Source organism: Phoenix dactylifera, chromosome 14 (genome assembly GCF_051530095.1).
Source record: "Phoenix dactylifera cultivar Ajwa chromosome 14, Ajwa_hap1_PhDact_Kaust_v1.1, whole genome shotgun sequence".
Classification (NCBI taxonomy): domain Eukaryota; kingdom Viridiplantae; phylum Streptophyta; class Magnoliopsida; order Arecales; family Arecaceae; genus Phoenix; species Phoenix dactylifera.
In genome coordinates, this window is record NC_143203.1 from 2,478,103 (window position 1) to 2,550,191 (window position 72,089).

The window sequence follows — 72,089 nt, forward strand, 5'->3', positions numbered from 1 at the left end:
GTTATTTATTGTGTCTTTTCCCATGCACCTATTTGATGATAACAAAAAGGGGGAGAAGTAAAGAAAGAGTAATAAGAGGAGAAGTAAAGAAAGAGAAAGAAGAAGTTGAAGTAAAGAAAGAGAAATAAGAAGTTAAAATAAGAAGTTATGTAAAGAAAGAGAAATAAGAAAATGTGTAAGAAAAGAGAAATAACTTGTAAAACAAATTGAAAATCATATAGGAAAGCATATACATTTAAGGGGGAGCAATTTGCAACAATGAAAATGATCAAATCAAAAATTTCTATCAAATTTCAGAATTTGGCACATAGAATTTCAGAATTTGGCACGCACCTTTCACACCCCGATACATAACCTGAAACTCATGTTTTATCTCAAATTTTTGGAGTTTCATCTTTAATGAATTATAAATGAAAGGAGGAGCAATTCAAAAAGTCAAATTGGCAACATTTGAATGATATAGGGGGAGACTTCACTCTTATATTTTGAAAAGCTGAAATTCAGCAAGTTAAGCCCTTTCAAAAACTGATTTTAAGATAAGTATCAATAGGCTCATACTCTTTATTTTGTAATCATCAAAAAGGGGGAGATTGAGGATGATAGTGTTATTTTGATGATTAACAAGCAATTATCAAGAGTATGTTATAAGTTAAATCAATACTTCATTTATAAATCTGTTACTCTCAGTATATTTGTATAAATTGATAAAGATACATTTCATTGTTTATATGAATGAATCTAACCTTGAGATACAGCAAAGTGTTGTTTGAGTCGACACATAGGATGATTGGGTCGACCCCGGCACATCAAGAAAGCATTTGGCACACTTCTACAAAAATAGCACAGATGAACAGTAAGTTGGGTCGACCCAAGGAAAGCATGAGTCGACCCAAACATCAAGCTTCTCAACAACTCAGAAAATAGTTCTCTGGATTTACTGAGAGGGTCGACCCAAGATGAAGTTGAGTCGACCCAGGCTTGAGTCGACCCAAACCCTGAGTGGGTCGACCCAAAGGCAAGACAGAACAGATGACAGAAAAGGTTCTCTGAAAACCCTGAGAGGGTCGACCCAAGAAGAAGTTGAGTCGACCCAACTGAACCTTGAGTCGACCCAAAGAAAGGTTGGGTCGACCCAAGTGAAGGAAGGCTGAATTGCAAGTTTCTGTGTTTCTGAGAGGGTCGACCCAAGGAATGTTTGAGTCGACCCAAGTGAAAGTTGGGTCGACCCAAGGACAGGTTGAGCCGACCCAAACACGGGCAGAAGCATAACGGCTAGTTCTGCAGAAGTACTTTTTGTCCTTCCAACAGTGAGTAACGGCTAGTTTTTGAATTCTAACCATTGGGGCTTGTCCAATGGATGAAGGAAACTATTTAAAGTGGCATTATTCATCAGATAGAACATCCTTTCCAAAGAACATCAAAGAGTACACAAGAAAGAGAAAATGCCCTAATCTTCTTCATCCAAGTGCTTCATTCAAAAGTCAAAAGAAAGGGATTGAGCAGATTCAAAGAGTCATCAAGAGCTCCATCCTCCCTTGAAGAGTGAAGCATCCTTGACAAAGAAGAGAGAAGTCACTTCAAGCGATAAATACTTTCTAAACTCTTCTTTGTAGATTATATTGTTTTATTTGCTCATCTAGGAGTTTAAATCTTCTTCCTTTATTTGTTAAACTACTTGTAAAGGTTGGTTGGTTAGCCCGCAAAACCAACGGAATAGGTTGATTGGTGAACCCGAAAAACCAATTGTAAAGGTTCGTTGGTGAGCCCGTAAAACCAACAAAGGTTCGTTGGTGAGCCCGTAAAACCAACATAGGTTTTTGGTGAACCCGGAAAATCAAAGTGTAAAGGTTTTTGGATTGTGAGCCCGGAAAACAATCCAACTGTAATCCGCGGGATTATAGTGAATTCCCAAGGGGTCGCTTGGGGAGTGGACGTAGGTGCTAAGGAGAGCACCGAACCACTATACTTCTTGTTGTTTGTATTGTGAGTTGTTTAAGTTTACTAACTCATCATTTAACACAAGTAAGATAATTAAATTTAAAAGAAACCAATTCACCCCCCCCCCCCCTCTTGGCTTGTCACCTTGGGCAACAGTAGAGAAGTGACATTCCATTCAAAGAAAACAAGAAATCTTCACCTACCAAAGGATCTAAAAGGAAAAGAAGGAAGAGGGGCATTAAACTCCATCCAACCAACTCTTCCCAACATTAAAGGAGTCTCAGTCAGTCTTCAAGTCTTCAAGACATTCAAGAGGAGTCCCCGAGTTCGAGAAGCCCTCCTCTACATCTTCATAAATTTGTTTGAGGGCTCTTAACTTCTCTCTTATTTATATCGCTGAATATCTGCTTGTTAAGAAGCTTTATTTTTCTGTTTGTTTTTCAAACCATTTGTTCCTTACTTGATTCAATCAGGGGATTGAATCAAGGGTGTAAAGGTTTGTTGGTGAGCCTAGGTTGAAACCAACGGTGTAAGGGTTTGATTGTGATCCCGGAAAAACAATCGGGTGGTTCTAGTCGGTGAGCCTGGAAAAACCGACCGAGTTCGTTGTGATCTCGTAAAACAACAAGTTAGGTTGTGAGCTTGTAAAACAACCGGCTGTAATCCGAGGGGTTATAGTGAATTCCCAAGTGAGGCTTGGGGAGTGGACGTAGGAGCAAGGGTTAGCTCCGAACCACTATAAATTTCCTTGTGTTTGTGATTGCTTTGTTGTCTCTTACTTTCACTTCATTCACTGCACATAGCATCTAATTAATCCACTTGCAAAAAGTATTAATTAGTTATTCACAAACCTTTTAATTGCAATAATTATTTTAAAACCCAATTCACCCCCCCTCTTGGGTTGTCTATCTGGGCAACATCTCATATATAGTTTTCTTGTATCTATTACATTAAGGACAATGCAATGTTTAAGTTGGGGGGAGGAAAATATCTTGCAAAAAAAAAAAAACTTGTTTTTGCATTTGATTTATTCTATTACTTTCTTTTCTAAGCAAATGCACATGTATTTTCATATTGAGTTTGTGCAACTATTAAGGCAAGGAACACATGCATACTATGACTGATCAGAGACCTATTATTAGATCTCCGCACATGTACTTAATGATTATAGAAAGACCTCAGGAGTTCACATTTGTTTAATGCATTTTTATTAAGCCGTATCTGTAAAAAAAGTACGAGTATCCTTGTCCGTACTATAAGATTTATGATTTGATTTTCACATAAATATAGAGGTTGAATACCCTGGCTAGATCACCTAAGTGCCTTATGTTTCGACCTTAGTTGACCTATAGTCACGATGCAGTCACGTTATATGGTTCAGTTTACCTACTCTTTTGATTAAAAAATAAAAAAAAAAGAAAAAAAGAAAGAGATGACAAGTCTGACCTCGTGGCGTAGTCTGGTTCGAGTAATTAAGCCCGAGAGGTGTTTCACCTAATGCCTTGAGCCAACTGAATCAGGAGTCATTGGCCGAAAACTCGCTATATGGACCTTACTAGCCTAAGGGGGTTGGACTATTGTAATCGTCATATTTGTTTAAAAATAAAAATAAGCATGAATAAGGTTGGTTGGACTGAACCTAGTGACATGTGGTAATGGCTTGTTTGACTCCATTAATTTGGAACTTTGTGTACTTTGGATGTTTAGTTGGGCTTGATAGCTCCTTCTTTATATGCGAACCATTTTTTTTGACAAATTTAGACAACATGAGATATTCTGAAAATTTGATGAATCAGGCTCTAATAAACTGTAGTAAACACTTGTGAACTTGAGTAGTGCACCTAAAATTCAAGCAGTACCATGTTGTGGTGGAGGTATTAGTGCTCTAAGAAAGTCATTCTGTTTATGCACACTACACTTTAGTATTCCCCTTGCTTTGATAGTTGCCATGCTTGAGAAAAATATATATCACGCGTGTATTGACTTAGATTTCATTATATATCATTTTATGAATGATGTTTGTGGGTAACATCACTGGAAACCCTCACGAGACAACATTCATCCACTAGGATAACCTAGGGGTTTAATGGCTTGTTGCACGTGCTAAGTGCAACCGTGATGCCCTATGAAAGTGAGTACATATCTTGGTTTTATGTCTTTAGCTTCAATAAAAAGTCATAGGTTAAACCACACCTTTTGCACTCTCATTTTATTATTTGCTCGTTAATTGCTAGAGACTAGCAATAAGCCAGTTGGGAGGTGTGATGAGAGCACAAAAGTGCGATCTACACATCACTTAAATTGGTATTATTGCTAACAAATAATAATAAAAGTGCTACAATTAATATTATATTTTTGTTGGATGCAGTCGATCGTAAATCAGAGTTAAGATGCGTATTTGGTTCAGATTGGGATGATGCATAACCCCGAACCTGATCATGTTGGAGCATAATTAATCTGATCAAGTACACTTGCACTCGAGCAACACTTAACAGTCATCCGGAGGCACCGCATAATGGATTCGCCAAGGGCCTAGTTTCATTATCCGAGAGGATCCAAAAACCCGTGGGGTTCACAGCAGCGGATCCGTGATCGCGATCCATCCGCGCCTCCCAGCATCCCACACGTCCATCCGTTCCTCCGAACCAGCTTCCGCGTCCGCGTCTCAAGCGTCCGCGTCTCACCCTCCATGTCACAACTCCCAGCATCCCGCGTCCAAGCCTTCTGCGATGGAACAGCAGCAGATTCTGGATTCGCAATCATCCCAACAACCATTCCATCTCCGTGTCAACCTGCTTCTTCAATCGATTCCAGCTGATCAGCTCCTCTCGCAATGCATCCACTCCATCCACCCCTTCCGAATCAGCTTCCGGATTAGCAAGCAATCAGTCTCCCAGATCTTGGAATTCGCGATCAGCTCCTTTCCAGCCTTCCGTTCGCGTGCAATCCTCCGCTATCAGCTTCTTTCCGTGACACAAGCTAAAGATCCCACCGCAATCTTCTTCTCCAGCCGTCCACGATGCTTGTGGAGCCCGCGATGCATGCCAAGTGTCCGCAATCTCCCGAGCGTCTCATGCGTTCCAGCTTCCAGCCTTCCAGCATCCCGCGATTAACGTCCGAGATCCCTCTCTGTCTGTCCATCTCCACCGCGTGCGCTCAGGGGGGGGATCGAATGCTATCTAAATAGCTCTCATTCGGAAAAACAGAGAGGGACGGTTCTGGTTCCCACACAAAAACAGAAGAGAGAGTGACTCTGTTTTCAAAAGAGAGAAGAGAAGAAATAAAGGGAAATAGGGTATGCCCTGTTTCCGAAAAGGAAAAGAAAAGAAAATATAAAAGAGGAGGCTGCTGTTGTAATGGGAGGCTAATTCCTTTGGTCAAGGGTGATGGAAGAACCCTTGACAGTTTGCTTTCTTCAAGTAAATTCTGAACGATTATTCTCTTTGATTTACATCTAATACATGCTCTTGATTCTTGCATACTTATTTATTAGATAGATCTTGTATGATTTATATTTATTGATGCATGGATTGTTTCGATTTTTGATTTGTCGTAGACGTAACCGGCACGATAAATACTTGAATGTTGAATTCATATTTTCAAATTATATATTCCATGTTTAGAACTATTCTATCTAATTAATCCTTAATCAAGAATCGCAAAATTTAATTGTTGAAAATAACATTGTCAAGGGGGAATCCAGATCCCTACCTTCTCTATATTCTTGAACTTTGTTTAATTACCTATTATTCTCTGCTTTTGATTTCTGAAAATCAACTAAAAATTACATCTGAAATTACGCTAATAATACCAATATCGTTCCCTGAGGATTCGACCTCGAATTCCTGAGTTTTACTACTTGCACGATTCTCCTGCACTTAGGAGATTAGTTTCGTGAAAGCATTTTTGCGAACACATCATCTACATTTCCTCTACTGAAATCATTATTTAACAGAAATTTGCTTAGTCGATCATACCATGCCCTAGGTGCTTGTTTCAATCCATATAGTGTCTTATGTAATCTAAATACATGATCAGGGAATTCATGATTCTCAAAACCAGGCGGTTGCTCTATATACACTTCTTCTTCTATATAACCATTTAAGAAGGCACTTTTTGTTAGATGTATGCCCTAGAAGCCAATTTTGGCTGACACATTATTAATTCTAGGACATAATTTGTACTTGACTTTATTATTATTGAATAAATGAAAGGCATCTTTTTCATTCATATTATTATTGTGTCTATGAATCGTCCAAGGAATTAATAAGATGATGATGTATATTCTCAAGAGTTGAGAATTTGAGCCATGTATCATTAGTGATTAATTTCTGAACGCTCCTGATCGATGGATCATCACGAGGACGGTGATCGATCCGATGAGATCAGTGCACAGATTACTTTCCTTATGGATGGACGAGACTCGAGTCCACAGTGTGGCGACACTGAAGTAATAGTGCAGGTGCTTGTTAAGAACAAGGGTATTGAGCGTGACCAATACAAGAAGTCACTTGGATGTCTATCCACTCGTCAGTGACTTGCCTGATGTTGCAGTAGTGTGACTGGTCCTTTGACCTGCGGTGCTTCGGCTACTCACAGTAAGGTTATTGTAGTTTGACTGCACACATACATGGTCTCTAGCCATATGGGTCCATGCAGTGTAGATTGGCTGCAGTAAGTTCACTGTAGGAGTAGGGTATGCACCTATAAGGAATCTATCGACCTTGATAGATAAGGAGAGATCCTATGTGATTTATAAGACTGAGTTCGTAAGACCTCGGCCGGGGCAGTATGCACAGTGGAGAAAGAGTTTTCCACTCTCGAACTTAAGTCGAATAAATCTTCACATATGACAGACGATGGGGTTTGACGAGTTGTCCATGACCTCCGTCCTGTAGGGATCCACGATAGTAGGACTGTATCACACGTTAACTGCACCTAGAGGTTCATCATTCTATTCTGCTGGGTAGCCACTACGTGCTGCTAGGTGTCACTGGTGGATGGTGGGACTCACAGGGATTATCTCGATGATCGATTAACCCTAATGAGTTGAGTTGGAATCGTTCCAACCCATTGAAAGGAGTTTTCAATGATATTGTGATAGAGATCGTAATATATCTCACTACCAGTCAGAATAGAACCTATGGGGTCACACACACTAGAAGTATTGACCGATCCGATGGTTGAATCGTGATTAGGAATCACAAGTAATCAATTCGATTGATATTCAGTTGAAGAAGGAACAAAGGAAATTAATTAATTGGACTTAAACACAAATCCTACTTTGAGTAGGATTCCTAGAGTCCTAATTGGATTAGGACTGAAAATCCTAGTTGGAGTAGGACTGGGATTCCTACTTGAAATAGGATTCCTACAATCCTAATTAGATTAGGAGTTTTGAATTAAAATTGGATTCCTACTTGGAATAGGATTCCTAGAAGTCCTAATTGGATTAGGACTTCGAATTCAAATAAGAGTCCTAATTGGATTAGGACTAAAATTAAATAAATCCAATTCTACTTAGGGCGCCGGCCCTTGCTCCCCTTTTAAAGCCATCTAGGGCTCCTACAATCTAGGAGCCCTAGAGTTATTTCCTAAGAGGGGGCGCCGGCCCCCTCTCTTCATCCCTCACCACATGGAAAGGGGAGGGGCATACGCCCCTCCTCATGGTAAACCCTAATCCACATTAAGTAGGATTTAGAATGCCCTAATGTGGTCAAGCCCTAATCCAATTAGGCTTAGCCCAAGGGTGAACCAATTTCGGATCCAATCTAGGTAAGTCCTAATCCAATTAGAACTTAAATCAATTTTGACTCAATTGAACTCTTCAATCCTAATCCAATTAGGAGTCTTATTGATTCATTAGATTAATAATTAATTGTGACTTAAGAAATCCTAATCCAAATTAGGACATATTTAATTTTAGTCCTAATCCAATTAGGACTCTTATTTGAATTCGAAGTCCTAATCCAATTAGGACTTCTAGGAATCCTATTCCAAGTAGGAATCCAATTTTAATTCAAAACTCCTAATCTAATTAGGATTGTAGGAATCCTATTTCAAGTAGGAATCCCAGTCCTACTCCAACTAGGATTTCCAGTCCTAATCCAATTAGGACTCTCGGAATCCTACTCAAAGTAGGATTTGTGTTTAAGTCCAATTAATTAATTTCCTTTGTTCCTTCTTCAACTGAATATCAATCGAATTGATTACTTGTGATTCCTAATCACGATTCAACCATCGGATTGGTCAATACTTCTAGTGTGTGTGACCCCATAGGTTCTATTCTGACTGGTAGTGAGATATATTGCGATCTCTATCACAATATCATTGAAAACTCCTTTCAATGGGTTGGAACGATTCCAACTCAACTCATTAGGGTTAATCGATCATCGAGATAATCCCTGTGAGTCCCACTATCCACCAGTGACACCTAGCAGCATGTAGTGGCTCCCAGCAGAATAGAATGATGAACCTCTAGGTGCAGTTAACGTGTGATACAGTCCTACTATCGTGCATCCCTACAGGACGGAGGTCATGGACAACTCGTCAAACCCCATCGTCTGTCATATGTGAAGATTTATTCGACTTAAGTTCGAGAGTGGAAAACTCTTTCTCCACTGTGCATACTGCCCCGGCCGAGGTCTTACGAACTCAGTCTTATAAATCACATAGGATCTCTCCTTATCTATCAAGGTCGATAGATTCCTTATAGGTGCATACCCTACTCCTACAGTGAACTTACTGCAGCCAATCTACACTGCATGGACCCATATGGCTAGAGACCATGTATGTGTGCAGTCAAACTACAATAACCTTACTGTGAGTAACCGAAGCACCGCAGGTCAAAGGACCAGTCACACTACTGCAACATCAAGCAAGTCACTGACGAGTGGATAGACATCCAAGTGACTTCTTGTATTGGTCACGCTCAGTACCCTTGTTCTTAACAAGCACCTGCACTATTACTTCAGTGTCGCCACACTGTGGACTTAAGTCTCGTCCATCCATAAGGAAAGTAATCTGTGCACTGATCTCATCGGATCGATCACCGTCCTCGTGATGATCCATCGATCAGAAGCGTTCAGAAATTAATCACTAATGATACATGGCTCAAATTCTCAACTCTTGAGAATATGCATCATCATCTTATTAATTTCTTGGACGATTCATAGACACAATAATAATATGAATGAAAAAGATGCCTTTCATTTATTCAATAATAATAAAGTCAAGTACAAATTATGTCCTAGAATTAATAATGTGTCAGCCAAAATTGGCTTCTAGGGCATACATCTAACAATATCCCACTTGCACTAAAGCCAATCAGTCATATATCTTAGTCCCATCTTCTCAAGGTGGGCTTCAGTCTTTTACTGACTTAGCTGTTTAGTGAACGGGTCTGCCACGTTATCCGCGGAGTCTACTCTCTGCACTTCGACATACTTCTTCTCAACATAGTCGCGTATGAGATGGAAGCGCCGCTCTATATGCTTGGACTTCTGATGAGACCTTGGCTCCTTAGCAAGAGCTATGGCGCCATTATTATCGCAGTAGAGTGTTATGGCATCTGATGACATTACATCCAATTCCGCAATGAATTTCTTGAACCAGAAGCCTTCCTTAGCAGCTTCAGAGGCGGCGATGTATTCAGCTTCCATAGTAGAATCAGCAATGATCGGTTGTTTAGAACTCTTCCAATTTTCCATACCACCATTGCACAAGAACACATATCCAGATGTTGACTTCCTATCATCGACATCAGTCATGAAGTCTGAATCTGTGTATCCTTCTACCTTCAACTCTGATGATCCTCCAAAAACCAAGAATAAATCTTTAGTTCTTCTCAAGTACTTAAGAATATTCTTCATAGCTGTCCAGTGTTCTTCACCTGGATTTGACTAATATCTGCTTGTGACACTCACAGCAAGAGCTATATCAGGTCGTGTACATAGCATGGCATACATGAGGCTTCCTATTGCTGATGCATAGGGAATCTTGCTTATGCGTTGAATCTCTTCAGATGTGTTGGGGCACATCTTCTTGGAGAGATGAATTCCATGCCTAAAGGGTAAAAGACCCCTTTTGGAGTTTTCCATGCTGAACCTTTTCAGCACTTCCTCTATATACATTTTCTGTGATAGGCCAAGCATCCTTTTAGATCTATCTCTATAGACCTTTATTCCCAAAATATAGGATGCTTCCCCAAGGTCTTTCATGGAGAATTCTTTTGACAACCAGACCTTGACTGAGGTTAGCATGGGAATATCATTCCCTATTAGTAGGATGTCGTCCACGTACAGTACGAGAAATACGACAGCGCTCCCACTAACCTTTTTGTCAACACACGGTTCCTCCTCATTTTTGATGAAATCAAACGTTTTGATTGCGTCATCAAAACGAGCGTTCCAACTCCGAGATGCTTGCTTTAGTCCATAAATGGACCTTTGCAGCTTGCAGACTTTGTGATCTCTATCACTGGAAGTGAAACCCAAAGGCTGTTCCATATAGATATCTTCTTCAAGATATCCATTTAGGAAAGCAGTTTTTACATCCATCTGCCAGATTTCATAATCATGAAATGCTGCAATGGCAAGCAATGTTCGGATGGATTTCAGCATGGCTACAGGTGAAAAGGTCTCCTGATAGTCAATGCCTTCGCGTTGACTATACCCTTTCGCCACAAGCCTTGCCTTATAGGTCTCTACCTCTCCATCCGAACTTATCTTTCTTTTGTAGATCCATTTGCATCCAATAGGTACAATACCTTCTAGTGGGTCTACTAAGGTCCAGACTTGGTTGGAATGCATGGAGTCTAACTCTGACTTCATGGCTTCCAGCCATTTCTCGGAATCGATATCAGATATCGTCTCATCGTAGGTTTTGGGATCCTGTATGTGATCCCTATCTCCCACTAGGAACATTTCCTCGGTATCCTCTTCTATTATACCTAAGTATCTATCGGGAGGATGGGAGACCCTACTAGATCTACGAGGTGGTCGAGGGACATCGTGTACTGGCTCTGTATGAATGGGTTCAATAGGATCCATGACTCGTTGCTTTTCAGAGACTTTCTCTTCAAGCTCAATTTTCCTCCCACTGCCTCTATCAAGGATAAACTGGTTTTCCAAGAAGATGGCGTGACGGCTCACAAATACATTGTGATCCTCTGAGACGTAAAAATTGTATCCTAATGACTCTTTAGGATATCCTATAAAACGAGCACTTATGGTCCTAGCCTCTAACTTGTCTGCCTGTAGTCTCTTGACGTGGGCCGAACATCCCCAAATCTTGAGATGACCAAGACTTGGTTTCTTACCATGCCATATCTTATACGGTGTGGTAGGAACGGATTTAGAGGGAACTCTATTAAGTAGATATACTGCGGTAAGTAAGGCATCTCCCCAAAGAAACATAGGTAAATCAGTGAAGCTCATCATGGACCTGACCATATCCAATAGGGTCCGATTCCTCCTCTCTGACACCCCGTTGAGTTGAGGTGTACCAGGAGGTGTCCATTGTGAGACTATGCCATTGTCCTTGAGATAGTTCCGGAATTCTCCACTAAGGTATTCTCCTCCTCGATCTGATCGAAGAGCCTTAAGGGGTTTTCCAGTTTGTTTTTCTACTTCATTTTTGAACTCTTTGAACTTTTCAAAAGATTCAGACTTGTGACTCATAAGATACACATACCCATACCGTGAATAATCATCGGTAAAGGTAATGAAGTACGAATAACGTCCCCTGGCTAGCACATCAAATGGGCCACATACATCTGTATGTACTAGGGTAAGTATTTCAGTGGTCCTCACCCCATGTCCTACAAAGGGCAATCTAGCCATTTTTTCTTGAAGACAGGACTCGCAAACTGGATATGACTCGGAAGTCAATGAGCCGAGAAGCCCATCTTTATCCATTTTGTTCATCCTATCCTCTCCAATATGGCCAAGTCTGAGGTGCCACAAATATTTTTGGTTTATCTCATCTCTGGATCTTTTGGATCCTTTGGCACTCACTTCTTGCTCGGTAACATTCATAGATACATCCATATGTAAATGATAGAGACTGTCGATCATAAAACCACGTGCAACTATTTTATTTCTGAAATAAATAGAACAGCAGTCTTTGTCAAAAGTAAAAACATGACCTTCCTGTGCTAGACATGAAACAGAAATCAAATTTCTGCTAGCAGCAGGTACATAATAGCAGTCTCTAAGCAATAAACTAAAACCAGACGGTAGTCGCAGATGGTAGGTGCCACAGCCACAGCAGCAACTTTTGCCCTGTTGCCAATCCGAAGGGTTACTGCACCTTCCGCCAGCCTTCTACTTTCCTTTAGACCCTGCATAGTAGTGCACAAATGAGCACTAGAACCAGAATCTATAACCCAACTAGAAGTAGAAGAAACCGTTAGATTAGTTTCAATTATGAGCAAGTCTATACCTTCTGAAGGTGTGTCACCTTTTTTGTTCTTCAGGCTCTCGAGGTATGAAGGACAGTTTCTCTTTCAGTGGCCGTCGACATTGCAGTGGAAACATTTTCCTTTGTCATTAGCCTTTTTCTTTTGAACTTCCTTCTTTGGCTTCTTGTCTTTCTTCTGCTTCTTAGCAGGCTTCTTTTTCTTCCAAGTAGACTTTCTCTTGGAACCAGAAGTCAGCTCAGCAGCAAGGACATTGCCCCTTGAACCTTTCAAAGCTCCCTCAGCAGTTACCAACATATTTATTAGTTCAGTCTTAGTGCATTCAATCTTATTCATATGGTAGTTTACTATAAACTGACCAAATGAATTAGGAAGGGATTGAAGGATCAGATCAACTTGCAATTCCTTGTGCATGTTCATACCGAGCTTCTCAAGCTCCTCTAGGTCCTTGATCATAGTCAGACCGTGATCATGGACGCACCGCCCCTCATGCATCTTTGCTTTGAAGAGCCTCTTGGACACTTCAAAACGAGCTGTGCGACTCTGCTCACCATACAACTCTTGCAGGTGTGCCAGTATGTCCCTAACAGTCTTCATATTTTCATGCTGACATTGTAGTTCATTGGACATGGATGCCATGATATAGCACTTGACCCTAGTGTCATCGTCTGTCCACTTCTCATGCGTCGTACGCTGATCAGCGGTCGGACGTGCTGGTAATGCGGGGATGTCATTGTCGAGCACATAGCCTATTTTCTCGCAACTCAGAACAATTTTGAGATTCCTAAGCTAGTCTCTGTAATTGGTACCGGTCAATCGTTTGGTCTCAAGAATACGGGTCAAAGGGTTTGAGGCTGACATTATGATCTGTAGAGAGTAAAGATTCTAGTTAGACTTTTGTACTTGATCCTAATCTGTTCTAAGGTCTTTTAGAACAAATGAAACTCCCACTATTTTCTCGAATCCCTCACACTCTCCTGGTAGAGAAACGGAAATCCCACACGACTAGGGTTTCTAGTGGGTACTGCGGTCCCACCGATTTACATGCCACCTCACCTAACAGTTATTGGTGACACATAGATTGATGAATGTACAACTCTTGTACAATGCTTCTCAAGCATGTTGCAGTACAACTTGGTCTCTAAGCCATGAAAACCTCACCTAACAGTTATTGGTCCCATTTCTTAGTTAAGTCAGACCCACCGTATAACCGTAGGAATAAAGTCGTCATTGGATCCTCACCTAACAGTTATTGGTGCCCAACCCCACCTTTACCCTACAACATCTCATGTCTATAGAGAGGTCCAGCCCCCCGATGCAACTTGCCCACTGTGTCCAGCCGAGACAAATCAACATCAGAAAGACCTTAGCAGCTCTACTACAGTGGAAGACCTGTTGACTTAATATTGGTTAATCAGGTCTTAGTATTTGCAACTTGAGCTCTTCATAAGAGATAATCGAACAATTGGCCAGGTAAGCAGGTGGGAGGCTCCCCTTACTCAGAGAGTAAGGTCCTAATTAAGTAACCACCTTTCATGCTTTCCTAGACACCAATTAGATCAATTAATCTAATATGACTCGCTCATGTTGGTTCCCTCTCGACTTGATTGAGGAGGTTTTAATTTAGGTCTCAATTGGGTTTGCTACATCACATGTAAACCTATCTACCCGACTCTCATTCACATCACATGCAAACGGCACATTGCAGGCAGTTATAATCGCAGCAATAATTAAAGCTAAACTTTAAATAGGTGATGATCATGGATTCTAGTTAGGTCGTATTACAAGCACATGCACGTCAATCGATCAACTGGTCTTCAACTCTTGAATTGGTTCCAAGCCTCCTTGATTCGATCCTTGACCAACTCTTGATCCAATCGCCATCAACCGCTTAGATCACCTGTTCATCTCATGCCTTGTCTTCAACTTGATCGTTGACGTACATCACATCACAGAAATACAACCAGATGTAAAATAAAAATATTAATAAATTACATTTCCTTTTAGGAGGCACGCAGGCCTCTCAAAACATCAAATAAGATGCATGCAAGCATCTGAAAAATTACATGACATCACAGATCACATCGCAGATCATTACATTTGATACCAAAAGGGTTTGAATCCTATGATCATCACCACATGCAACAATTATAATTTTCAGATATGAGAATTAATTGATTATGTTATGAAATAGGTTGCTGATCATGCTAATCATGATTCTAAACTTTGTAATCTCATTAACAATGCAATTAGAATCATCATCTTATCACATAAAAATCAGAATGCAAAAATTCAGCAACCCTGAAAAATCTGCATGCAGAAATTTTCAGCATGCATGATCATTCAATTTTCAGATCTAATAAGCCTTTAGATAATTAATTCTTACCTTAATCTACGAAGCCTAAGCTCTGATACTACTGTTGGGAACCCGCCCATGCCGCTGATATTTCAAAACATAGCGGCATGGGCGGGTTTCCAACACTTTTTACATCCATTTGATATAATTTGAAGTCCATGAAGCATGCAAAAGCTAGAAGTAATCTTATAGCTTCTAATCTAGCCATGGGAGCAAATATTTTTTCAAAATCTATCCCTTCTTCTTGATTGTATCCTTTAGCTACAAGTCTAGCTTTATTTCTTAAAACTATCCCATTTTCATCTAGTTTATTTCTAAAAGCCCATTTTGTTCCAATTACAGAATTATGCTTTGGTCTCTCAGTTAATGTCCAAACATTGCTTCTTTTAAATTGATTTAATTCTTCTTGCATAGCATTAATCCAGTTTATGTCATTTTCAGCTTCTTCATAAGTCTTAGATTCTATTTGTGAAATAAAAACAAGATAGTCATTTAAATTTCTAAGAGAGGATCGAGTTCTTACCCCTTGAGATGGATCACCAATGATTAAGTCTTTAGGGTGTCCATGTGCATACCTCCATTCCTTTGGCAAGTCTTGTGATTGTGGTGGCACACGATCATCTTCCTTTTCTTGATTTGGCACGTCATTAAGATTCATTTTTTCAAACTCAATAATTCCTGCATCATCATCAAAAGTATTTTCTCTCCTAAGAGACTCACTATCATACTCATCAAAAATGATATTAATTGACTCTTCAACTACAAGAGTTCTTTTGTTGAACACTCTGTATGCCCTGCTAGATGTAGAGTATCCTAAGAAGATACTTTCATCTGACTTGGCATCAAATTTACTTAAATCCTCCTTATCATTGTTTAAAATGAAACATCTACATCCAAATACTCTAAGATATTTAGCAGTTGGTTTCTTATTCTTCCAAAGTTCATAAGGAGTTTTCTTGGTTATAGGTCATATTAAAACACAATTTAGAAGATGGCAAGCAGTACTTATAGCTTCAGCCCAAAAGTACTTTGAAAGATTTGACTCACACAACATCGTGCGTGCCATTTCTGCCAAGGTTCTATTTTTCTTTCAACAACCCCATTTTGTTGAGGCGTTCTAGGTGCTGAAAATTGATGTGAGATACCATTTTCATTACAAAATTCTTCAAAGTGTTGATTTTCAAATTCAATTCCATGCTCACTTCGAATTGCAATTAAGGTGAGCTTCTTTTCAGTTATGATATTTTTGTTGGGATCCCTCGCACGCCGCAGAAAATTCTAGAAAAATTCTGCGCGCAGCGGAAGACATGCGCGAGTTCCCGTTCATCACGCATGAACGTATTTTAAAACCATCATTCGTAGATAGATTAGGATTAAATACTTTTACATAATATTAGGAAGATCAGATCTTCACCTTGTGCGGGTAGATATTCACCGCAATCTGATGATCGTGGTATTTGTTGGAAGGTTCGCTTGAAGCCGCACACGCGTCCGGCCTCTACAGGTATCCACACGAGGTAGAGGACCAATCCAAACTCTCTAATCTCCCCGAGGTGCTAGCTCCCTTGCAGAGATATGTTTTGATGGCTGAAATCCTCTCTTTTGAATCAACTCTTGATTGCCTTAGAGAGGAGGAAGAAGGATAGATCAAAAGGAAGAAGGCAAAACCCCTTTGCAGCCTTTTCCTTTTCCTTTTCTTTTGGAACCAAAGAAGAGAGGGAGGAAGGGCTGCATGCCTCCTTCTTTTTCTTTGCTTGCTGGTGGCTGAAACCCAAGAGGGAGAGAGGGGTTCACGGCACCAAAGGGAGGAGAAAAAAAAAATCCCACGTATTTCCAAAGGAGGGGGCTTTTTTTTCAAGCGGGTCCGCATGGGACCTTTTTAAAACTCTCTCAGGGCTGAAACCAAGAGGGATGGGTGCTGTTCACCGTTCCAAGAGAAGGGGAAAAAATCTCCCACGGCTGCCCCCACTTTTTAAAATTTTTTAAGATAAGGGTTGGAGCTCCTAAAATTTAGGAGCTCCAACCTTATCTCTTGGCCAAGAGGAGGGGCCAACCTTATCTCTTCACGTAAAAGGCATGGGAGGGGTGTGGGCCCCTCCCTCTTAGTCCCTCTTTAATCACACCCCACTTAATCATATTAAATGGGGTGGTGTAGCCACATAGATAGGATCTAATCCTCTTCTAAAAAGGATTAGGTGAACCCAATTACTTCTTTCATTTAAATCCTAATCTAATTAGGATTCAATTGAACAATGACTCAATTGAACTCTTCAATCCTAATCCAACTAGGAGCCATCTTAATTTATTAGATTAAAATTAATTAGGACTTAAGAACTTCTAATCCAATTAGGACTTATTCAATTTTAGTCCTAATCCAATTAGGACTTTAGAAATCCTACTTCAAGTAGGACTCTAATTTAATTTGAAATTCTAATCCCATTAGGACACCAAGAATCCTATTCCAAGTAGGACTTATGATCAAGTCCAATTAATTAAATCCAATTAATTAAATTAAATTGCAATCCGATTGCAATTATTCTTCTTCAACTCACTAACTCTTAGCGGGTTAACCAATTATCAATCAAATTGATTATTTGTAATTCTTAATCACAATTCAACCATCGGATCGGTCAATACCTCTAATGTGTGTGATCCCATAGGTTCTATTCTGTCTGGTAGTGAGATATACTGCAATCTCTATTACAATATCATTGAAAACTCATTTCAATGGGTTGGAACAATTCCAACTCAACTTACTAAGGATCATCGATCATCAAGATAGTCCCTGTGAGTCTCACCATCCACCAGTGATACCTAGCAGCATGTAGTGGCAACCCAGCAGAATGGAATGATGAACCTCTAGGTGCAGTTATCGTATGATACAGTCTTTCTATCGTGGATCCCTACAGAACGGAGGTCATGGATAACTCGTCAAACCCCATCGTCTGTCATATGTCAAGATTTATTTGACTTAAGTTCGAGAGTGGAAAACTTCTTTTCCACTGTACATGCTACCCCGGCCGAGGATTTACGAACTCAGTCTCATAAATCACATAGGATCTCTCCTAATCTATCAAGATCTATAGATTCCATCTATATGCACTCCTACTCCTACAATGAACCTACTACAGCCAATCTGCACTACAAGAATCCAAATGGCTAGGGTTCATGTTTATGTGCTCGTCAAACTGCAGCAACCTCACCGTGAATAGCTGAGGCATCGCAGGTCAAAGGACCAGTCATACAACTGCAGCATCAAGTAAGTTACTGACGAGTGGATAGACATCCAAGTGACTACTTGCTTTGGTCACGCTCAGTACCCTTGTTCTCTAACAAGCACTTGCACAATTGCTCCAATGTCCCCACACTGTGGACTCAAGACTCGTCCATCAAAGAAAGCAATATGTGCACTAATCTCAGCGGATCGATCACCATCCTCGTGATGATCCATCGATCAGGAGTAATTCAGGAATTAATCACCAATGACACATGTCTCAAATTCTCAACTCTTGAGAATATGCGTCATCATCTTATTAATTCCTTTGGCGATTCATGGATACATAAGAACATAAATGATAAGAATGCCCAACTTAATAAATTCATAATTAGGTCAAGTACAAATTTATGTCCCAGAATATAATAATGCGTCAGCCAAATTGGCTTCTAGGGCATACTTCTAACAATTTTTATAATATTTCAAGAATGCTGAAAATGCTTCATTCTCATGTGCAAGAAATGAAACCCATGTATATCTTGAGAAATCATCTACTATAACTAGTCCATACTTTTTTCCTCCTAGACTTGCAGTTCTAGTAGGCCCAAATAGATCCATGTGTATGAGTTCAAAGGGCCTAGTGGTTGATACTATATTTTTTGATTTGAAGGATGATTTTCTTTGCTTCCTTAATGAGCATGGTCCACAGATTTTGTCTTTTTCAAAGATCAATTTTGGCACATCTTTTATCAAATCCTTCTTGACTAGTTTTGATATTAAGTCCATACTAGCATGTCCTAGTCTACGGTGCCAAAGCCAACTTGTGTCACTTTTCCTTTCTTCATTAGTAATTAAGCATAATCCATTTTTCTTGCCTAAATCATGAAGATCTATCATATAAATATTTCCATGCCTATGTCTCATAAGTACAATGTTATTATCTTTAGGATTTGTAATTATGCATACTGAGGCTTCAAATGTGACTTTAAGACCTTTATCACAAAATTGACTTATGCTAAGCAAGTTATGTTTCAGACCATTAACTAATAAAATATTTTTTGTAAAAGTGGATGGAGTAATATAAATTTTACCCTTTCCAATGATAAGTCCTTTTCCATTGTCTCCATAGGTTACCACTCCACCCTCCTTAGATTCCAAAGTGACAAATTGTTCTACGTCACCTGTCATGTGTCTTAAACAGTCGCTATCTAGATACCATTGTTTATCTCTCTTATTAGCTGCAAGACACTCCTGCAATCAAAATCAAGAATGTGCTTTAGGTACCTAAACTATGTTGGGTCCTTTAGGGTTAGTACTTGATGTTCCTTTTGGAACCCAAATTTTCTTAGATTTTAGCTTACTATTATCACTCAATTTGTTATAGTTAGACTTTCTAAAATTACATTCATATGCTTTGTGTCCTACTTTATTGCAGCAATGACAAGTTATATTTTCATTTTTGGCTTTCACAAATATGTTCTTTAAGTATTTTTGCTTCCTATTTGTTTTATATCCTAACCCAGTTTTATCATATACAGCTTTTTGACTATCAAGAATCATATTTAATTTAGTTGAGCTAAGTGTAAACTTGTCCACTAAGGATTTGTATTTTTCTGCATCTTCTTTTAACTTAACATTTCAAGCAATTAAACTTTTGGTTTCATTAATGAGCCTCCTACTTAATGTTTCATAGTCATTAGATAGTTTCAGCTTTTCTTTGATAAGAGATTGATTTTCATCTTTTAGAACTTTATTTTTATTGATTAGCTTCTTGTGTTCTTCCATGAGTTCTAAAAATGCATCATGTAACTCTTCTACTGAAAAATCACATTCAAGTTCAGAATCTACCTCATCATCATTGGCCATGTAGCAGATTTGGGCCGTCTCTTGTTAATTTTCCTCTTCCGAACTTGACTCCTCACTTTCACTCCATTCAGCCATGAGGTTCCTCTTTTTAAGTTTTCTTGCCATCCATTTCAATTCCGGACAATCTATCTTGAAATGCCCGGGCTTGTTACACTCATAGCAAATTGGCATTTTCCTTTCCTTTTCTTTGTCCTTTCCCTTTTCCTTGCTCGAGCTACCTTTGAGGAAGGGCTTCCTTTTATGAAATTTCTTCTTTTCTCTCATAAATTTTCTGAATTTTCTTGCAAGCATAGCCATTCCTTCTTCATCATATTCCTCCTCATCATCAGATTCTTCTGATTCAATTTTCTGTTTTGGAGTTGTAGACTTCAAGGCAATGGTCTTCTTTTCTTGACCTCATCTTCTGAATTTTGCTTCATGGTCAGCTCATGGGTCATGAGTGATCCTAGAAATTCTTCCAATTGTAGTGTATTGAGGTCCTTTGCTTCTTGAATTGCAGTTACCTTGGCCTCCCATACTCTTGGTAGAGATCTGAGAATTTTTCGCACTAGTTCAGAGTTAATATAAGACTTACCTAAACTCTTTAGTCCATTTATGATTTCCGTAAATCTAGTGAACATTTCAGTTATGGACTCTGTGGACTCCATTTTAAACAATTCATACTTATGTACCAATATATTTATTTTTGACTCTTTAACTTGATTAGTTCCATCATGTGTGACCTCTAGTCTATCCCAAATTTCTTTCGCGGAGATGCATGTGGATATTCTATTAAATTCACTTATATCTAGTGAGCAGTAAAGCACATTAATTACTTTAGCATTTAATTGTGCTAGTCTTCTATCACTCTCATTCCAATCCATTTCAGGTTTAGGAATGTTTGTGCCCTCTATACTAATTGTGGGTGTGTGTGGGCCTCTAGTTATGATATTCCACAAGTCATAGTCTAGTGCTTGAATGAATATCCTCATCCTAGATTTCCAATAAGTGTAATTAGTGCCATTAAACAAGGGTGGTCTATGTGTAGATTGTCCCTCGCTCATAGAACATCCTACTTGAGTTGTCATGATCTTTGACTCTTGATCGTAAGATCAACAAATACTAGGAGAGCACCTCGCTCTGATACCACTTGTTGCCCAAAGTGACAAGCCAAGAGGGGGGATGAATTGGTTCTTCTAAATTTTTTGGTTCCCTAATTAAATTGTTAGAAGATTGAATCGCTTAGTTAATACTAATTAAGTGCGTGTAGTGAAAATAGAAAGACACAAAGGCAAACACACAAGAAGTATAGTGGTTCGGTGCTCTCCTAAGCACCTACGTCCACTCCCCCAGTGTCCCCTTGGAAATTCACTATAATCCCATGGATTATAGTTGGATTGTTTTTCGGGCTCACAATCCAAAAATCTTTACACTTTGGTTTTCCGAGATCACTAAAAACCTATGTTGGTTTTACGAGCTCACCAACAAACCTTCACCGTTGGTTTTACGGATTCACCAACAAACTTACACCGTTGGTTTTACGGGCTCACCAACAAACCTTACAAAGTGATTAAGAAGAAGAAAGTTGAAACTCCTAGATGAGCAAATATAACAATTATGAGCTACAAAGAAGAGGTTAGAATATAGTTATCGCTTTGATAAGACTTTTCTCTTCTTTGTCAAGATTGCTTCACTCTTCAAGGGTTGGTGGAGCTCTTAATATCTCTTAGAATCTGCTCGACCACTTCCTTTTGACTCTTTGAATGAAGCACTTGAATGAAGAATACTAGAGCTTTTTCTTTCTTGAATGAGCTTTGATTTTTATGCAAAAGGATGCTTGCTTTGATGAATAGTGTCACTTTAAATACTTTTCCACATCTTTTAGTCACTTCCCATTGGTTAGATTTGAAAAACTATCCGTTACTAGCCATTGGGAGGTCAAAAAGTACTTCTGTAAAACTAGCCGTTATGCCTCTGCCCGTGCTGGGGTCGACCCAAACTTTTCTGGGGTCGACTCAACTTACTGTTCATCAGACTTGGGGTCGACTCAACTTCCTCTGGGGTCGACCCAACTTTCACTGGGATCGACTCCTGCTACAGTGGGGTCGGCCCTCTCAGGAATCACAGAACTTTGTATTTCCGGCTGTTCTCACTAGGGTCGACTCAAGCTTTCTTGGGGTCGACCCATACTACAGTGGGGTCGACTCAAACTCCATTGGGATCGACCCTCTCAGGGATTCTAGAGACATAATTTTTTAACATATATCCTTGGGGTCGGCTCATGTTCAATTGGGGTCGGCTCCATTGGGGTCGACTCAAGTATTCCTGGGGTCGGCTCCAGCTGGGGTCGGCTTAAGGAAAGTTGGGGTCGGCCCTCTCAGTATATTCCAGAGAGTTGTTTTCTTGAGTTTTGAAGCTGGGGTCGACTCAAGGTTCTTTGGGGTCGGCTCCACTCCTGGGGTCGACTCAAGCATACATGGGGTCGACTCCACTTACTGTTCATCTGTGCCACTTTTGCAAGGGTGTGCCAGATGGTTCCATGATGTGCCAGGGTCGACTCCACTAATGTTGGGGTAGACTCATTTCACACTTTGCTGCATCTTAAGGTTAGAAGAATCCATATAATCAATGAAATATATTTCAAGCAATTTTGAGTGTATGCCACGGTAGTGCTACATACTCTTAATAATGAAAATCACTGTTTTCCCTTTAAGAGTATATTTCACTTGAAACCTTGCTGAATTAGAATTAAGAATTCTCTATCCCTTTTCTATTACAAATTTTATCTCGTTGTTTAACCATTGGAAGACATCTTGATCTCATTCTCTTAATGTATCGAGGGTGTCATATTCATTAGTGATGTATCATGTTAAATTATATTTCTAATTTGATATTTCCTCAATGGTTGTGTCAATCATCGAAATAACACTATCATCCTCATTACCAAATTGAGATTTCACCAGAAGACCAAGAGAAGACTACCTTCACTTGTCCTTTTGGCACATTTGCTTTCCGATGGATGCCATTCGGGTTGTGTAATGCACTTGCAACATTCCAAAGATGCATGCTCAGCATTTTTGAAGACATGAATAAGAAATTTTTGGAAGTGTTCATGGACGACTTCTCCATTTTTGGCGACTCATTTGATGATTGCCTGTCACATTTACAAGCAGTCTTAGCTCGATGTATAGAAAAGAATTTGATACTGAATTGGGAGAAATGCCACTTCATGGTGCCAAAGGAAATTGTCCTAGGACATATTGTTTCATCGAAAGGCATGGAAGTAGATAGAGCTAAGATCGATTTAATTGCTAAGCTACCTGCACCCAAGACGGTTAGAGATGTTAGATCATTTTTGGGTCACGCCGGATTTTATAGGAGGTTCATCAAGGGCTTTAGTGTCATAGCTCGACCATTATGTAACCTCCTATCCCTTCATACACCGTTCAATTAGACTGAAACCTGTCAGGAGGCATTCGAAAAGTTGAAGTCTATGCTTAGCACTGCACCCATCGTGCGACCACCCGATTGGTCATTATCTTTTGAGATCATGTGCGACACTAGCGATTATGCGATAAGAGCTGTCCTAGGACAACGCAAGGATAATAAGCCATATGTCATTTACTATGCAAGCAAAACCTTAAACGATGCTCAAATGAATTACACCACCACCGAGAAGGAATTGCTTGCAGTAGTATTTGCCTTAGATAAATTTTGCTCTTATATCCTTGGTGCTCCTATTGTTATCTTCACGGACCATGCAGCACAAAAAAAAATTGCTGGATAAGAAAGAGGCCAAACCACGCTTAATACGATGGATACTTCTACTCCAAAAATTTGACAACACTATCAAAGATAAAAAGGGAGTAGAGAATGTGGTTGCTGATCATTTATCACGGTTAGTTTTTAATGATTCGGTGCCATAGTTTCCCATCAAGGACTTGTTCCCCGAAGAGCAGTTGTTTGCACTTTCTACTATGCCATGGTATGTTGATATTGTAAACTTTCTTGTCACAAACTGGATTCCAGAGCATTGGAGAATTATTACTATGACAAACCCTATTTATTTAAATATTGCAATGATCAAATTTTTAGACGATGCATACCAGATCATGATATACAAAGCGTACTTTCTTTCTGTCATACTGATTGTTCGTCCGATTCCTGTCTACCTAAAAATATGCTAGACAGATCGTTGTTAGAACCGACGAACAAAAGTTTAATTAATTTTACTTTACCTTTCCTACTTGAAGAATAGCAGTTGTAAGAGGTCGATCCACAGGGAGGCGATTGGAGTTGCATAAAAATTAGAACGTTCACTCGGATTCAAAATCGATTTTTGAATAATAGAAGAAAAACATTATATCGGGGATGATGATGAATTCTCTAGTCTACCGGAGAATTATTTTTAATTGAAATTAACTAGAAGACATGTACTTAGATTTAAAGAGCATTTATATTTTTAACTAATCAAAGAAAAGCTTTGGCATAAATAAAAATGGATGAAAACAAGAAGAAACTGCATAAAGGAAAATTTAATGTATTGCATAAAAAGAAAAATTAAACGATTGCATAAAGAAAACAGAAATTAAACTCAACCTAGAACAAGGATTGCATGAAAAAGAAATGATAGATTTGATAAAAATAACATTGATTACAAATAACAATGGAGATTAGACCTAATACTCCTTCTCTTTTGTAAATAAAATAAAGAAAAAGAAAGTAGAACAAATCATTTTTCTTCTCCCTCTCTCTCCCACGGTGGAATTCCCAAAATAAAATACTCTCCCTTTTTTTTTCTTTCTTTATTCCTTTCTTCTCCGAAAACAGAGGTTTCCCTGTTTTCTTTTCGTTGTGGACCGAAGCAGGGCTTTCTCTTTTGACCCGCCGGCCACCGCCCACCTCCCCAGCTTCTCTCCTCCCTTCTCCTCCTCTCATTCTCCCCTTCTTATAGCTCGCCACAGCATGGAGAGGAGGAGAAACGGAAGCATGATCAATGGGATTGGGTCTCCGGAAGCTGGCCGCGGGATGGGAGGCTGAGATGGAGGAGCTTGATCACGGACGCTGGGATGCGGAATCAAGGATGCTGAGTCGGGATGCTGAGAGATTGCTGAGGCTTGATCCGTGGAGCGGCTGATGAGATGCGGATTGGAACGGACGGAAGATGCTGAGATTTCGGGATCGATCACGGAAGGAAGGAGGCGCGGGCTGAGGCGGAGGAGCTGCAGACGGAGGAGGCCGGACAAATCCGGAAGGGGGAAACGGCTGTGAGGTGCTGGGATCATGGCGGATTGCGGAGGAGGGGCTGGAGATCCGGAATGGCAGCTGGGAGTACGGGGACGTTGAGAGTTGGAGCTCGGACGTGGTGTCGGAGGCTGGGAGATCGCTCGGGATCATTTGGAGGTTGATCCGGCTGGAAGCTGGGATTTGAGAGGAGCTTGGATCACGCTGCAGTCGGACGGGGGCGGATGCTTCACGGGCGTGGGAGGTTGAGCCGATCACGAGATACTTGGAGCTGAAAAGATGGACGGCTGCAATGGTGCCGTGATCCGTGGGATGCTAGGAGGACTCGTTGAAGATGCGGACGGAGTGGATTTATTTGGGATGTTGATGATTAGCTGGACGGATGGCTGAGAAGGAAATGATCGCGGGGCCTTGATGTGGGACTGATTTGGAAGGTGATCTGATGGACGGCGCGGGATTTCATGCTTGCATGGCATCTGGAAAATTTGTTGAGCTCGGGCTGTCGAGCATTGGGCTCAAACCCAATATTATTGGGTCTCTTAGATTCCTTGCACTCAAACACAAATACAATGTTAATTCATTAATTTTATCATTAAAAATTAACTATAATACTAATTAAGGTGGTACGATGATTGCACTTTTGTGCTCTCATCACACCCCCCAACTAGCTTATTGCTAGTCTCCAGCAATTTAGTGCGAAAATGATAAGAGTGCAAAAGTGTTATTTATTATATAAATATACTAAGATAAATACTCACTTTCGTAGAGCATTACGATTGCACTTAGCACGTGCAACAAGCCGTTAAACCCCTAGGTTACCCTAGTGGACGAGTGTTGTCTCGTGAGGGTTTGCAAAGAAGTTACCTACAAACTTCATTAGTCAGGGATTTCCAAATTTTAACTCGAAATTTGAACAAGTATTACTGTATGAAACTAGAATTGCAAGGACAATAGAGACTTGTTGTTATCATATTTAAACAGACTCTCACTCAAGTTTCATTACACCCCATCTATCTGCTAACAAGTGAAGAATGTAGTGAGGTGCAAGATAGTATCATATAAATGAGTGGCTTTTACTTACTTCCAATATGATTACTCCATTTTTCAAGACTTTCTAGACTTAAATGGTAATGAACACCCCGGATTTATTTATTCATTTTTTTTTCAGACTAAATGCTAAGAAGAATGACTTGTGCAATATCTAGCCTTATTAAGCTTTCTAGCTAACCCATGTAGCGAGTGTTAGGCCAATGACTTCCGATCCAGATGGCTCAGGGCACTAGGTGTAGAGACACCCTAACAGGCTTAATAACTCAAGTTAACTAGGCTTCAAGGCCAAATTAGTCACTCAGAGTTTAATCTCAATCATCCTCACCTTTTTACGCGAACACTCGCTGCTTGCCAGGCAAGAGGCCCGGTTACTCTGTGAGAAGACTTAAAATAAACTCATTATTTTATTTTATTTTATCTCTTTTTTTTATTAGGGTGTTCATCACGCATGTAACTTTAAATTATCCCGAAGATTAAAAGTATTCATATTAGTTGCAAGTATACATACCCCACTATTCATGTGCTTACGTGTAGGTGCTAAATCATCTTGTATCATGTTAGCAGAAGATAGGTGGGTCGAAAACTCAAGCTAAAACTGCTATCATATTTCTTAACTCAAAGCTATTGTCAAAGCAATTTCTACTTTATACAGCCAAAAAGATTAGATTTTGAGTTAAAAATTTGAATTCTTCCTTTTTTTTAAGAAAAATCAAAAATATTCTCACCCCCATACCTAAATCTAACATTGTCCTCAATGTTAAAGAAAATTTAAAGTAATAATAGGACAGAGGAGAAGTTACCCGATATGGGTGGGTAAAGTGACAATTGGGGCCAAAAACCTCCAAACCTGTATGTTTGTCATTTATTGAATTCTTTTTTTTTTCTTCAAATTCTTTTTTTATAATATTTATATGTTGGGTTGCCTCCCAAAGAGTGCTAAGTTTTATGTCTTCAACCAGACAATTCCGATTTACTCATAATAGACAGGGTCGGTCAGAAGTGTCTCCTCAACTTCTGGACTCAGATACTCAAGGTATGGTTTTAAACGATGTCCATTGACTTGAAAAGACCTACCATCCTTGGTATTGCATATTACTATTGCACCATGCGGGTGCACTTTCTCTACTGTGTATGGGCCAGTCCAGCGAGATTTAAGTTTTTCAGGGAATAGATGTAATCGAGAATCATATAAAAGAACTTTTTGTCCTTGGTTAAACTCTTTACGAGTAATCATTTTATCATGCATGACTTTCATGCGATCCTTGTACTTCTTAACACACTCGTAAGCATCGTTCCTAATTTCTTCAAGCTCGTCGAGCTGAAGCTTTCTATGTTCTCCCGCCTTGTCGAGATCGAAATTTAGGCGTTTGATTGCCCAATACGCCTTGTGTTCTAACTCGACAGGTAAATGGCAAGCCTTGCCATAGACAATCCTATATGGGGACATTCCAATTGGTGTTTTGTATGCCGTTCAATATGCCCACAATGCATCTGTTAACCTAAGGGACCAATTCTTTCGAGATGGATTGACAGTTTTTTCAAGGATGGTCTTGATTTCTCTGTTGGAAATCTCAACTTGTCCACTTGTTTGTGGATGATATGGTGTACCGACCTTGTGGGTGATGTTGTACTTCCTAGCAAGGGCTTTAAAAATTCTATTGCAAAAATGTTTCCCTCCATCACTAATGATAGCATGAGGGGTGCCAAAGCGAGCGAAGACAGACTCTTTAAGAAACTTGATTACTACTTTGTGATCATTGGTCTTACATGCGACAGCCTCAATCCACTTGGACACATAGTCAACAGCTAGGAGTATGTACTGGTGCCCAAATGACATGGGAAAAGGACCCATAAAATCAATACCCCAAACATCAAAGATTTCTACAATTAAGCTCGGGTTCAGGGGCATCTCATTTTTTCTTGAAATTTTTCCTAGTCTTTGACATCGGTCACATGCTTTACAATACTCATGTGAGTCATGAAATAGTGTAGGCCAATAGAATCCGCACTGCAAAACCTTTGCAGCCGTCTTTTTACCACTAAAATGACCACCACAAGCGTGGTCATTGACAGAAGGAAAGGACTTTCCTTTGTTCGTATTCAGGGATACACCGTCGGATGATCTGATCAGGGCAATATTTAAATAGGTATGGTTCATCCCAAAAATACCACTTCACACGAGCTAGGAAGCGAAATTGCTCCTGTTTGGTCCAAGAGCTAGGCATTTGTTCAGTAATGAGGTAGTTGACTATGTCAGCATACCATGAAACATTGGTATGGGAAATCATCATTAGTTGTTCATCCGGAAAAGTTTCGGATACAGGTAATGATTCTGCAGATGACTCAACAATCAGTCTGGACAAGTGGTCAGCTACTACATTTTCAGATCCCTTTTTATCTCGAATTTCGAGATCAAATTCCTGGAGCAATAGGATCCAACGAATGAGCCTTGCCTTAGCATCCTTCTTTGTGAGAAGGTACTTAAGGGCGGCATGATCGGAATAAACAAGAACCTTAGATCCTATCAAGTAGGGACGAAATTTATCTAGGGCAAAAACAACTGCCAACAATTCTTTTTCAGTGGTGGAATAGTTGAGTTGGGCGTCATTCAGAGTTTTGCTCGCATAATGAATAACATGGGGAAGCTTCTCTACTCGCTGACCTAAGATAGCACCTATGGCATAATCGGATGCATCACACATGATTTCAAAAGGATGACTCCAATCAGGACACCTTATGATGGGTGCTGAAGTTAATTCAGACTTCAGTCTTTCGAAAGCAGTTACACAAGTTGGTGAAAAATTGAAAACAGTATCTTTGGCCAACAAATCACATAAGGGTTTTGATATTTTGCTAAAATTCTTGATAAAACGGCGGTAAAAACCCGCATGCCCTAAAAATGATCGAATTTCCCTAATAGTCTTAGGAGGTGGCAATTTAGCAATTAATTCTACTTTGGCCTTATCCACCTCAATTCCCCTTTGTGACACAATGTGTCCTAAAACAATACCTGATTCTACCATGAAATGACACTTCTCCCAGTTAAGAACTAGGTTTTTCTCTTTACAGCGTTCTACAACAAGTGTCAAGTGGTGCAGACATTCATCAAAATTGGATCCAAATACAGAAAAATCATCCATGAAAACTTCTAAAAATTTCTCCACCATGTCGGAGAAAATACTCATCATACACCGTTGGAATGTAGCTGGTGCATTGCATAGCCCAAAAGGCATGCGACGATAGGCAAAAGTGCCATAAGGACAGGTGAATGTGGTTTTCTCTTGATCCTCACGTGCGATAGGGACTTGGTTATATCCAGAATAACCATCGAGGAAACACTAATGGGAGTGGCCAGCTAGCCGTTCTAGCATTTGATCGATGAAGGGTAGAGAAAAATGGTCTTTCCTAGTCATGGCATTAAGCTTCCTATAGTCGATGCATACTCGCCATCCCGTTTGGACTCGAGTAGGGACTAACTCATTGTGATCATTTTTCACCACAGTGATGCCAGACTTTTTAGGTACGACTTGAACTGGGCTTACCCACTGACTATCAGAAATAGGATATATAATCCCTGCATCTAAAAGCTTGATGACCTCAGCTCGAACTACGTCCTTCATGATTGGATTAAGTCGCCTTTGTGGTTCTCTAGAGATTTTTGCATCTTCTTCTAGATGGATTTTATGTTGGACCACAGAAGGACTAATCCCCTTAATATCAGCTATAGACCAACCGATAGCTTCCTGATTCTTCCGAAGGATACTTAACAGCTTCTCTTCCTGTTCTTTAGTCAGATTTGATGCAATTATAACATGTAAGGTCTTGTTTTCTCCAAGAAATGCATACTTCAAATTTTCGGGAAGGTCTTTAAGTTCTAGTTGCGGAGGTTTGAGATTGGATGGCACTAGATGAGATTTTGAAATAGGCAATGATTCAAACTTGGTGGCCCATCTGCTAGTATCCATCACAGGAATGGAATCTAACAATGCATTAACCTCTTGACTTGACTCACAATCTTGACCAAAATTAGCCAAACATCTTTCTAATGGGTCAGAATAACTTGACTCTTCAAAAGAACTGCTAATTATGTTCTCAATCATGTGAATTTCTTCCAAATCATCCATCTCAGTTGACTGACTACTACTATGAAAAACATTGAGCTGTACAGTCATGTTCCCAAAGGCTAGATTCATTATTCCATTTCGGCAACTAATCACAGCATTTGAAGTGGCCAAAAAGGGTCTACCTAGGATCACTGGGATGTGACTTTCTGAATTTTTTACTGGTTCAGTTTCAAGGACTACAAAATCCACAGGGTAGTAGAATTCATTAACTTTTACAATCACATCCTCCACAATTACTTTGGGATACTTTACCGTCCTATCTGCTAATGAAAGAGTGATGTTTGTGGGTTTTAATTCCCCCAAGCCCAACTCTGTGTAAACAGAATAGGGTAACAGGTTCACACTAGCTCCTAAATCTAGAAGAGCTCTCTGAATGATGGTTTCTCCTATTTTAATTTCAACAGTGGGGCAACCAGGGTCCTTGTATTTTGGGGCAATCTGTTGTTGAATAAGAGATGAGGCTTGTGCAGCCATAACAACTTGCCTAGGAATACTGGTTTTCCTTTTTATCATGGTCAGGTCTTTTAAGAATTTTGTATAGGAGGGGATCTGTCTGATGGCATCTAGGAAGGGTAAATTTATTTGAACATTTTTAAAGACTTCCATGATTTCATCATACTGAGATTTTTTCTTTGAGTCTTGTAGTCTACTATGAAAGGGAGCCTTGGGTGTATATGTCCTTATTGGTTTCTCCTCTACTCCTTGTGTTCTGCCTTTTTATGAGTGGGGTTCGGTTCATGCTTTTCTTCTTTTTCTTATACAGAAAGTTGGACCTTGTTGTCCACTTGCTTGCCAGACCATAAAGTGGTAATTGCCTGGACTTCATGGTTAGGGTTTCCATTAGAATCAATCTGAAACTGGCCTCTCGGCCCTTGATTATGTTGCCTACTAGGGTTAGGTACTGGCTGACTTGGCAATTCACCTCTCTTCCTATCCCCTAGAGAGTTAGTGTGGAGTGATTGATTAAAACCCCATTTGATTTTGATGAGCTCAAAGCATTTGAGTATATCTTGTGATTACTAATGAATTCAATTGAGTGTTTCAGTGAAAATCCTGTCCAAGTGTCTCTAGACTTGGTTCATAGTATTTTGGATAAGTTAAGAAGTCTGCATGAACCAATGTCTGAGACTCGAGTCGACTCCAGAGTATCACGAGTCGACTCCAAGCGTATCAAGTTCACTGGCACGAGCTCGAGTCGACTCCAGATAAGTACGAGTCGACTCCGACTGAGAACAGAAAGAAGGACAGAAAGCTTCAACTCAGAACCTGTCAGCGAGTCGACTCCTGAAGTGCGCGAGTCGACTCCAATGTTCACCGAGTCGACTCCAGGGTAGTAAGAGTCGACTCCAAGAGGAACACAAAGAAAAGTCAGAGAGCAGTTTTCGGGTCTGAGATTCGAGTCGACTCCAGTGGAACGCGAGTCGACTCCGATGGATGGCAAGTCGACTCCAAAGAAGGTGAGAGTCGACTCTCGGAGGTACACAAAGAAAAAGTCAGAGAGCACTTTATGGACTCTGAGATTCGAGTCGACTCTCGCAATACACGAGTCGACTCCGAGACTCCGCGACCATCAACAGACAGAAAACCAAGTTACTGCCTCTGAGATTCGAGTCGACTCCCAGACAGCTCGAGTCGACTCCACGACAGCTTCACATCAAAAGGCAGAAGACCAACTTTCGGAAACTGAGAGCCGAGTCGACTCCAAGGAAGTTCGAGTCGACTCCAAGACTGGACGAGCCAAAAGACAGAGGATCGGGAGTTCGGGCTCTGAGATTCGAATCGACTCCCAGGACAGTCGAGTCGACTCGAGTGGACAAAATTCAAAATTGGATCCACGGACTTCAGTGGATGAGCCGACTCCGAAATTGCCAAGTCAGCTCCAGAAATTGGCGAGTCGACTCCAGGTCAAGACGAGTCGACTCCCAGTCGTGAAGGCAACTTTAATTCAAATTTGGAACAGTTGCCGAGTCGACTCCGAAAAAGCTTGAGTCGACTTCCGCTACAGCCGAGTCGACTCCTGATCGCGCGAGTCGACTCCAACCCACCAACGGTCATATTGTCAGGCTGCGCAGAGTGTGCAGAACGGGCAGAAAAAGCAGTGTAACGGCTAGTTTCCGTGGGGGTTGGCTTAAATAGCCACAGAAGACTGTAGAAAGGCAGAGAACAGCCATTCCACTCCAACTAATCAAGCATTCAAGCTCTGCAAGGTGCTCATCAACGAAAAAGGGGAAGATCTGCATTTACTGCTACCAAAAACATCTTCCCAGCAATAAAAGCTTCCTCCTCCTGCATTCAAGTCGACCACACTTTCAAGAGGAGACCGGAGTTCAAGAAGCCATACCTCTTCTTCAGCTTAAAAGCATTTGAGGGCTTCTAAACTCCTCTTTGATTATATTGTTTTATATCTGCTTTTGAGAAGCTTATTTTCTGTTTTCTTTCTACTACTTGTATTTACTTGGTTCAATCGGGGGATTGAATCAAGGGGATTAAGGTTTGTTGGTGAGCCAAGATAAAACCAACGTGTGTAAGGGTTTGATTGTGATCCCGGAAAAACAATCAGGGTTGGTTCTAGTTGGTGAGCCTGGGAAAACCGACCGAGTTCGTTGTGAGCTCGTAAAACAACAAGTTTGGTTGTGAGCTTGGAAAACAACCGGCTGTAATCCAAGGGGGTTATAGTGAATTCCCAAGTGAGACTTGGGGAGTGGACGTAGGAGCAAGGGTTAGCTCCGAACCACTATAAAACTCTGTGTTTGTATTGGATTGTCTCTCCTCTTCTTCCTCTCATATCACTCACAGCACTTAGCATCACTTATATAACTTGCTATAGTTTTTAATTAATCATCCATAAAGTTTTAAATAACTAAATTAATTTAAAAACCCAATTCACCCCCCCTCTTGGGTTGTCTATCTGGGCAACAAGTGGTATCAGAGCCTAAACTCTTCCACTCAAGAGTAAAAGATCAAAAATGACAACCCCATTCGGATCTTCTCACATTGAGGGTCAGTCCACCCAAAGACCCCCTTTCTTCAATGGATCCGACTACTCATACTGGAAGGCTAGGATGAGAATATTCATCCAAGCCCAAGACTATGAGATGTGGACCATTGTAGTAAATGGCCCATACATCCCATCCACATATGTAGAGGGTGTCAAGGTACCCAAACTAGAAAAGGATTGGGATGAACATGACATGAGGAAGGCACAACTAAACTCCAAAGCTATGAATGTGTTTTATTGTGCCTTAGACCGAAATGAATTCAATAGGGTCTCTACTTGCAACTCTGCAAAAGAGATCTGGGATAGGCTTGAAGTGACCCATGAGGGCACAAATCAAGTTAAAGAATCCAAAATTAATATATTGGTTCATAAGTATGAACTATTTAAAATGGATTCTAATGAGACAATCACTAGCATGTTCACTAGGTTTACTGATATTGTCAATGGCCTAAAAAGCCTTGGCAAGAACTATACTAACAGTGAACTTGTCAGGAAAATCCTTCGGTGTCTACCAAGGTCGTGGGAAGCTAAAGTGACGGCAATCCAAGAAGCCAAGGACTTGAACAAGTTACCACTTGAGGAGCTCCTTGGATCCCTTATGACGCACGAGCTTACCATGAAACAACACAACGAGGAAGAGTCCTCCCATAAGAAAAAGGTAATAGCTTTAAAATCTACTTCATCTAACAAAGACTTATCTTGCAGCAGCAGCAGTGACGAAGAAGAGAATGAGGAAGATGGTGGTGAGGCTCTTCTTGTACGCAAGTTCAAGAAATTCATCAACCACAAGAAGTCCTATCATCAAAGGAGAGGCCCCTCAAATTCCTACCGCAAGGACAAAGATAAGGAAAGAGAAAATGAGGGGATTGGGTGTTACGAGTGCAAGAAGCGGGCCACATAAGAGCAGAGTGCCCCTTACTGAAGAAGGGGACTAAGTACAAGAAGAAGAAGGCTCTTGTCACTACATTATCCGACTCCGACTCATCATCCTCCTCGTCAGATGATGAACAAGAAGAGAAGGCCAATTTCTGTTTCATGGCCAACGAAAATGAGGTAACTTCCGATACGCATTTTGATTTTACATTTGATGAACTTTATGATGCGTTTAATGAATTAATGATTGAATATAAGGATATAAATGTTAAAAACAGAGAACTAAAAGTAACTAACCAAACTTATATTCATAAATACGATAAATTAGTTAAGGATAAGGATTTAATCACCAAAGAAAATATAGAACTTAAAACAAGCAACCAACTTTTAACTCAAAAGACTAACACCTTAACTAAAGATAACGAAAAACTAACTAAGGAACTTTCAGAACTTAAAAACCATAAACAAATCTTAAACAAGGATCTAACAAAAGAACTAAATGATCTAAAAGCAGAAAATCAAACATTAACTAAAGAACTTGAAAAATACAAACCTTTAGTTGAAAAATTTACATATAGTTCTGAAAAATTAAACATGATACTTAATAGTCAACGAGCCGTATTTAATAAAGCGGGTTTAGGGTATAAACCAAGAAATAAACAAAAACTTCTTAGTAACTTCTTTGTTAAAGCTGGGGAAACTAAAACTAAGAAAATAACCTGCTTTTGTTGTGGAACTATAGGTCATAAAGCAAATGTGTGTAATTTTAGAAAAGGTAAAACAAAAAGGAAAATTAAAAGGGTATGGGTTCCAAAAGGAACCAACTTGACTAACCATGAAGGACCCAAGAAAACTTGGGTACCTAAGATTATATGATCTACTTGTGTAGGAGTGTCTTGCAGCCAAGGTCAATAAAAACTGCTGGTATTTGGATAGTGGCTGCTCAAGGCACATGACGGGTGATAAAGATCAATTTTTCACCCTTGAAGCTAAGAAGGGAGGTGCTGTGACTTTTGGAGACAACAACCAAGGTCACATCATTGGTATTGGTAAAGTTCAAATCACCCCTTCTACTTTTATAGATAATGTTAGATATGTTGATGGTCTTAAGCATAACTTGTTAAGCATTAGTCAATTATGTGATAAAGGATATGATGTTATGTTTAAACCATCACTATGTATTATAACAAATCCTAATGATAATAGTTTAGTTTTTAAAGGAATTAGACGTGGAAATGTATATGTTGTAGACCTAGAAGATCTTGCAAAACATAACCAATGTCTAGTTGTAAATGAAACTAAAGATAATGATGCTAGTTGGTTATGGCACCGTAAGTTAGGTCATGCAAGCATGGACACAATAACTAAACTAGTTAAAAGAGACTCCGTGATAGGTTTGCCAAAATTAAAATTTGAAAAGAACAAAATATGTGAAGCATGTCAATTTGGCAAACAATCTAGGAACTCTTTTAAATCCATAAAATGTGTCTCTACCTCTAGGCCTCTAGAGTTATTACACATGGACCTATTTGGTCCAACTAGAACAACAAGCCTAGGTGGAAATAAATATGGTCTAGTTATAGTAGATGATTACTCTAGGTACACATGGGTCATGTTCCTAGCGCATAAGGATCAAGCATTTTCTGTATTTAAGAAATTCCATAAGAAAGTAACAATTGCTAGAGAGTCTTCAGTCATAGCTATTAGAAGTGACCATGGTACCGAATTCGAAAATCAATTATTTGACGAATTTTGTAGTAAAAAGGGGATAACCCATAATTTTTCTGCACCTAGGACACCACAACAAAATGGAGTTGTGGAAAGGAAGAATAGAACACTAGAGGAAATGGCTAGGACTATGTTATGTGAAAGTAACCTCCCTAAGTACTTTTGGGGAGAAGCCATTAATACCTCTTGTCACATATTAAATAGAGTTCTATTGAGACCCATCATAAAGAAAACACCATATGAACTGTGGAAAAACAGAAAACCAAAAGTTAATTACTTTCATGTTTTTGGATGTAGGTGTTTTGTCCATAATAATGGGAAAGATAATCTAGGGAAATTTGACCCTAAATCTGATGAAGGAATATTCTTAGGTTATTCTACAACTAGTAAAGCCTATAGAGTCTTTAATAAAAGAACCTTAGTTATAGAAGAATCTATACATGTTGTTTTTGATGACTCTAGTGACATCTCATCTAGCAAGAAAGTTAATTTTGATGATGATGTTGAAATAGTTGAAGAAAAGATAGATGAGATGGGATTACAAGATGATATTCAAAAGGTGATTGAAGGAGCATCATCATGCCAAGAGCCTATTGTGGATCATGGGCTAACTAAAGCTTGGAGGTATGCTCACGGGCATCCTAAGGAACTAATTCTAGATGATCCATCTCAACCCGTTAGGACTAGAGCATCCCTTAGGAATTTGAATAACCATCTAGCTTTTGTTTCACACTTTGAGCCCAAACATATAGAAGAAGCCGAAAATGATGTAAATTGGATAAATGCAATGCAAGAAGAACTAAACCAATTTACTAGAAACAAGGTATGGGATCTAGTGGAGAGACCTTCTGAATATCCAATTATAGGTACTAAATGGATATATAAAAATAAGCTAGATGAAAATGGAATTGTTATAAGGAATAAGGCTAGACTAGTAGCAAAGGGTTATAATCAAGAAGAAGGCATAGATTTTGATGAAACCTTTGCACCCGTAGCTAGACTTGAGGCTATTAGATTATTATTAGCATATGCATGCTCTAAGGACTTCAAACTATATCAAATGGATGTAAAAAGTGCTTTTTTAAATGGGTATATTAATGAGGAGGTGTATGTAGAACAACCTCCTGGTTTTGAAAATCATCAATACCCTAATCATGTGTATAAACTGAACAAAGCACTTTATGGATTAAAACAAGCACCTAGAGCATGGTATGAGAGACTTAGTAAATTCCTATTAGAACATGAATTCTCTAGGAGAAATGTAGATACAACATTATTTCTGAAAAAGCAAAATAAGGATATGTTATTAGTACAGATTTATGTTGATGATATCATTTTCGGTGCTACTAACAATCGCCTCTGCGAGGAATTTGCTGATTTGATGCAGAGTGAGTTTGAGATGAGCATGATGGGAGAGCTGAACTACTTCCTCGGGCTTCAAATCAAACAGTCTGAAGGTGGCATCTTCATCAATCAAGCCAAATATATCAAGGAGATGCTCAAGAAGTTTGATATGGAGGGAAACAAGTCAATCAGCACCCCCATGAGCTCATCATGCAAATTAGATCAAGATGAATCAGGTAAATCTGTAGATCAAAAACTTTATAGAGGTATGATAGGATCTTTACTGTATCTTACTGCAAGTAGACCTGATATTATGTTTAGTGTGTGCATGTGTGCTAGATATCAGGCTAATCCTAAAGAATCACACCTAGCTGCAGTCAAGAGAATTTTTAAATACTTAATAGGAACTAAGAATATAGGGCTATGGTACTCTAAAGAATCTAGCCTAAACTTAATAGGATACACAGATTCAGATTTCGCTGGATGTAAGCTTGATAGAAAAAGTACCAGCGGGTCTTGTCAATTTCTAGGAGAAAACCTTATCTCATGGTTTAGCAAGAAACAAAACTCGGTTGCATTATCCACTGCAGAAGCTGAATATGTTGCAGCCGGGAGTTGTTGTGCTCAAATTTTGTGGATTAAACAACAATTAGAAGATTATGGCATTAAACAAGATAAAATTCCCATTAATTGTGATAATACAAGTGCCATAAATCTAACTAAAAATCCAATTCAACATTCAAGAACTAAACACATTGAGATAAGACATTACTTCATAAGAGATCATGTATTGAATGGTGATGTGACACTCCAATTTGTTTGTACTGATAATCAATTAGCAGATATTTTTACAAAACCCCTAAGTGAAGAGAGGTTTAGTGTGCTTAGGAGGGGATTAGGAGTGATTGATCCATCCTAGTGATGGTTTCCACTAGATTTATTGATTTTGATGATTACAATGTGGTTAAAACAGAGTTTCTTTCCAATGATCATCAAATCAGATCTTAATTAGGTGATTTTCCCTCATTTGGCACGATTATAGCATGAGTTTTAGGTACGTGCCAAAGTTAGAGACGACTCGAGTAAGTTTCAGAGCCGGCTCCTAAGGGGGAGTCGACTCGCGCATTTGCGGGAGTCGACTCGCGCATTTGCGGGAGTCGACTCGCAAAGATGGCAGCAGAGGGGGAGTCGACTCGCACATAGTCGGGAGTCGACTCGAAGTCTACAGTCGCATAAGGAGAGTCGACTCGCGCATATTCTGGAGTCGACTCGAGTTCGAGTCGACTCGCAACTCAGTGGAGTCGACTCGCAGTCGGGATCCGACTTTTTAACCCTAGGTTTGTCGTTTCGAAAACACTTTTCTTTCAAGCCGCCACTGTTCAAAAAGCCCTAGAGCCGACTCCTAGGTCATCCCCGATCGTCTCCAACCTCTTTTCGGTCGATTTTTCACCGGTTCTTAGGGTTTACGTCCGTTCCTAGGTCGTCTCCGGTCCGTCCCAAGCTTCCTCCGTCGACCCTTCTCCGTCCTTTAGGTTCTTCATCCCGTTTAGGTCAAGATGCCTCGTAAGACCGTGGTTAGGAAGAGGTCCCGTCCCGAGGCCGGTCCCGAGCGGCGCTCCAAGGCGCGGCACGATCCCGCGAGGCAACCACCTCCGGCTCGTTCCCCGCCTAGGGCGGTTCCCGTGAGGCCATTGGCCGGGAAAGCCGTCACCACCGGGAGGTATGTCGACTTCGACTATCTCTCCCGGGAAGGGTTCACCATAGGTGATAGGCTTAGAGCCCAGGGCCTAGAGTACTTCCTCACTTTGGACCTTCCCACATATCCAGGCCTTGTTCAAGAGTTCTACGGTACCGTCCATCGGGGAGATGGAGGTATCGAGGGCACAGTAGCCGGTGTCCCTTTGCGTGTCACGGAGGATCTTATTGCCCACATCCTCCATCTTCCATTAGTAGGGGTGGCTCCCGCACACCCTGAGGATAGGGTTGAGGCCCTTACGGCCGTCCTAGGGCATCCACCTCAGTCCCCCCTAGACGAGGTGTCTGCTAGCTCACTTCCGATTGAAGTGAGAATCCTTTTGAGTATTCTGTCTAGGTCCATCTTCCCTAAGACAGGGAGATTTGATTTTGTAAATGAGAGGGACCTAGCTCTTATGTCTTATATTCTTCAGGACACCCCGATCAACTTCCCCAAACTCATCTATAGGTATATGTGTGAGCCTCTAGATAGACCTAGGCTCACCCTCCCATACGGCATGATTTTCACCCTTTTCTTTAGGGAGTACGAGATTCCCATTCCTGAGAGGGAACCCTCTCGTGCATTGCGATGGACTGATCGCTTGTGTACGGGGACCATGCACAGGATGGGGTTTCGGAAGAGAGAAGGGATCTGGGTTAGGAAGTCTACCCTCACCACTCAGACCACCAGACCTTCTCCCAGTCCTGAGCCCGATTCCGACTATCCAGACCATCCAGACCTTCCATCCACTCCTCCTGCTCCTACCACCTCCGCCGGACCTTCCTCCTCGGCTCCACCATCTATGGAGGTCCGGATTGATCCTGAGCAGCTCCGGGAGCTGCGGCAGGAGATCGTCCGAGATGTGAGGGATGAGCTGCTTCGGGAGTTCAGAGGCTCGGTGCCTGCTCCCTCTTCTGCGCCCACATCCTCCGCCTTGGTCCCGTCCTTGACAGCCGTGACAGACATGACGGCTGCGGTGCGGCAAGAAATCTACAATATGAGGACCTTGATCCAGGCACAGTTTCATAGCATGAGTGAGGTCACAGGCACCACTCGACAGATGCGAGAGGAGATAGGTCGTGACATGCACACCACCACCGAGGGGGCCGAGCGCTTGTCGAATGTACTCATCGATAAGCTGGACGCACTTCAGACATCGGTGACTGGGCTTCAGACGTCGGTGACTGAGCTCTCCACTACACATAGCAGAGCTACTACGTCTATTATCACACAGCTTGGCCATGTCACAGATGCAGTCACCCTCCTCATGGAGCAGAGCCGATTGAGAGGAGGAGCACCATCCTCGAGAGGAGGAGCCACATCCTCGAGAGGAGGAGCCACATCCTCCAGAGGAGGAGATGCATCCTCGAGAGGGGGAGCCTCATCCTCGAGGAGGCCATAGATGTTTTTGTGTTTTGTCTTGTTTTACTTTACTTATTGTATGCTCAAATGTACTTACATTCATATCAATACAATGAGTAGACATCTTATCTTCAATTATATGCCATTTGATGATTGGTTGTGCCATTGATTGTGTGTGATTACCTCCTTTTTGGTATGATGACAAAAAGGGGGAGAAATATGTATAAAATATGTAAAAGGGGAGAAATATGGATAAGATATGTAAAAGAAATCAATAAAAAGATAAACTCTTAAAAACACACACAAATTTGTTCTAAGTGGATTCGGTACCTCGAGGCTCATTATCTCTCTTTTGGGGCTCCTAATGGAGTAATCTCCAGAATCTATTCAAGGGATATTCGGAGATTAGCTGAATCCTACTCAAGAACAAATTGACAGATTTTCCCTCTAAAAACAAAAAATTCAGTTCAAAAACTTCAAAGCATTAAAAGGAAATTCAGAGAATCAAAACATAGTTGAATGCATATGTTGAGGGGGAGAATCTGAATTTTAATCAAGCTAAATCATTAATGACATATAAGCCAAACAATTGATTGCATAATATGAAGGCTTATATAATTCCAAATGAAAGGGGGAGCTTTAACTCCGAAATTTATTGTTTCACTCCTTTCAAGCTTGGATAAATTGAATTACCAGACATTTGAATTCATTTATGGATTTTACTTCATTATTTATTGAGCAATCCATTTTACATATACTCAAAGTTTTGTCATCATCAAAAAGGGGGAGATTGTGGAGTGATTGATTAAAACCCCATTTGATTTTGATGAGCTCAAAGCATTTGAGTATATCTTGTGATTACTAATGAATTCAATTGAGTGTTTCAGTGAAAATCCTGTCCAAGTGTCTCTAGACTTGGTTCATAGTATTTTGGATAAGTTAAGAAGTCTGCATGAACCAATGTCTGAGACTCGAGTCGACTCCAGAGTATCACGAGTCGACTCCAAGCATATCAAGTTCACTGGCACGAGCTCGAGTCGACTCCAGATAAGTACGAGTCGACTCCGACTGAGAACAGAAAGAAGGACAGAAAGCTTCAACTCAGAACCTGTCAGCGAGTCGACTCCTGAAGTGCGCGAGTCGACTCCAATGTTCACCGAGTCGACTCCAGGGTAGTAAGAGTCGACTCCAAGAGGAACACAAAGAAAAGTCAGAGAGCAGTTTTCGGGTCTGAGATTCGAGTCGACTCCAGTGGAACACGAGTCGACTCCGATGGATGGCAAGTCGACTCCAAAGAAGGTGAGAGTCGACTCTCGGAGGTACACAAAGAAAAAGTCAGAGAGCACTTTATGGACTCTGAGATTCGAGTCGACTCCCGCAATACACGAGTCGACTCCGAGACTCCGCGACCATCAACAGACAGAAAACCAAGTTACTGCCTCTGAGATTCGAGTCGACTCCCAGACAGCTCGAGTCGACTCCACGACAGCTTCACATCAAAAGGCAGAAGACCAACTTTCGGAAACTGAGAGCCGAGTCGACTCCAAGGAAGTTCGAGTCGACTCCAAGACTGGACGAGCCAAAAGATAGAGGATCGGGAGTTCGGGCTCTGAGATTCGAGTCGACTCCCAGGACAGTCGAGTCGACTCGAGTGGACAAAATTCAAAATTGGATCCACGGACTTCAGTGGATGAGCCGACTCCGAAATTGCCAAGTCAGCTCCAGAAATTGGCGAGTCGACTCCAGGTCAAGACGAGTCGACTCCCAGTCGTGAAGGCAACTTTAATTCAAATTTGGAACAGTTGCCGAGTCGACTCCGGAAAAGCTTGAGTCGACTCCCGCTACAGCCGAGTCGACTCCTGATCGCGCGAGTCGACTCCAACCCACCAACGGTCATATTGTCAGGCTGCGCAGAGTGTGCAGAACGGGCAGAAAAAGCAGTATAACGGCTAGTTTCCGTGGGGGTTGGCTTAAATAGCCACAGAAGACTGTAGCAAGGCAGAGAACAGCCATTCCACTCCAACTAATCAAGCATTCAAGCTCTGCAAGGTGCTCATCAACGAAAAAGGGGAAGATCTGCATTTACTGCTACCAACAATATCTTCCCAGCAATAAAAGCTTCCTCCTCCTGCATTCAAGTCGACCACACTTTCAAGAGGAGACCGGAGTTCAAGAAGCCATACCTCTTCTTCAGCTTAAAAGCGTTTGAGGGCTTCTAAACTCCTCTTTGATTATATTGTTTTATATCTGCTTTTGAGAAGCTTATTTTCTGTTTTCTTTCTACTACTTGTATTTACTTGGTTCAATCGGGGGATTGAATCAAGGGGATTAAGGTTTGTTGGTGAGCCAAGATAAAACCAACGTGTGTAAGGGTTTGATTGTGATCCCGAAAAAACAATCAGGGTTGGTTCTAGTCGGTGAGCCTGGGAAAACCGACCGAGTTCGTTGTGAGCTCGTAAAACAACAAGTTTGGTTGTGAGCTTGGAAAACAACCGGCTGTAATCCAAGGGGGTTATAGTGAATTCCCAAGTGAGACTTGGGGAGTGGACGTAGGAGCAAGGGTTAGCTCCGAACCACTATAAAACTCTGTGTTTGTATTGGATTGTCTCTCCTCTTCTTCCTCTCATATCACTCACAGCACTTAGCATCACTTATATAACTTGCTATAGTTTTTAATTAATCATCCATAAAGTTTTAAATAACTAAATTAATTTAAAAACCCAATTCACCCCCCCCCCCCCCCCCCTCTTGGGTTGTCTATCTGGGCAACAGTTAGCTATTTGGCTTAGACTAACCTCAAGTTTTGCAATCGCTTCCGCATGGAATTGGTTAGTTTGTGTTTGAGCCATGTTGGTCTGTTGTTGCTATTGGATGAAGTCTTGTTGCTGCTTCATCATATTAGCCATCATGGTTTCTAAAGTTGAAGATTGTTGTGGGGCAGGGGTATTGTAAGTAGGTACAGATGGAACTAAAGGTTGGTTCATTTGGGATGGACCTATCCTGGAAAAGTTCCTCTTAAAACCTGGTGGACCACCTTGATGCTGAATAGGTTCGTTCTGCTTATATAAAAAATTTGGGTGGAACCTATTATCAGGGTGGTAAACTGGGCTGAACGAGTTGGGAGTGGGCTTCTTAAAGGCACTATATGAATTTAGAGCATTTGCTTGCTCGGCCTTTATGGTGGGCAGATTAGGGCAGCACTCCACTAGATGCTCAGGACTGTTACACAAGATGCATAAGCCTTGTGGCTCATGTTCCACTTTCATGATGGAATTTGACTCTTTTTGTGAGTTTGAGTTAGTGAAAACCGTAAAAGCATCCAACTTTTTGCTTAGATTATTCACCCCATTCACTAGATTGGACATGACATTTTTGAGTTCTGGGTCTGTTTTTATTCCGTAGGTACTTGGTTTTCTAGACCCATAATCATCTCTATCTACCTCCTGACCGTAGCTACTCCAATTTTGAGCATTTTCAGCTAAGTCCACAAGGAACTCATAGGCTTGATCAGGAGTTTGGTTCATGAACCTACCCTTATGCATGGATTCAATCATGTTCCTATGTGCTGGAGGTAATCCTTTGTAAAAGAAATGTACTAGATCAGCCTTATCAAGCCCATGGTGCGGGCACTTGACCAAAAGATCATGGAATCTTTCCCAAAGTTGGGAAAATTCCTCCTCAGATTTTTCTCTAAAAGTTCTGATGGCATCCTTAATTTTTTTAGTCTTTACCATTTGATAGAACTTAGCCATGAATTTCCTAGATAGTTGTTCCCATGATGTGATGGAATTTGAAGCTAGGGAATACAGCCATGCAGCAGCACGATCCTCTAAAGTCGTGGGAAATAACCTTAATTTAATACCCTCTTCATCTAAATTTTGATTTCTTAACGTTTGACAGATTGTCAAAATTTTGTTTAGATGAATGTAGGGTTGTTCACGCTCGAACCCATGAAACTTGGGTAACATGTTTATTGTTGCAGCCCGAATCTCGAATTGGGCTGCGTTATTAATTGGTAATACTATGCAAGTAGGGGGACTAGCGGATGCGGGTGCAAACAATTCATTCAGGGTTCTAATATGTTCACCCATTGTAGAGATCGACGGTTGGTTTACAGTTCGCAGGTTGTGATGAAAAGTTCTATCAATCTCAGGATCAAATGGGGTTAACTTATCCCTTAATGACCTTCTACCATGCATACATTATCACAACTTAATTAGACTCGACTCCTAAAATGAACGAAATCCTAAGAGAAGAGAAGGGCTAGACACAGATGACCACAATCAACACCCCACAACAATTTGACCCTATTAGTCTTAGAATTAAGTGAGGTTTAGTAGCTTTTTAAATCTAGTTGCACAGAGATTTATCAGGTTAAAAAGTTTCTGAAATTCTCTCTAGATTAGACAGCTCATAATCTCCCTTTCAGATTAAGCTTGAGCTTACCAGTTAAGCGATCCAGTAACCAGTGACCAGGAAAGTTCCAGGGTGTGTGGTGGTGCCAGAAGGGATACACCGATACCACAATACCCGTAACAGTTCTCACTATTGTAAAACTTTCCTAGACATCACCAATTACTAAATTCTCACTGGAGTGGCTTTCAGCCGCTTCTTTCCAAGAGCCTAATTGAACTCGAAAACCCTAAGGCCAACGTCTAATTTGATTTTAATTTAATTTGGCTTAGGATATGTATGCAAGATGGTGATTTTTGGGCTAAGGACAGGTAATGACTTTCTGACCTTATCTTTTTAATGGATTTTGTCCTTAAATTATTTTATGCAAATGCTTAATACTAAATGCAGCAAATAATCAATAATTTTTAAAGTTTATGCAATGTTATTAGGTTGTACTGATTAAATGAGCAAACAAAAATTTTTTTTAATTATTTTTTTTATTTTTTTTAATTTTTTTTAATTAATTTATTTTTTAATTTTTATATAACAATAACATAAATGTAAACTAAACACAATCCTTATGCGTCAGTCAATCTCCGAATGCCCGTTGAATAAGCTCTGGAAATTACTCCGTGAGGAGCCCCAATAGAGGTATGATAACCTCGGAGGATTGCACCCTATCAATTACTAGCAATAATAATAATTTTTTTTTAATTTTTTTTTTGATTTAATATTTTTTTGATTTAATTTCTTAATTTAAATTTCAAATTTCGAATCTCAGAATTCAAATTTGAATTTAATTTTTTTTTTTGAATTTTTGAATTTTGGAATTGTTTTTTTTTAATTTTAATTTTTTTTTTTGAATTTTAAATTTCGAATTTCAAATTTCAGAATTTAATAACTACGAAATTATTAACTAAAAATTATCAAAATCAGAAAAATTAATAAAAATAAAAGTAAAAACTTACTACCGGAGTGCGTTCACTCCGGGCATCCAAAATCCGATTTGATCTTCGTGATCGTTCTTGCTTCTCGATTTGTCTCCCCGGCAACGGCGCCAAAATTCTGTTCGTCTGATTCCTGTCTACCTAAAAATATGCTAGACAGATCGTTGTTAAAACCGACGAACAAAAATTTAATTAATTTTACTCTTACCTTTCCTACTTGAAGAATAGCGGTTGTAAGAGGTCGATCCACAGGGAGGCGATTGGAGTTGCATAAAAATTAAAATGTTCACTCGGATTCAAAATCGATTTTTGAATAATAGAAGAAAAATATTATATCGGGGATGATGATGAATTCTCTAGTCTACCGGAGAATTATTTTTAATTGAAATTAACTAGAAGACATGTACTTAGATTTAAAGAGCATTTATATTTTTAACTAATCAAAGAAAAGCTTTGGCATAAATAAAAATGGATGAAAACAAGAAGAAACTGCATAAAGGAAAATTTAATGTATTGCATAAAAAGAAAAATTAAACGATTGCATAAAGAAAACAGAAATTAAACTAAACCTAGAACAAGGATTGCATGAAAAAGAAATGATAGATTTGATAAAAATAACATCGATTACAAATAACAATGGAGATTAGACCTAATACTCCTCTTTTGTAAACAAAATAAAGAAAAAGAAAGTAGAACAAATCACTTTTCTTCTCCCTCTCTCTCCCACGGTGGAACTCCCAAAATAAAATACTCTCCCTTTTTTTTTCTTTCTTTATTCCTTTCTTCTCCGAAAACAGAGGTTCCCCTGTTTTCTTTTCGTTGTGGACCGAAGCAGGGCTTTCTCTTTTGACTCGCCGGCCACCGCCCACCTCCCCAGCTTCTCTCCTCCCTTCTCCTCCTCTCATTCTCCCCTTCTTATAGCTCGCCACAGCATGGAGAGGAGGAGAAACGGAAGCATGATCAATGGGATTGGGTCTCCGGAAGCTGGCCACGGGATGGGAGGCTGAGATGGAGGAGCTTGATCACGGACGCTGGGATGCGGAATCAAGGATGCTGATTCGGGATGCTGAGAGATCGCTGAGGCTTGATCCGTGGAGCGGCTGATGAGATGCGGATTGGAACGGACGGAAGACGCTGAGATTCCGGGATCGATCACGGAAGGATGGAGGCGCGGGCTGAGGCGGAGGAGCTGCAGACGGAGGAGGCTGGACGAATCCGGAAGGGGGAAACGGCTGCGAGGTGCTGGGATCATGGCAGATTGCGGAAGAAAGGGCTGGAGATCCGGAATGGCAGCTGGGAGTACGGGGACGTTGAGAGTTGGAGCTCGGACGCGGTGTCGGAGGCTGGGAGATCGCTCGGGATCATTTGGAGGCTGATCCGGCTGGAAGTTGGGATTTGAGAGGAGCTTGGATCACGCTGCAGTCGGACGGGGGCGGATGCTTCACGGGCGTGGGAGGTTGAGCCGATCACGAGATCCTTGGAGCTGAAAAGATGGACGGCTGCGATGGTGCCGTGATCCGTGGGATGCTAGGAGGACTCGTTGAAGATGCGGACGGAGTGGATTTATTTGGGATGTTGATGATTAGCTGGACGGATGGCTGAGAAGGAAATGATCACGGGGCCTTGATGTGGGACTGATTTGGAAGGTGATCTGATGGACGGCGCGGGATTTCATGCTTGCATGGCATCTGAAAAATTTGTTGAGCTCGGGCTGTCGAATATTGGGCTCAAACCCAATGTTATTGGGTCTCTTAGATTCCTTGCACTCAAACACAAATACAATGTTAATTCATTAATTTTATCATTAAAAATTAACTATAATACTAATTAAGGTGGTACGATGATTGCACTTTTGTGCTCTCATCACTGATGCTTGTGGTGGACACTTTGCCTCTAAGAAAACTGTTGCAAAGGTCTTGCAATGTGGTTTCTATTGGCCTACTATGTTCAAAGATGCTCATGAGTTCTGCAGGACATATGATCCATGTCAACGTATTGGAAGTCTAACTCGTAGGCAAATGATGCCTCTTATCGAAATTTTCGATTGTTGGGGCATCGATTTTATAGGCCTATTCCCACCGTCTTTTGGATATGAGTACATTTTAGTTGGTGTCGAGTATGTGTCCAAATGGGTAGAAGCTGTCGCTTGTAAGACCACTGATCACAAACCTGTCCTGAAGTTTTTAAAAGAAAATATTTTTTCATGATTTGGGATGCCTAAGGTCATAATTAGTGATGGTGGAAAACACTTTTGTAATAAGCCTTTCGAGACCTTATTAAAAAGGTATGGTGTCACCCACAGAATTGCTATCCCATATCATCCGCAAACTAGTGGCCAGGTAGAGTTAGCCAATAGGAAGATCAAGCGTATTTTAGAAAAAACGGTAAATCCATCACGAAAAGATTGATCCTTGAAACTATCAGATGCATTATGGGCTTGTCGTACTGCATACAAAACCATTCTTGGCATGTCTTCCTACCGGCTAGTCTACGGAAAAGCGTGTCATCTGCCTGTAGAAATAGAGCATAAATCGTATTGGGCAATTAGAAAATTGAATTTTGATTTACATGATGCTGGTCTAGCTAGAAAATTGCAATTGAACGAGCTTAATGAGATTCGCAGAGATGCGTATGACAATGCTAGACTTTGTAAAGAACGAATGAAAATTAGGCACGATAAATCCATTCTAAAAAAATCTTTTGAACCTTCACAAAATGTTCTTTATTATGACTCGCGCTTACATTTGTTTCCTGGAAAGTTACGATCAAGGTGGACAGGTCCTTTCATTGTAAAGACTATTTTTCCACATGGGGTGGTTGAGATTGAGAATCCACAGGATGGTACGATATTTAAGGTGAATGGACATAGACTTAAACTTTTTCTTAAGAATTTTGCAGATGAAGAGGACTTCTTTTCCTTAGGGGAGCCTTCTTATGACTGAGCATGACAACAAAGGTATGGGTATATTAGTTAGAATTAATTTTTTTTTATTTTGAGTTTTCTTCTTATTTTATAGGTCTTCTTTTCTGGATATCAACAGCTCAAGGTATTCCTCTTCTCTCTAATATTATTTTCTCTACTGTCTCTCATATATAGTTTTCTTGTATCTATTACATTGAGGACAATGCAATATTTAAGTTGGGGGGAGGAAAATATTTTGCAATATATATATATATCATGTGTGTTTTGACTTAGATTTCATTATATATCATGAATGTTGTTTGTGGGTAACATCACTGCAAACCCTCACGAGACAACACTCGTCCACTAGGGTAACCTAGGGGTTTAACGGTTTGTTGCACGTGCTAAGTGCAATCGAGATGCCCTACGAAAGTGGGTACATATCTTAGTTTTATGTCTTTAGCTTCAAGAAAAAGTCATAGGTTAAACTAGTAGCAGTGGAGAGATCTGGCCGAGGTCGGACTGGCTCTTAGTGGGACCGAGGTCCCGCCTGGTTGGCGTCGAGGTCTACTTGGCCGGAATGGGGTGGTCTTCTGTCCCAAGCAAGATGATCCATTCTCCCCCCTATCACGGCTCATCACTCTGGAGGTTTTATTTGGGAGAACCACACTTCCATGCCTAAATCCTTGTGTGATCTCCTACTTTCTGATTTTATTGGCCGCATTCACATCCGTCGCGTATGAGCTACTATTGTACCAAAAAAAAATGGAGGAACTCTTACCCTGAGGCTGAGCAAGGCTCAGCTTGGCATTGACCATGGTCTGCTTGGCCAATAGCTTTCGAATAGGAGGAGCCTTGATGCCTTACAAGGACTCCAAGATCTGCTGCTCAGCATTGAAGATAATAAGGACTTGGTTCATGCTTTTATATGGGTGCCCCCAGAACGTCTTAAACCTCCAGAGATGCTCAAACATAATGAAAAGGAAGCTCCAAGGGCTGATCTAGTTGTTTGAATTCAACTTAGCTGGCTCATCCGACGAATGATTTGACTACTTCCTTCGTCCGAGCTAAGTAAGCATTGCTCGGGCTCGAAACTGGAAGGTAAGTGATATAGCTCGAATTCGCTATCCCTAAAATTTTTTCTGACAACTTGACATACCAACTAGATGATGATACGTATCTAGCAAAATCAACAACTAATCAAATCTTCGGACAATCAGCATGATCGATTACAGCTCAGTGTGACCTCAATATGTCCAGAAAGGAATATCTGACCGACCAGCAAATAAGAAAAGTGCTCGATCACGACGTACTTGAAAAGGAATATCCTAACTGCCCCAATCAGCAGATATGGAAAGAGTTCAATTGCTTACTAGCGAATCATGTGATCCTAATCATATAGATTCACATGCACTTCTCTATAAATACCAGAGACCCCTCAAGTATGGAAAAAAAATCGCATACCATACTCTCATACTTCTCTCTCTTTTTCATCTCTCCTATTCCTTTTTAAATCTTTACTTGACTTAAGCATCGAAAAATCTCCAGCCGGATATGTTTCAATGACCCTTAGATCATTTTATGGTTGCAGAATAGCTCTAGCGCCGTGCTACGCTCCTCCAGCTCAATCGAGCATATTAGCATGTCCACTATTAAGTTGGATTTTGAGCCGAAAAACTAACAATGTCAATAAAGATGACTAATGTGTCCTAAGCAACTCCATAATTGAATCCATAACATAATTTTCTTTCTTCCTCTTTCTTAGCAGAGGTTTGGTGGCACTTTCTTGGAAGTGTCAACATCGTAGATCAACTGCCACATGAAGGAGGTTCTTCGAATAGATTGAAAAACAACACTTATACCGCTGCGTCCGCATGCTAGCTGAGATTCCTTGGTTCTAACATGCATTTGGTATCTCAGGAAGGAGAGAACTAATAGAATCTTCAAGGCACAAATTCAATAGCTACAAACTTTCAGGCCTTAATTACTAGAGCTTTTCTTGATTGGACAGGCTAGATCAATTCTAAGCAAGCAAAATGCCGGGCTCCAGATTATGATTCATCCTCCTCCATTTCTAACCCTTGCAAACTCCGTTACTCCTTAATTCTTCTATTGAAATCTGGGCGCTTATATTGTACTCGCATCACCCCTCCCTCCCTCCATATATACCCCGTCAAGGAAATACCTGGCCAGGCCCAGTGGTCGGGGGTATGCCCGGTCAGTTTTTTTTGATCAAAACAAAAGGAGGGGAGGGGAGGGACCAGCCCACCCGCGTAGCAGCCCCATTACTGAGCCCCCCTTCCACTAGGGAATGTTCGATACAGGTCGCAGGTTTTCGCGTGCCTTCTCCGACCCGTGGGCTCACCCCACTGGGTTCACCGCCTCACGTGTGGGTACGTCACCCCAGTGCCACCTTGATACAAGTGGAAGGAAAGCATAATCTGCCCGGTCAGTTTCACTCCACCATGTGGCCCGCTGCGGGAAACCCAAAAAAACATTTCATTTCAAGGTATCCTTCAATAAACCCTCGTCCCACTATTATCTCTATAATCGGGCAAGCAAGCCAACGAGGTGGAGGTTCGGAAGGCCATACGTTTGGAAGCCTGCCTTATCGAGTACCCCCGCCTCTTCACCCTCTCCCTCTCTCCTATATTTCTTCTCCTCCCTCCTGCTCCTCCACAGCGAGAGCTTCTCATCGAACTCCATTTGGTACTCTAGGAGAGGGGGTTACTGAGAGCTCCTCTCTCTCTCGCTCGCGCCCCTGCTCGGTTCGTGGAGCGGCCATAGAAGCCCTAGCAGAGGTGGCCATGGCCTCCATCGTCGGGGTCTCGTCCCTATACCGGAGCCCCTGTCTCGAGCTCCCCAAGAGGGCCCTCTCATACCTCTCCCCCTCCTCCAAGAAGTCCCACTTGTGCGGCCGCAGGGCTTCCGCCACGGCCAGGGGCTGTTGCTGCTCCCTGCAGAGCTCGAGGCCGACGGAAGCGCCTCCTCGTCTGCTCGTCCCCTTGGCTGTGGCCTCGCCTAACTCGGTCCTGAGCGAGGAGGCGTTCAAGGGGCTCGGCGACTTCTCCAAGTCATCTCTGGATGGGGAGGAGGGCGAGGAGGAGTACTACGGCTCCGAGGAGGGGGAGGAGGAGGCGGAAGGCTCCACCGTCGGCAGCAAGGAAGAACTCGCCATTGCCAATCTAGGGTTGCCCGAGCGGCTCGTGAGTGCCCTCGAGGAGCGTGGGATTACTCACCTCTTTCCCATTCAGGTAACGCGATGGATGTAAATTGTGTAGCAGAAAAAATACTGTTATCTTTTTTAATGGGTAATTCTCGAAAGTCGACTGTGGAGATTAAATAGTCTATCGTTGGAGACGACCGAACGGCGCCGCTGGTGCATGATGCTCTGAACTCCATTTATCCATGTGTTTATCAGCATCGATGCACCGTGGCAAGCACCTACAACACGTCGTCTCTTGATGTTGGATTTTTAATTTTATAGAACATTATGAAAGATGGCCATTCCGTTGGTCTGAATGCCTGCCGAGATCGACAGTTGTGGTAAGCTACTAGAACATATTCATTTGGTTTGAGGGATTCTACGTTATCTTCCTTTCCCTGTAACATGGTATTGGTCATTGCCATAATTATGTTATCTCTTCTGATTTATCTATGTTAGGATCGACTGATAGACTCTCGTAGCTAGATAGCTGGATGTTGTGATATTTGCATCTGCCACCGTTATTCCTCACAAGTTCTAGCTGTTTCTCTTAGAGGGCTGTGCTGCTTCCTGCTCTTGAAGGCCGAGATCTCATTGCACGGGCAAAGACGGGGACAGGGAAGACCCTGGCTTTTGGAATTCCCATCATTAAACGACTCACTGAGGATAATGAAGGCCGAAGAATCTCGAGGTTTTGATTCTATTCCCCCTTTGCTTTGCAACTGTACGTTATCTTGCATCAAGGACTCGCTTTTGTTCGTATTTACTTGTTTGCTTATTTGCTTTGCCTGCTTTCAGTAAGCGAGGACGTCTTCCCCGGGTCCTGGTTCTAGCACCAACTAGAGAGTTAGCCAAGCAAGTGGAGAAGGAAATCAAAGAGTCAGCACCGTATCTTGGCACTGTCTGTGTCTATGGAGGAGTTTCTTACAACGTCCAGCAAAACACACTAGCTCGTGGCGTTGATGTGGTAGTGGGGACTCCTGGTCGAATTATCGACCTGATTGATAGCAACAGCCTTCAATTGGGAGAAATTCAGTATTTGGTTCTTGATGAGGCTGATCGGATGCTTGCTGTTGGATTTGAGGAAGATGTGGAAGTGATATTGGAAAAACTGCCATCAGATCGTCAAAGCATGCTATTTTCTGCAACAATGCCTGGTTGGGTGAAAAAGTTGGCCAGGAGATATCTGAATGATCCCTTGACAATCGACTTGGTAACTCTTCTGGTGCTGTTTAATTTGTTTTGTAATGATTTTGTGCCCTCTGCTTGTTTCTATTCCTCCTGATTTTCTTCTATCCTCGATGTTAGATGTGTAAACCAGGTTCTGACACAGAAAACTTTTTTGTAATTTAAGCTTCGCATGAACCCAGTAATTGTTTAAAGATAAAAATAATGCATTTGTTATTTAAATGCTTGCTTATACATGACAAGAAGAGTGGTAAAAAAAACTTTTGGGTTTTTGTTGGATACTTTCAATTGTAAGAAAAGGAAAGGCGATTACAATGTTTCGTAACCATGGATGTTGGCATGCCTTTGTGCTAAAATGCATTGCATGCGGTTTAAGAGATGTTGTTGCCCAAGGAGACAACCCAAGAGGGGGGGTGAATTGGGTTTTAATTTAATTATTGACCAATTAAAAATAAAGTGAGTGATTAATTAAATCTATTGCAAGTGGATTAGTTAGATCACTAGATGCAATGAATGAAGAGAGAGAAAGAGACAAAGACCAATACAAACGCTGAGAGGTTTATAGTGGTTCGGAGCCAACACTTGCTCCTACGTCCACTCCCCAAGCTGCACTTGAGAGTTCACTATAATCCCTAGGATTACAGCCGGTTGTTTTCCAAGCTAACAACCAAACTTATTGTTTTCACGAGATCATAACGAACTCGGTCAGTTTTGACAGGCTCACCGACTAGAACCAAACAATTGTTTTTCTGGGGTTACAATCAAACCCAGTTGGTTTTTTCCGGTTCACCAACCACAACCTTACGCCGTTGGTTTTAACCTTGGCTCACCAACAATCCTAACTAGCCTTGATTCAATCCCTTGGCTGAATCAAGAAGTAAAGCAAGAGTTTAAGTTTACAACAATAAAGCTTCTAAAAAGCAGATTTAGGGCAATATAAACAAAGAGGAGTTAGAAGCCCTCAAATAGATTTGAGTTGTTGATGTGGGGCTTCTCGATTTTTGAGTCTCCTCTTGAGTGAGCCGGAGGATGAGGAACAGTCGGTAGAGCTTTTAATGCGAAGAAAGCTTTTTAATTTGAGTTGAATGCACTTCTTCCTTTTTTTTGCTTGGATTCACTCTACGGATGCTTTTTGTGGTTGAAAACCTTTAATGCTCAAGTGGAATGACTTTTTTGTTGTCTATTACTGTTCACTCTGGCTATTTAAGTGATTATTTTTGAAAAATAGCCGTTAGAGACTGATTTGGAGCCGTTCTGACCCATCTGCACAATCTGACAATGTATCCGTTGGGATCGGAGTCAACTCGCACGATCTGGAGTCGACTCGGCTGTTACTGGAGTCGACTCGCACTATACTGGAGACGACTCGGCTACTGTTCCAAATTTGAATTAAAGTACATGCCTTGTCCTGGAGTCGGCTCGGACCAAACTGGAGTCGACTCGCCAACAGCTGGAGACGACTCGGGCACTTAGGAGTCGGCTCGTTCTCAGGAATCCAGAGAACCCATTTTCTGATTTTCTTCCTCGAGTCGACTCGGCTGACTTGAGAGGCGACTCGAGATTTTCGAGAGACGTTTCGCTTTCAGAGACCGAAAAATTAATTCTCTGTCTTTTTGAACTGATCTGCCTCGGAGTCGACTCGGGCCTTGCTGGAGTCGACTCGACTAACTTGGGAGTCGACTCTGGATCCAGTGGAGACGACTCAATATCAGGTCTTCAAAAATCAACTCTCTGCCGTTTTCACTGTCTTCTTCTGCCGTTCTCCAAGCACCGGAGTCGACTCGCAACCTTTTGGAGTCGACTCGCTTTCAGGGTCGAAAATCCAACGTTCTGTCTTTCTGTCTGTTCTCAGTGGAGTCGACTCAGGACTATCTGGAGTTGATTCGCCAAGCACCGGAGTCGACTCGCAACCTTTTGGAGTCGACTCGCTCTCAGGGTCGAAAATCCATCGTTCTTTCTTTCTATCTGTTCTCAGTCGGAGTCGATTCGCAAAGTCCCAGAGTCGACTCGAGCTTGTGCCAGAACCTTGCAAGCGTGCCGCAGTTGACTCACAATGTCCAGAAGTCGACTCGTGATGCAGACTTTGGTTCAGATAGAGTTCAATACTTAACCAAAAGACTCTGAACCAAAGCTCAAGGCACTTAGACAGAATTTTATAAAGATTTCTCTGAAACACTAGATTGAATTCATTAGAACAACATAAAACATACTCAAGTGCTTTGAACTCATCAAAATTAATTAGGGGAATACTCAGTCACTCCACAATCTCCTCCTTTTTGATGATGACAAAACATTGAGAATTTTGTAAAGTGAATTACTTATTCAAGGAATGATTCGTGGTAAAGTTTTGAAATAAATTCAAATGTCTAGTCATGTAATATATCCAAAATTGAAAGGTATGAGTCAGTAAACTCTGAAATTAAAGCTCCCCCTTTCATTTGGAATTATATAAGCCTTCAAATCATTCAATCAATTGTTTGGCTTATATGTCTTTAATGAGTTTGCTTTCTTAGAATTTCAGATTCTCCCCCTCAACATGTGCATTCAATTTTGTTTAAACTTTGTTCAAGTTTTCTGGATATTCTTTTAGTGTTCTAAACTTGAACTTTTGTTCTTAATTATAGAAGGAAAAATCTGACGATTTGTTCTTGAATATGATCCGACTAATCTCCGAATATTCCTTGAATAGACTCTAGAGATTACTCCTTGAGGAGCCCCAACGGAGGAATAAAAACCTCGAAGTATCGAATCCACTAAGAACAAATCACATTTTGCTTAAATGTTTTCTTGTTTAGTGATTCCCTTTACTTACAATATATCACATTTTCTCCTCCTTTTTGTCATCATATCAAAAAGGTGAAGAAGGAAAATAGCAACCATTGAACGTAATAATGATACCAAGAAAGTCAACACAAGCATCACAATGTGAAGTAAAAGGGAATTCATTTCATTTCAGTAAAAAGTACAAGATACATCAGTGCAGAAGAAAAAGAAAAAAAATATAACTAGGGCTTCGAAGACGAAGCACCACCAAAAAGGCTGTCTATGGAAGAGGTGATGGACTCTAGAAGTTTTATCATCTTGAAAAATTTGTTCTTCTGTAGAAGATGAAAGTCACTCATAGAGTCCACAATCTGTGCAGTAGCACGCTCCACTCTGCCTCGAAGTTCTCCAGCCTCCTTGGCGAACTCCGAAATGTCGATGACTGTAGGAGTGGCAATGGCAGCAACTCTCAGCTGCAGATCCCGGACTCCTCCATAAAGAGGGAGTCCTCCCGAGATATGCTCTCTTCCAAGTAAGTGATCCTCTCGTGTAGCCGAGTGAACTCCGGCTGAATGCGCAAGACCACCTCACTCGAAATCCTGTCAACTAACATGTCGACGATCTCGGAGTCAAAGATAGTGGGGGCTGTCTGAGGAGCAGGCTGAGAAGAGGGAATGTCAGAATCAGCTGGGATCTCAGAGGAGGGTATAGAGGGAGGAGGATGAGATGAAGAAGGGATCTCTGTGGATGGAAGGTCAGAATGAGTAGATGTAGATTTCCGAATCCATGAACCCTCAACAAGGGAGAACCCCATTCTATGAAGGGTTCTCTCGTCTACATAGTCAATGTTACGTAAGGGACAAGAGGACTCCCTCTCTGGAATGGCGACATGGAACTCACGAAAGAGAAGTGTGAAAATCATTTCATACGGAAGACTCATCCTAGGCTTAGATACAACCTCTAGAAAGTGACGATAGATGAGATGGGGAAAGTTCAGTGGAAGGTCCTGAAGAATGAAGAACATGACCATAAGATCCTTCTCGGAAATGAAGTCGAATCTTCCGGTCTTGGGAAAGAGGACGTGACCAATAATGCAAAGGAGAAGACGCAACTCAGCGTTAAGCTGATTTGCAGATATTTCCTCGAACGGGTCTGTGGGGTCTCTACCGAGCAAAAGACGTATACCATCACCCCTATCAGCCAAGGAGGAAGGACAGGGGCCGACAATGGGTAGGTCCAAGAGCCTAGAGAGGATGGGCACCGAAATGACAATCTTTGTGTTGGCTACCCAACCTTCAATACAATCGTCACCCCGTGTGACGGTGCTGAAGAACTCCCTAACTAACTTGGGGTAAGTGGGGACGGAGAGAGTACAAAGAAAATGGAGATATGAAACCTCAAATGATCCCCTAGGGCAAAACCCGAACGGGAGAGGAAGTGAAAATCAACACACCTCCCGGTCGTGACTGCCCTTCCAGCACATGAGCACGAGGGAGCCGGTCTCGGAGGGGAAGGAGCCTCGGGTTCCGAAGGAGCCGGCTCATTCCGACTCTTTGACCGTCTCTCAGCGTCAATGCACATGCTAGGGCGCTTCCTGCGGGAAGCGAGTGCTTTCTTTGGGGGCATGACAGTGACAAAACGAAGAGAAGGAGACGAGGAACTTACGATTTCGACGTAGGAGAGACAGGGGAGACGGGAGACAGAATAGGATGATTTTGGGAAGATGAAAGAAAATAAGAAAGGGACGGCTCGACTAGGTCATATACCGATTTTCCGTTCCCCAGTCGACTCCTACAATAGCTCGAGTCGACTCCAGATCGAGTCAACTCCGAGTATTGCTTCGAGTCGACTCGGGCACAGACGACCCAAAAAAAATAAAAGCAATTCCAAACAAAAGAAAAAGGGGCCAAACAGAGTCCATAGACTTCTCATGATCTTCAATAAACTCTTTGCAAAGACAATTGTTAGTAGCACCGAAAATAATATCATTTACATAAATCTGTACTATTAACATATCTTTGCTTTTTTTTCAAAAACAAGGTTGTATCAACATTCCCTTTAGAAAATTCATGATCTAATAGAAATTTGCTAAGTCTTTCATACCATGCTCTAGGGGTTTGTTTTAGACCATAAAGTGCTTTATTTAATTTGTAAACATGGTTAGGGTATTGATGATTTTCAAAATCAGGAGGCTGTTCTACATAAACCTCCTCATTAATATACCCATTTAAGAAAGCACTCTTTACATCCATTTGAAATAATTGGAAATCTTTAAAACATGCAAATGCTAGTAACAATCTAATTGCCTCAAGTCTAGCCACGAGCAAAGGTCTCATCAAAATCTATACCTTCTTCTTCATTATAGCCCTTTGCTACTAGTCTAGCCTTCTTCCTAATCACAACTCCATTTTTATCAAGCTTATTTTTGTATACTCATTTAGTTCCAATTATTGAGTATTCAGAGGATCTTTCAACTAAGTTCCATACATTGTTTCTTGTAAATTGGTTAAGTTCCTCTTGCATAGTATTTATCCAATTTACATCATTTTCAGCTTCTTTAATATTTTTAGGTTCTAAATGTGATACAAATGCAAGATGATTATTTAAGTTCCTAAGAGAAGCTCTAGTTCTAACAGGTTGAGATGGATCATCTAAGATTAACTCTTTAGGGTGACCATAAGTATACTTCCAAGCCCTTGTAAGCTCATGATCAGCAATTACCTCTTGGCTTGTTGAAGTCTCTTCAATTTGCTTCGGTTCATCCTCTTGCAAGGTCATGTGATCCATCTTTTCTTCAAGTGTCCCTGCATCATCATCAAAAGCTACTTTTTTGCTAGAGGAAGCATCATTAGTCTCATCAAAAACAACATGAATAGATTCTTCAACAACAAGAGTTCTTTTGTTGAAGATTTTATATGCCCTACTTGATGTAGAGTATCCCAAAAAGATATCCTCATCAGATTTGGAATCAAATTTGCCTAAGTTATCTTTACCATTATTATGAATGTAACACCTACAACCAAAAACATGAAAGTAGTTTACTTTGGGTTTTCTATCTCTATAAAGTTCATAAGGCGTTTTCTTTATAATAGGTCTCAACAGAACTCTATTTAGAATATAACATGATGTGTTAACAGCTTCAGCCCAAAAATACTTTGGAAGATCACTTTCACACAACATGGTTCTAGCCATTTCTTATAGGGTTTTATTCTTTCTTTCTACCACTCCATTTTGTTGTGGAGTCCTAGGTGCAGAAAAATTATGAGTTATGCCCTTTTTACTACAAAATTTTTCAAAGAGAAGGTTTTCAAATTCTGTTCCATGATCACTCCTAATAGCTATAACTGAAGTATTTTTTACATTAGTTACTTTCTTATGGAATTTCTTAAACGATGAAAATGCTTCATCTTTATGAGCTAAAAACATGACCCATGTGAATGTAGAGTAATTATCTACTATCACAAGACCATACTTCTTTCCACCAAGACTTGTGGTCCTGGTTGGTCCAAAGAGGTCCATGTGAAGTAGCTCAAGAGGTCTAGTAGTAGAAACACAGTTTATAGACTTAACAGAACTTCTAGATTGTTTGCCAAATTGACATGCTCTACAACTTTTATCTTTCTTGAATTTCAGCTTTGGCAAACCAATCACAGAATCTCTTTTAATTAATTTAGACAGTGTATCCATGCTTGTATGACCTAATCTACGATGCCATAACCAACTTGCCTCATTGACCTTAGCATCATTAGCTACTAAGCAGTGGCTATTTTTAACAAGATCATCAAGATCTACTAAATAAACATTGCCACGTCTTAGTCCTTTGAAAACTATGCTATTATCAATTGGATTGGTTATGATGGATAAAGATGACTTAAACAAAACATCAAAACCTCTATCACATAATTGACCTTGATTAGTTTCCAAAGGTCACCACACCTCCTTTCTTAGGTTATAGGGTGAAGAATTGCCCATTGTCACCTGTCATGTGTCTTGAGCAGCCACTATCCAAATACCAACACTGTTTATTGAGCTTGGCCACAAGACACTCCTAGACAAGGAAATCATACGGTCTTAGGTACCCAAGTTTTCTTGGGTCTTTCAAGGTTAGCTAAGTTAGTTCCTTTTGGTACCCAAACCTTGTTAATCTTCTTTTTAGTTTCTGTTTTTCTATAGTTGCATATATTAGCTTTATGTCATACTCTACCACAACAAAAACATGTTACATCTTTAGCTTTATTTTCACCGACTTTTACAAAGAAGTTTTTAAGGAATTTCTGTTTGTTCTTAGCCTTATACACTAAGCCGGCTCTATTAAACACAATTATTAAGAATCATTTCTAGTTTTTCAGAACTATAAGTAAACTTCTCAACAATAGGTTTATATTTTTCAAGTTCTTTTGTTAAGTTCAGTTTTTCTATTTTTAGTAGGTTTAGATCTTTCGTAAAGTTATCTTTTAAGGTTTGATTGGTATTTTTTAAAACAGAGATTTCCTTTGTTAATCCTTCCTTTTCTTTAATTAAGGTTTCTGTTTTTAGTTTTAGTATTTTATTGTTAGTTTCAAGCTCTAGGTTTTCCTTAGTTAGATTTTCTTTGTTCTTAGCTAGCTTTTCTGTCTTATACATGTGGGTTTGATTAGATAGCTTCAATTCTTTGTTTCTAATGGTTAGTGCTCTACATTCATCCATTAACTCATTAAAAGCATCATATAATTCTTCAAAAGTAAAATCTAAATGGTTTTCAGTACTTACCTCATCCTCATTGGCCACAAGGCAAAAGTTGGCCTTCTCTTCTTGTTCTTCTTCTGATGGTGAGTTGTCGGAATCTATCCAAGTAGTGAAGAGAACTTTCTCCTTCTTGAATCTACTATTACAAAACTCATCCTCGTTGGCCTTAAGGCAGAGGTTGGCCTTCTCTTCTTATTCTTCTTCTGATGGTGAGTTGTCGGAATCTGTCCAAGTAGTGAAGAGGACTTTCTTCTTCTTGAATCTACCCCCCTTTTTTAATGTGGGGCAGTCGGCTCTGAAATGATCTGGCTTCTTGCACTCATAGCACCCGATTCCCTCACCTTTCTTCTCCTTACCCTTGTCCTTGTGGAAGGAGTTTGAAGGGAACCTTTTCTTGTGGAAGGTTTTCTTTCTATTGATAAACTTTCTGAATTTTCTCACAAGAAGTGCCTCTTCTTCATCCTCCTCATTGTCTTCTTCTTCACTACTGCTACTGCAAGAAAGATCTTTGTTAGAGGAAGTAGACTTGAGGGTAATTACTTTTTTTTATGAGAGGATTCTTCTTTGCTGTGTTGTTTCATCGTGAGCTCATGCGTCATTAGTGATTCAAGAAGCTCCTCGAGTGACAGGGTGTTCAAGTCCTTTGTTTCTTGAATCGCCGTGACTTTGGCTTCCCATGACCTAGGTAACAAGCGAAGAACCTTCCTAACAAGGTCACTGTTAGAATAACTTTTACCAAGGCTTTTTAGGCCATTGACAATATCAGTAAATCTGGTGAACATGCAAGTGATGGTTTCATTAGATTCCATTTTAAATAGTTCGTATTTATGAACTAGCATGTTGATTTTAGATTCTTTGACTTGATTTGTGCCCTCGTGGGTCACTTCAAGTCTATCCCATATTTCTCTTGCAGAAATATAAGTAAAGATCCTATTGAATTCATTTGGGTCTAAAGCACAATATAGTACGTTCATTGCCTTAGCATTAAGTTGTGCTTTTCTTCTATCAAATTCATCCCAATCTTTTTCAAGCTTGCGAATGGACACATTATCTACCGTGTGTGTTGGAATGTGTGGTCCATTTACTATGATGCTCCATACATCATAGTCTTGGGCTTGGATGAAGATTCTCATCCTAGCCTTTCAATAGGTATAATTTGTACTATTGAATAATGGTGGCCTATTGGTGGATTGTTCTTGACTAAGGGAAGATCCAAATGGGGTTGTCATCTTAATCTTTTACTCTTTTTAAAGATTGGAACACCAATCGATATGAGAGCACCTGCCCTGATACCAATTGTTGCCCAAGGAGACAACCCAAGAGGGAGAGTGAATTGGGTTTTAATTAATTATTGATCAATTAAAAATAAAGTGAGTGATTAACTAAATCTATTGCAAGTGGATTAGTTAGATCACTAGATGCAATGAATGAAGAGAGAGAAAGAGACAAAGACCAATACAAATATTGAGAGGTTTATAGTGGTTCGGAGCCAACACTTGCTCCTACATCCACTTTCCAAGCCGCATTTGGGAGTTCACTATAATCCCTAGGATTACAGCCGGTTGTTTTCCAAGCTAACAACCAAACTTGTTATTTTCATGAGATCACAACGAACTCGGTCGGTTTTGACAGGCTCACCGATTAGAACCAAACGATTGTTTTTCCGAGGTTACAATCAAACCCAGTTGGTTTTTTTCGGTTCACCAACCACAACCTTACACCGTTGGTTTTAACCTTGGCTCACCAACAAACCTAACTAGCTTTGATTCAATCCCTTGATTGAATCAAGAAGTAAAGCAAGAGTTTAAGTTTATAACAATAAAGCTTCTAAAAAGCAAATTTAGGGCAATATAAACAAAGAGGAGTTAGAAACCCTCAAACAGGTTTGAGTTGTTGATGTGGGGTTTCTCGATTTTTGAGTCTTCTCTTGAGTGAGCCGGAGGATGAGGAACAGTCGGTAGAGCTTTTAATGCGAAGGAAGCTTTTTAATATGAGTTGAATGCACTTCTCCCTTCTTTTTGCTTGGATTCACTCTACGGATGCTTTTGGTGGTTGAAAACCTTTAATGCTCAAGTGGAATGACTCTCTTATTGTTTACTACTGTTCACTCTGGCTATTTAAGTGATCACCTTTGAAAAATAGCCGTTAGAGACTGATTTGGAGCCGTTCTGACCCATCTGCACAATCTGACAATGTATTCGTTGGGATCGGAGTCGACTCGCGCGATCTGGAGTCGACTTGGCTGTTACTGGAGTCGACTCGCACTATACTGGAGACGACTCGGCCACTGTTCAAAATTTGAATTAAAGTGCAATGCCTTGTCCTGGAGTCGGCTCGGACCAAACTGGAGTCGACTCGCCGACAACTGGAGATGACTCGGGCACCTAGGAGTCGGCTCGTTCTCAAGAATACAGAGAACCCATTTTCTGATTTTCTTCCTCGAGTCGATTCGGGTTAGCTTGGAGTCGACTCGGCTGACTTGAGAGGCGACTCGAGATCTTCGAGAGACGTCTCGCTCTCAGAGACCGAAAAATTGATTCTCTGTCTTTTTGAACTGATCTGCTTTGGAGTCGACTCGGGCCTTGCTGGAGTCGACTCGACTAACTTGGGAGTTGACTCTGGATCCAGTGGAGACGACTCGATATCAGGTCTTCAAAAATCAATTCTCTGCCATTTTCACTGTCTTCTTCTGGGAGTCGACTCGGGACCATCTGGAGTTGACTCGCCAAGCACCGGAGTCGACTCGCAACCTTTTGGAGTCGACTCGCTCTCAGGGTCGAAAATCCAACGTTCTGTCTTTCTGTCTGTTTTCAGTGGAGTCGACTCGCAACCTTTTGGAGTCGACTCGCTCTCAGGGTCGAAAATCCATCGTTCTATCTTTCTGTCTGTTCTCAGTCGGAGTCGACTCGCAGAGTTCCGGAGTCGACTCGAGCTTGTGCCAGAACCTTGCAAGCATGCCGGAGTCGACTCACAGTGTCCAGGAGTCGACTCGTGATGCAGACTTTAGTTTAGACAGAGTTCAATACTTAACCAAAAGACTCTGAACCAAAGCTCAAGGCATTTAGACAGAATTTAATAAAGATTTTCCTGAAACACTAGCTTGAATTCATTAGAACAACATAAAACATACTCAAGTGCTTTGAACTCATCAAAATCAATTAGGGGAATACTCAATCACTCCACAGATGTAGCTCTTAAACAGATAAATATTTGTAATGCATCATAAAACCATACTCATACATATAAAAGAATTTTGTGATGGTTGCCTGAAAATGCATTATATGTATTGACCAAGTATGTTTTCTTGTTGTAAATTTAATATTACTTTCCATCTCAAGTAACAGATTAGGATCTTGGAATACTTGAATGATCATGGACATGCTAGCTTGCTGCAAAATGCATCTCTTGACAGTCAGATTCTGTTTGGAAGTTATGGTGTGAAAAGCTTTGGCAACTAAGCATGTTAGTTTTTCTCTTGTAAATGTTTGTCGACAATTCTAGGCTGGTAGATGTAAAAAAAGTAAAGTATGCACTCATGGACTCGGATACATGAAAGAGAAGATTGAGGTATCTGCTAAAACGAACTCAGTTCCATAGATGGGTTGATTTAGCCTGGAGCTGTTATAGCTTATTGTAATAAGTAATGGCTTATTCTAAACAACTTGTTCTGATTGGCTTGTTCAACCAATAAAGGACTATGTTGTCACACATTGCAATTTGTGTTTCTTTTCTTTCATTTTCCCAATCATTTTGTGTTCTTTTAGTTATAAAATATTGTTCAAATAAGCTACAGCATGGTCGTCATAAAATGATGATATGTAATTTGAACTCGGTAGGTTGTGATTTTGTATTGTATATGGGCTTAGTTTATACACTATCTCATTCATTGAATGCAGTTAAAATTTATTACAACTGAAATATATGAAATGCTAGAACCCGAAAGTATTCCTTTCTTCTCTTAGTTTTTCGAAGTTGATCAAATAGTTCAATCAAGAGTTCAGGGTTCTCTATTTCTTGACATCTTATACCTCCAAAACTCTGGTTGGAACAACAGTTTATTATTTCTGAAGTTTGTTAGCCATTGCTTAGTATTTCCATACTTGGCAATAGCTGAAGCCATACTATTATGTAGTTGAAACACATTTGGATAGCTAATTTAGTAGATTCTGGGAAGCATTGGATTGCATGAGGATTTTGAAGATTCTTGGCTTCTTCGTTACAGGATTAAAGTTCAAAGAATGATGCATAATTTGAATGTAAAATTTCAGCTGTTTTTCATATCCATGTATCTTTTCTAGGACGTGTATTCTGATATTGTGATTGTACCATACACACCCTGTTTATGCGAAGCAATAGTTGACTTAGTGTTATTTATATATGCATTCATGCATACAGAAATACACACCTAATACATATATGCCTTTGTTTCACTTGCTTATAGAATCTTTGTCTATCTTTGTTTAGTTGTGCACCATAAAATATTGTTAATTCTTCTTGTGTTTCTATATTTTCATTTAGGTTGGTGATCAAGATGAAAAGCTAGCAGAAGGAATTAAACTTTATGCTATTCCAACAACTGTAACGTCAAAGCGTACAATCCTTAGTGACCTAATAACGGTATGTCTAAAATTGCTAAGATTGACAGTTTGTGCTCATCTCATTCATGTTGCTTACTTGTATGGGTTCAGCTTTATCATATGCTAGATGGGATGGTCATCTTAGTTATGCTTTACTCATGTATTAGGAATAATCAACTTTTTTTTTTGATTTGATTCAATAATTAACTTATTGTGATCTTACTTGGAGATCTGCAGGTTCTCTATTTTCATGTTTAATGTTGAGAGATATACTTGGCACTTATTTCTTGATAACCCTCATTTTGAACAGTATTGGGAAGATTCAGGAAATTAGTTTATCACACTATTTGTATAAAACATATTACATTATTAGACTCTAGTAGGTCCTGTCCTCTTTGTCTTTCTTTTTCATTCCTTAACCATATGATTTAGCTCCTTTGCTAATTCACTTGCTCCACAAACCTCTGCCAAATACTGCTTATGGATCTATCATGTTTTGTTTAGTTTTAACGGCCCAATCAGCTTATGTAATTGTTAGGCTTCTTAGAAAGTACCCAATTGTTGAGGGAATCCTTCATGGGGGCCATATAGAGTTCCTGGAGAATACATTACCAAAGCAGTCGTTCTCTCTATCACACACGCAGACACATATAGAGAGATGCATGCTCACACTTATACCCTTATGGTCAAGGTTTGCTGTACCGAGTGATAGTTTGTATAGATACTGATTTGCTTCCTGGAACCATTTTGCACAGTTTTTTGTTTGATATTCAGTCATCATGAGAAAAACTGAACTTTCTTTTCTCGCAAGAGGAATATGTTTTCTTTTTTAACTACAGTAATAAATTGCTTCTTACTTTCACAGGTATATGCAAAGGGTGGGAAGACCATTGTTTTCACTCAAACAAAACGCGATGCTGATGAGGTATCCATGGCTTTGACTAATAGTATTGCATCTGAGGCACTTCACGGGGACATATCTCAACATCAGAGGGAGAGAACATTGAGTAGTTTTCGTCAAGGAAAGTTTACCGTGCTTGTTGCGACTGATGTGGCTGCTCGTGGTCTTGACATACCAAATGTTGATCTGGTAGGTTTGCTAAAATAGTCTCAGTTTGTCTGTCTGCCATAGCCGTATCTGTAATATCAATTATATTCTAATGTTGCTAATGAACGATTATTATTTTTTTCCTGTTGAGCTCTGAAAAAAGGTGCAAGCTTGCCAATTCAACATTTTATAGATAGTTTCATTGTGTTTATTCAACTGGTGATTTGAAAACCTCCATTAGCTGGTCCAGGGTAGCTATGTTATGTGAGCTAATTTTGAGGTTATGCATATCATGTTTTCAGCATTTGGATGTAAATTCTTTCCATTTGCTTGTTTAACTGCATGTTAATATTTATTTTCACTTTGACTAGCAGGCTAATTAATTATTGGAGGGCCCAGATCGATCAACTTTTAACACCTTAATGATTTTTTGTCAACCAATGATTGCTTTACTTTGACATTTTAACATTAAGTCATGAGTTTTGTTTAATAAACTCAATACTTTAAGTTTATAAACCGCAGGCATTTAATTATTTTGGATGACAGCCAGGGTCAGCCAATATATATTAAGTCTCCATTCGCATGCTGCCACTTTACCTTTCTCTATAAAAGTATGCTATTAAGTGTTTAAAATTTGTCTTCGCTTTTGCAGATTATTCATTATGAATTGCCAAATGACCCGGAAACCTTTGTCCATCGTTCTGGTCGTACTGGGCGTGCTGGGAAAGAAGGCACGGCCATCTTGATGTTTACTAGCAGCCAAAGGAAAACTGTTAAATCACTTGAGCGTGATGTCGGATGCAAGTTTGAATTTGTAAGCCCACCACTGATGCAAGAGGTTTTGGAGTCATCAGCGGAGCAAGTTGTTGCAACTCTGCGGGGTGTCCATCCAGAGTCGATACAACACTTCCTTCCAACGGCTCAAAGATTGACAGAAGACCTAGGAACAAACGCTCTTGCTGCTGCATTGGCACATTTGAGTGGATTTTCTCAACCACCTTCATCTCGTTCTCTTATCAGTCATGAGCAGGTAAAAGATAATCATGTTTTGGGTTTTTTATAATTTCTCAGATATATCTGTATTTCTTTCAATTTATGTGATCTTTGTCACGTTGCAGCATGTTTTTCCATCCTGGTCCAGTTAGCACTAAGTAGACATTCCTACTTTCTTTGTGCATTCTTAACTGGTAAAGTATGTGTTAGAACTGGTTTGACTTGATCCAACTATTGGTTCTTAGAGAATCATCCAGCTCCAAAAACTTATCAGATCAGGCTACAGAACTATACTGTGCACTGTACCATCGTATATGAGCATAATGGAACATGGTGCCTGTATGCCATGTGAATTAGCAATCTATATACTGAATTATCATGCATTTGTCAATTTCGTTATATCTTCATGTTTTCTTGGAAAATTTTCAGCTTCAGCTGTCCTATCATTTGCAGGGGTGGGTGACATTACAGTTAACACGTGAACAAGGATACTCAAGAGGGTTCTTTTCTCCAAGATCTGTTACTGGGTTTCTTTCTGATGTTTATCCTGCTGCTGCTGATGAAGTTGGCAAAATTTACTTGATTGCAGATGAAAGGGTTTGTATTATACTGGAGAGCAGTTTACTCCTTTTGCCTTTTCCTGGTTCTGATATTTGCTGTTGGCTTGTCTTCCTCAGTCTCTACTACATAATTGATGAAGCAGATCCAAGCTGATAATTTTTATCATCTTTCTAATTTTTAATGCATAATTTTCACTAAATCAACAAAATGTGAGCTTCGGTTATGCATAAGTTTGCATGCACTGATCCATTTTGCTGGCAAAGAGATTAGCACTTTAGCAGTAAGTCTTTTCAAATGTTTATTTTTGTGCAAATCATGCCAGTACCCTGCTATTGTGATATCTGTCATCACTGTATTCAATTGGATGTTTCATTATTAACATGGTGCATGAATCCTTTACCATTATGCATGTATAGTGAAATGGCTGTCATCTTGTTTTACCTCTATCTTCTGAGCTCACAGCAGGAACATATTAGTATGTTTTAAAATCTCATTAAAATATTATTTTCTTTCAAATTTTCATCATCCAATGGTGATGAACTTCATTTGTTTAAGCAATCTCTATTGCCTGTTTATCATATCAGGTTCAAGGAGCAGTTTTTGATTTACCTGAGGAAATTGCGAAAGAATTACTGAATAAGCAGCTACCTCCAGGAAATACCATATCCAAGATCATGAAGGTAGTCTTTTAGCTTTATCCTCCTGTAAGCGGCTTTGCCGGTATCTTTGTTCAAATATTTACACAAAAGGAGTCTATGCCAAGGATTCGTTAATGCCTGTATTGCCTAGAATCCAAAACTGTTATATGTGCATTAAAGTCTTTTACTGAATTTATTTGGCATGGATTAATAGCTATTATAATGGAATAAATAATTGTTCAATAGCTATTACAAGAGAAAATGATGGCTTTATTTTATTGTGTCACTTTTCACAGATTAAGAAATTGTTTTATGAACTGACATAAAGTTCTGAATCAAAAAGATATTTTAATCATATGAAGACTGTAGTTCGTGTTACATAACAGCTGCTATAACAGGATATTGCCTGAATCATAGGAGGTCCGGTTTGTTTATTTGTTTGTTTGTTACCTATTTCCAAAGCCAATATAATTCTGTTATAAAGTTATCACGGCTGTTGTTCAAACCATGATTAGTTCTGAGATCAATTAGATAGTGTGAGATCTGGTTGGATTTTCTTGATAATTGGATATGAACCATTGGCAATAAAATCTTGTAGATGATGTAAAAGCTCCTTGAGTGCCTGAATTTGCGAATACCTTTGGATAAGTTTTTAAGCTTCTTTGGTATAATATTTTATTTTTAAAGACCCTGAAATTAGGTCAAAAGTTGTATATTCTGATGTTGTTAGTCTGAAGAGAAGAGTTTAATCTTTCATGCTTGCCTTGTTATTTGCTCTTTCTTGCTTACTGTGTGGGTCTTGTGAGACTCTGGTCACCATAATATATTACTGGGGATGGATTTGACATTCTAATTTCTGTAGCTTGAATCCAGGAGCCTAATTCTTGTTATATGTCTCATTCTTTGTTGTTTTCTTGGTTTGTTGTTTTGGTCTTTTCACACTAGAGTCATGGTAGACTGGTTTTCTGTCAGTAGGGCTCTTTGGTAACTGACATGCTTTTATCTTGTATATGTACCTTTTTGCAGTTGCCTGCCTTGCAAGATGATGGTCCTTCAACTGATAATTATGGCCGGTTTTCTAATTGGGACCGGGGTTCCAGAGGTGGCTTTAGGGAACGAGGTCACAGAGGTTCCAGAAATTGGGGTGGCCGGGGCTATGTTAGTGATGATGGCTTTCGGCGTGGTGGAAGGAGCTACAGAACTGATAATAGATGGTCTAGGACCGGAGGGAGCGATGATGATTGGCTGATCAGTGGTAGAATATCTGGCCGGTCATCATCCTTTGGAAGCAGGGATAGGTAAACTGCTCCAAATAATTTTCTAAAATTTAAGGTCATTTAAACTTTTCTTTGAACCTAGGAGCAAAGTTCTCTCATTTAGAAACTGCAGACCGCCAGTTTATACAATAGAAACTTTCTAAAGTTTCTAGAATAGAAACTGCAGACCGCCAGTTTATACAATAGAAACTGCAGACCGCCAGTTTATACAATAGAAACTGCAGACCAGTTTAGAAACTGCAGACCACCTAGGAGCAAAGGTCATTTAAACTTTCTAAAGTTCTCTCATTTAGAAACTTTTCTTTAAGAATTAGGTGGCTTTATGTGTATTTATGGTGGATTTCCGAGTTATTCAGCAGTTCAATCTTTTTTAGCTGTACCTGGCCAATTAAATTTTGCAAGGCTAATTGACTTGCACTGCTGCACAGTATTATACTGAAATATAGGTAAAATTTCGTTTTTTAATGAATCTTTATATGGTTTCTCTAATATATTCTCGGTTATATATTTCCAACCTTTTGTGATACCCCACTCTTTTAACCTGTCATAGCATATTTCCATCAATTTCCTGGTTTTTTGTTCGCTGGCCACTGTTATTATTGGATACCCTCCAATCTCATACACGTGGTTACTTGCATTCACAGCCGTGAAACAGTGAGTTATCATGCAAGCAAATGGCGATATTGACTCTGAATAATTAACCACTATTTCCTGAGTTTCCTTTGGTGAATCTTTCTAAACTGTCCTGGTTGTTATATTTAAACTTTCATGAATTTGAACCATGGAAACCACAAAATCTAGGCCAATTAGAAGAGGTTATGAAACTCATTAAAATATAAATGGAAATGTTACTTCTGGCAGATGTTACCTGGTTAGCAGGTTCAGATTACGAACCTGTATCTGGTGGATGTGGTCTTTGGGTCCTGGACTTCTGCTTGTAGAAGTGCACTTTAATGTTCCAGCTTTTGGACGAACAATGCAATAACTATTGCTCAGATGTTGATTCTGTAACCTGAATGTTGTGTTAGTAGCTTCTCTATATTTATGCCTTAACTTCATTACCTCACTGTAAACAGACATGATTTTTCATTTAATTTCAATCCTGTCATGGGTATTCTTTGCTGTTTATGCAAATTTTTGAAATTGCATCTTTATAATGCGACAGAGGCTTTGGAGGTGCATGCTTCAATTGTGGCAGAACTGGGCATCGAGCATCAGAATGTCCCAACAACTAGTTACTTGACATCTCAGCTATTGAATTTTGATTGCTCTCATTCTTTCCTGGTCTGCAAGAGTTGCATAAAGACTACATGGTGGGCAAATCAGTATATCCTTCCTGTTGCTTCATAAAATTGAAGTTTATACCATGCAAGATCTGACTGGTGGCCAATGGGTTCGGAGGAGGTTGTTACTATGTTTATTGAGTACTTTGTGAAAGGATTGGGCAGCCAGGGCGTTAACACATTAACTTGGTTCCTTTCTGCCTCTTTTTCTCTTTTTCATTTCTTGTCTTTTATCTTTTGGGCGGTGGTTTTGTTGGAGAGGTGTGTTTTGTGCAAGCAGGGGGTGGGGTGTTTTGAAGGTATTTGTCAGTGGAATGCTTAAACAAAGAGCAAATGCAACGTGACTTGTGGGTCATAGTATAGCAGTTTATATTTGTTAATCTCAATGTTGTTATCCTATTATTGATATTGTTGGGCATACTAGAGATGGCGAAGTGCATATATTTTCTTTGGTCAGTGCTACGCATGATGATCCAAGTAATATAAATTCTGTGCATTGGATGGGCGTAATCCTTGCAATTAAACTGCATATCAAGAATTTCAGAAATCAAACAGCAGAGGTGAATTGATTTACAGCAGAGTGGATCCAGACATGGTCAGATTTTCATTTAGAAAGCATAAGATTTTGCTACCGTGTATTCTTACTTTCATAATTCATCTACATTGATATAATTGCAGCTTTTAATCAAAGATTTAAAAGGGATGCATGGGTAATGCTAGGCTAACCCTTGCTCACAAGTAAACTATGAAGTGAGTTGTACAGATCGGTGAATGCTAATGGCATATTACATCTGAAAAACTTAAAAAAAAAATAAAAAGGGTAGTGTTGCCATTGGGAATCAGTTCGACTAAAGTGCCGAGTTGATTAGATAGTTGGAGCGCTTGGCTTGTCCATTGTCTAAATTGAAATGATCGAATGAGGATCATTGCATGCTTTCGTGATGATGATACGATGGTTGCTATGCTTGGATGGTGGGAGGTTCGATGCGGCAAACCTTTGAATTGGTGTTGGATGCAGAGATATCGCTCTGATTGATACTTTGATGTTAGATTTGACCTGAAACAATAAAGACGAAGAAGTCTATCTATCAGAGCGTGGATCCTTTAATGCTTAAGTCAAACACGGCTATTAGAAAATAGAAGGATGTTTGAGAGTGGCAGAGAGGTAGTGTAAGAGGGTCGAAAGAGAACTTAGTTGGAGGGCTCATAGGAATACAATATATAAGCGATGGTTGGAGCCTGTCGTCGAATAGCTCAGGCATACACTTTTTTATGGTAACAACTCATATATCTCACAAGTGAATCATGCCTGCTTTTCTTGGTCGTGTGGATTGCTCACGTATTGCGTTTATTTGG

At 40.3% G+C, this 72,089-nt stretch overlaps 1 protein-coding gene and 1 long non-coding RNA gene across 5 annotated transcripts; one reads left to right on the plus strand and one right to left on the minus strand.

Moving 5' to 3' along the window:
* Window positions 1-14,060: 14,060 nt before the first annotated feature.
* LOC149751294 (uncharacterized) lies at window positions 14,061-16,352 on the minus strand. 2 transcript variants are annotated; one of them, XR_016398384.1, is made up of 3 exons: window positions 16,129-16,352; window positions 15,238-15,392; window positions 14,061-14,258 (listed from the first exon to the last, which is right to left on the minus strand). It is a non-coding gene; the product is annotated as an uncharacterized LOC149751294 (long non-coding RNA). The 2 variants fall into 2 exon arrangements; XR_016398383.1 differs by having other exon boundaries at window positions 14,061-15,392.
* A 34,602-nt stretch (window positions 16,353-50,954) lies between these two features.
* LOC103697660 (DEAD-box ATP-dependent RNA helicase 3B, chloroplastic-like) lies at window positions 50,955-71,139 on the plus strand. Of its 3 annotated transcripts, XR_016398282.1 has the most exons (11): window positions 50,955-51,729; window positions 52,235-52,371; window positions 52,479-52,893; window positions 64,875-64,973; window positions 65,799-66,023; window positions 66,634-67,011; window positions 67,428-67,571; window positions 68,120-68,215; window positions 69,200-69,471; window positions 70,616-70,922; window positions 70,993-71,139. XR_016398282.1 is itself a non-coding variant. In XM_008779570.6 (10 exons), exons 1-10 carry the CDS (start codon window positions 51,283-51,285, stop codon window positions 70,683-70,685), a joined length of 2,283 nt encoding a protein of 760 aa, XP_008777792.3. In that variant the 5' UTR covers window positions 51,010-51,282; the 3' UTR covers window positions 70,686-71,139. The 3 variants fall into 3 exon arrangements, 2 of the variants coding, with proteins under 2 accessions (XP_008777792.3, XP_089783229.1); XM_008779570.6 differs by having other exon boundaries at window positions 51,010-51,729; window positions 70,616-71,139; XM_089927103.1 differs by lacking the exons at window positions 70,616-70,922; window positions 70,993-71,139 and adding an exon at window positions 70,095-70,578 and having other exon boundaries at window positions 51,010-51,729.
* The last annotated feature ends 950 nt before the right edge of the window (window positions 71,140-72,089 follow it).

Coding starts and splice junctions, on each gene's coding strand:
- LOC103697660 (XM_008779570.6), top strand. CDS start 51,283: ATGGCCTCCATCGTCGGGGTCTCGTCCCTATACCGGAGCCCCTGTCTC. Junction 51,730..52,234: donor CTCACCTCTTTCCCATTCAG/GTAACGCGATGG, acceptor TGTTTCTCTTAG/AGGGCTGTGCTGCTTCCTGC. Junction 67,572..68,119: donor ACTTGATTGCAGATGAAAGG/GTTTGTATTATA, acceptor TTATCATATCAG/GTTCAAGGAGCAGTTTTTGA.